The following is a 72,089-nucleotide window of genomic DNA, read 5'->3' as shown; positions in this document are numbered from 1 at the left end:
ATATTTTGGCCATTTTCATACATTGCAAGAATATAACTATAAATATATATTTTTTTATTGAATCTGTACAGAAAAACATAAAACATTAACCCTTGTATGTTGTTCGGGTCTGTGGGACCCATATTCATAAACCAATAGTTTTGAAAAACTTTGCTTCCTTATAAATTTGTAAATTTTTCCCACTCATAACTTGATTAAATTTGATTTTCTTTTTTTTATTATTATTACATTTTATTAAAAAACAACAAAAAAAGAGTATCACTTTAATTAAAAAATGTGATGTAATAAAGGTAAAGGGCAAATATTAACCATATATGCTGTTTATATTGCTTGTAATTGGGATGAAGTAAACATCTGTAGAGTATTTTAACATAAAATTTTTGATTGTGTTGAATTAAAAACCCAAAAATGTAGCAGGTTCACCAGACCCACGAACACTGGCTGAGTAACAAAAATACGAACATCATACAAGGGTTAAAAGTAAAAAAAAAAGGGTTACACAGCCCACTCCTTGGAAGTGTGAACATAGAATTATAGACATGATTCATCTAAGACTTCAAGAAAGGTAAGTGGATGAGTAATGTTACAATTAGTCATGATTCTGTTCATGAAATTCACAATGATATCTTCAAACAAGGCAACAAATGACATGATATCTGTCAGCTTCATGATTTTTCAAATGTGCATGCTGTTTCTTTGATTTATAAGGTCTATTTAGAAATATAAATTATAATTCACTGAAATATATCCTGGGGGCACGGTGGCTTAGTGGTTAGCATGTTCGCCTCACACCTCCAGGGTTGGGGGTTCGATTCCCGCCTCCGCCTTGTGTGTGTGGAGTTTGCATGTTCTCCCCGTGCCTCGGGGGTTTCCTCCGGGTACTACGGTTTCAAAGACATGCATGGTAGGTTGATTGGCATCTCTGGAAAAATTGTCCATAGTGTGTGATTGCGTGAGTAAATGAGCGTGTGTGTGTGCCCTGCGATGGGTTGGCACTCCATCCAGGGTGTATCCTGCATTGATGCCCAATGACGCCTGAGATCACGGGCACAGGCTTCCCGTGATCCGAGGTAGTTAGGATAAGCAGTAGAAAATGAGTGAGAGTGAAATATATCCAAACTGAAATCATAGTGAGCTGATCCTGTGAACATGCAAACACTATACCATCCCCTCTGAGAGTATTTGAACAACGTGTTTGATTGATTGATTGATTGATTGATTGATTGATTGATTGATTGATTGATTGATTGATATACATTTACAACATTTTGGTTTAAGAACAAAAGATGAATATGAGGCAATATATCAGAATTTTTGATTTCCATTTTGATATTTACATCTAGATTTGTTAAAAGAACATGACAGCTTTGGTTTAAACACACCCAATATTTCAAGCGATCAAAATATTGGAACACCTGACTGCAAAGTTTCTTATTAGCAAGGTGAGTCCTGTCAGATTGTTTGTTGAAATATCCTGAAAAATAAAGAAACCACTGGTGTACACTGAACAATTCAGCCAAGAAAACCAACAGTTTGACTTCCGCCAACAGCATAGCAGGGAGACCGCGCTAGTAAAGGTTGTTAATGATCTTTTACTCACTGGAGACTCAGGTAGTCTCTCTATACTTCTGTTATTAGACCTCAGCTCTGCCTTTGATACTGTCTGTCATAAGATATTACTTTCCCGCTTAGCGGAATTTGGCATATCAGGCTCTGCACTATCCTGGTTTTCCTCTTATCTCACGGGCAGGCAATATCACATCTCCATACACAATTCCAAATCTCCTACTGTCTATCTTAAACAGGGTGTCCCACAGGGCTCTGTTCTTGGCCCACTTCTATTCATTCTGTACATTCAGCCGCTTGGCAACATCATTCGTTGGCATGGTTTTAGCTATCATTGTTATGCTGATGATATTCAGTTATATACTGCCTGTCGACCAGATTCTGTTAATGTAAAATCCTCACTCTCCTCTTGTGTTAGCGAATTAAAACTATGGCTACACTCAAATTTTCTTAGCCTGAATCTGGGTAAAACCAACATTCTGATAACTGGTCCTCCATCTCTAATAAAAAACAACTCTGTGGACTTTAGTCTTGATCTGGATGCTACTACGATTTTCCCCTCAGCTACTGTTAAAAATTTAGGTATCATATCCGACCCCTCACAATCCTTTGATGCTCATATTCACAGCCTCTCCAAAACGTCTTTTTTTCATTTACAACGCATTGTCAAACTGCGACCTTTTATCTGCAGAAATGATGGCGAAACATTAGTACATGCTCTGATTACGTCCCGTCTCGATTACTGCAATTCACTCTTCTCTGGTCTCTCAGCTCACTCAATCTCACGTTTACAGTACATACAAAACTCGGCTGCCAGAATGTTAAAAAAAAAAAATCTGCCCACATCACCCCTATATTATTTGATCTTCACTGGCTGCCAGTCTCATACTGCTCACTTATAAGGCACTAAATGCCCCCCCCCCCCTCATCTTTCCGATCTTCTCTCATCATATGTACCTTCACGATCACTCTGGTCCTCAAATTCTGAACTTCTTTGTATTCCTAGATACCGTTTATCCTCTGTGTGGCAGATCCTTTTCTGTCACTGCTCCAACGCTATGGAACTCCCTACCCATTGCACTCAGAACCATCACCACTGTCTGAATTTAAATCAAGGCTTAAGACCCACCTTTTCAACCTTCACTATCAGTAAATGCATATGTATTGGGAGTCACATATGTACACATATGTATTATGTATTTATTGCATATGTACTGTATGTTTTTGTGTATAGTCCTGTCTTCTCTATTATCTCATGCAGCTGCATGTGATCCTTCGTCCTGGGCAAATGTCCGACGAATATGTATGTTACACTATGTACCTTGTAAAGCGTCCTTGAGCTTGGGAAAGGCGCTATATAAATTAAACATATTATTATTATTATTAACAGCAGCTGACGACAGAAACATTGTGAGAGCTGTGAACAAAAGCCCAAAAAGGTGAAGGTATAACAATACATTGTTTGAAGGAAACATTAGGAGCAGAAATAGTGAGGCAATAACACCAGATGCAAACCACTCAATCGAAGTAAGAATCAGAAGGCAAGAAACACGATGAAATACAGAGATGAGCCACAAATTATCCTATGATATCATATCTAATATTTGGATATGCAGCAAAGTGTTCATTCATTCATTCATCTTCTACCGCTTATCCGAACTACCTCGGGTCACGGGGAGCCTGTGCCTATCTCAGGCGTCATTGGGCATCAAGGCAGGATACACCCTGGACGGAGTGCCAACCCATCGCAGGGCACACACACACTCTCATTCACTCACGCAATCACACACTAGGGACAATTTTCCAGAGATGCCAATCAACCTACCATGCATGTCTTTGGACCGGGGGGAGGAAACCGGAGTACCCGGAGGAAACCCCCGAGGCACGGGGAGAACATGCAAACTCCACACACACAAGGTGGAGGCAGGAATCGAACCCCGACCCTGGAGGTGTGAGGCGAACGTGCTAACCACTAAGCCACCGTGCCCCCCGCAGCAAAGTGTTATTTACTTTAATTTCCTTTAAGAATATTTGTTCCTATACTTTTGCTAATTTTTCACCAAAGGTACCATGTTCCATATTATTTAATAAATTTAGATGTAAATGTCAGAAATAAAAGTTGAAATTCCCGTCTATCAACTCTTATTCATCATTTTATCTTAGGCCTAAATGTCTTTAGTAAAAACAACACAATTGGTCTTGTCATTGCACTACATTCTGAGGAAATTGCATTTGTAACAAATTTGCTTGGCTACAAAACATAAGTTCATATACAGATGAGAAGAAGATTAATCTGATCAAGAGGAAAGGAAATAACTCTCTTGTGACTGATGTTATACTGTTGACAGGATCAGAAGGATGATTTTTAGTATACAAAGCATTTGAGATCCAACCACATGCCTCAGATCTCATTGGACTGTACGTTTTTTCCAGTGGGATGATGATTTGAAGCACGATGCTAGAACAACTTTGAAAAAAGTAAGAATATTGACTTGCTGAATCAATAACTCCCATTTGAACTTTACTGTTAAATTTTATTTACCGACCAGACCATGACAAGGCTATTGTTAAAAGGCCTTAGAATAAGTTGGAACCAAAAACAACCTGCATTACAGTCAAAGTCAGATTACTTATAATAAAGAATGTATAAAGGATGCTGTGTGGTAACAATAAATGGAAGTTACTTTGACTTAATACATTTACCTGCAGTAATAGTCATACATTTATTAAAAAGCAACACTGAGCCACTGTCAAAATACACTCTTGCTGATTTTTACATTTTTAATGATGATCTCCTTAAGCTACTTTGTTGAAAGCTTAATCAACTAAATGAATTGACAACAGCTAATCCGGATCATATAATATATGTTATATTGTACATGATCAAGATGTTTATTACATTCATTGATTTATTTCCATTACAGTGCTCTTGATCATATACAATATAGTTTTGCTTTACTTTTTAAGGCTTTAGCACGGCATATTTCCATTTCTTTACTGTCTATAAAAGTAATACATTGGTTTTTTTTTTGTTGTTTTTTTAAAGTTCATCCAGGGCTTTCAAGGCAGTATTTGATAGAAAATGCATTAAACCTCTAAAGTTCTGAGTCCCCAGGCATGGGCTAAGAGCCCTCTTGTCTTATTACCACAGTCCTTGAGGAACATAACCAAGAACAAACAATTTAGGAAATAGATGGGGCCAATTAATGTAGTCTTTGCTTTGTGAGGCCTAAATGAAAATATTAGCTTTATAAATAAATGGTCTATGTTTTTGACTTAGGTCATCCTCAGACTGTTCCTTCCTGAACATGAATCATAACATGTTAATAATTAAAATGTTTACATATAACTCACAAGACATAATAATAACTGAAATTCCACAGATACCTGGATGATCAATGATGATGTTCTTATGTTTTGTGATAGATGTTCATGAGCCCCTTGTTTGTCCTGAGCACCAACGACTGTTCCTTTCATCCTTCATGTCACACTTCGGACAGCTTAGGGACTCGAACGAACTATTACAAAAGGTGCGAACATTCCCTGATACTCAAGAAAACAACATTATACATTAAGAGCCAGGGGACTGTAAACTTTTGAACAGGATGATTGGTGTAAATTATTATTTTGTTTTCTGGGAAAGATGTAAATATTTTATATAGCTTCTGAAGGGTAGTGACCCCCACAATTCACTGATCATCCAGGTAGCACCATACAGTATAAGAATCAAGTGTACACTATGTAAACTTTTGAATTGTTAATTTATGTAAATTCAGTTATAATTGTGTATTGTAAATATCTCTTATGTGAAATAGTCCATTCACGGCAGAAGTACATACATTTATTTATGTATTTAATTATTGATATTTTTTAAGAATCAGTAAATTCATGACCTCATTTTTTAATAACTGTTAGTTGTAACTGAATAAATATTAGTAATAAGCTCATAATCCTTAAAGGCACAATTAAAAATGTGGCTATTGAAAGCCTATTGATTCTGATAAATGATGTCTTTTCCCAGTATATTTATAGCCATCATGAGCTGACTGGGTTAAGCACAGCACAAATACATTTAGTCTGAAATATACCAAGAAAAATTCTGTCTCATTCCAAAATGAGAAATGTGAACTGATTGACATTTGATGCATTTTGTTAGAAATCTTTCATGAGTGGTAGGTGAATGTTAATTTTGAACCCAATTATTATCTAACTTGAAAGCTCTGCAGAGTGTGGAAGCAAAAGTGGGAGAAAATACTAATTTCTTAGTAATTAGAAGGAAATGAAAGAGACCATGTTGGCTTTTGCAATTTCGCCTACACTAGGATAAAAGGATGAAAACTAAATTGAGATCTGAAAGTAGAGCTTTGAGCAGAGATAGACACTAGCCAGCTAAAGGGCATTTATTATAGGCCAGAATAAGTGCTGTCTTTCTATCCACCCCATCTTCCTGTGTGCAGAGCCACTTCAGAACACACATCGAGATCGTGCTTCACATGCTAATACCTTTCCTCTCGACAACATATTTCTCAAATATGAACATAAATAAATACAAACCATAAATGTATTATTCAAATATTTATTGTCATTAAAAATGAAAGAGTTTACCAAGTACTTTTAGAAAATTGCTAGTTTTGCTCGTTTTACATCTTCCTATTTTTTTAAATGATCAGTATAGTATGACGTGATTATCACCATATATGTATAAGGAAGTTCCTGGTACTGTGATTGTGAAGGAAAGAAGAAGAAGGAAAAAAAACTGAAAAAGAAATTTAGTGTATTTTATGCTTCAATTAAACATATAAACTTTCAGGCAATACAATGACAATCAAAATGATCAGTGTAAGCAAGGTAAATCTTGTAAATCTTTTTGGTAGCATATATGAAATACTTCCTATTAACGTGCTCTTTTTTTTAAATTAAAAAATAGACATTTTGACATGCTTGTGAAAACACACATCATATGTCAATTTTCTATCCATCCATCCATCCATCCATTTTTTACCGCTTATCCGGGGCCGGGTCGCGGGGGCAGCAGTCTAAGCAGGGACGCCCAGACTTCCCTCTCCCCAGACACTTCCTCCAGCTCTTCCGGGGGAATACCAGGCCAGCCGAGAGACATAGTCCCTCCAGCGTGTCCTAGGTCTTCCCCGGGGCCTCCTCCCGGTTGGACATGCCCGGAACACCTCCCCAGGGAGGCGTCCAGGAGGCATCCGGAACAGATGCCCGAGCCACCTTAGCTGACTCCTCTCGATGTGGAGGAGCAGCGGCTCTACTCTGAGCTCCTCCCGGGTGACCGAGCTCCTCACCCTATCTCTAAGGGAGCGCCCAGCCACCCTGCGGAGGAAACTCATTTCGGCTGTCAATTTTCTATTCCTTAGTTAAAATCTAAAACAAAAAGACAGCTGCCTGCTATGTAATCCACGAATATGTATATTGAGTATGTTCATAAACACTGTGTGTAAAAGAAAATACTACCTTTAGATGTTACAAATATATAGTATATGCAAACCTAAATGTAGGATTTAAATGAAGAATCCTCTCTGATTCTCTTCATGCCTCTCTAATTGTTTCTGATGGTCTGAAGTGAAAGAAGTGGCAACAATTAAGCAATTTTCTGCGTCTTCACATTCATGTTAAAGTTTCCATGTAGTTACAGATTGTGTGTTTCTTGTAAATAAAATACAATTTTAAGGAAAATAAATAAACAAGTGGAGGAATTAAGTCTTCATGATTTGTTCACTAAGTGGGCAATACAATATGTTGTACAAAAGTAACAGTTATTACCAGTGACTGCTTGAAAGGGGAAATGACTCACACTTTAATAAATATTCATGTAATTATCCAGTCAGCCAATCAGGTGGTAGCAGCACAATGCTAAGTAGCATGCTAAGTATGAAGATGCAAGTCAAGAACTTCTGTTAATGTTTCCATCAAAAATAAGAATGGGAAATCTGTGATTTCACAACAATAACATTAGAGACAATGTGTGAAAATCCCAGAAGATCGGCAGATTCTGAAATAATCAAAGCAGCCCATCTGTCACCAACACAAATGGCATGACTAAAAGTCACAGAAGTCATTTCTTTCATTCTGATGTTTAATATGAACAATAAATAAAGATTTTGGCCTGTATCTGCATGATATAATGCCTCGTTCTGTGGCCACAGGATTGGCTCATTAGATAACTGTATGAATGTACCAGTATACTGGTGTTCCTAAAGAAGTGAACAGTGAGTGGATTTATAAATGTTGTACAGGTGTGGCTGTTGAGAATAGATTAAACGTCCTCGACTTTATACATAATTAAGGTTCTGTGACTATGTGGAGGATCAGCATAGTCACAGAACCTTAATTACGTATAAAGGTTCTGTGACTATGTGGAGGATCAACATGGCAGTTTTTTCATGTGTTTGTGACCAATGACTTTACCTTGTAACAGTGATGTTAATGTATGAAATCCTATAAAACCATCTCACAAAATCATGTCATCCTTCTGCCATTCTTGTCAGCCCAAGTGATCATGGTGTCCTGATGGTCCTCCACTTAGTTACATTCATCACCTTTGTGGACTCTTCACATATTTCGCAATCATATCAGATTTTGCTCTTCTATATTATCTATTCACAGATAGCTGAACTACCTACATTCTTGTGTATTCATTAAACCCAGGCAGGGGACTGATGCATTCAACCAGTGAGCAGTTTGAGAAAGTTTTTAGATATGATCACTCAAAACTTTATGATTCAGATCTAATTAACTGGCCTCTGTCTTCTGTAAAGAAGGCTCTCAAGGCAAGCAAGCCATGTCTTGCCAATGAAATTAACAGTATGCAAAGATGATATGAAAGTGGAGGAGCGTACTGTTAATTTCATTGACATGATATAACTTGCTTGTCATGAGTCTTCTTCACAGAAGACAGAATCTGTGTTCTACTGCTATTGGTATGTGAACATGTATATTTTATGTCTATGGTCACAAAACAATCATGTTGTTCAGCATTTGTCCTTAAAGCCCATTTACACACCTTTCTCAGGCATGTTTTGATAAACTCAAAGGGAAAACTGAATACTCATTGATATGGAAGCAGCCAGATACTGTATAGACTCCAATACTGCTCAATGTTCCATGCACCCCATGCAGCTAAATGTTCCATGAAGCCTTTGAAAATGTGTTCTGTGTTCAAGCTCTACAGTAGGTGGTACTGGTCAGTGAGGGAGTCATCACTCACCAAATAAGGACCCTCTGAATAGATAAAAGGACAATGCATAGTGAAGTGGCCTTCATCGTCATCATGGAAACTTCCATCATTCGATTGTACTAGAGTTGCCATGGCAACAATCTCACAGCCCAAGAATCTCCTGGTCTGGACAAGAAATCACAGCCTGGTCCTGCCACAACACATGCATTTCAAACCATGTTAGAATGAGTTCTGGGATGTATTCAGTAAGGACAAAGTTTGTGCTCTGCTCCTCACAAACCTTATTACTATGCCAGTAAATTGCTCTCTGATTCTACTGGTCCAACATCACACATTTATCGTTTGTCCTACATCAAGAATACATCAACACTGTAACAATGATCAGGTCATCTACTTGTTCTATCCAATATAGGTAAATAAGCATATATTCCTATTCTCTGATCTACACACAATACATGAAGCAAGTTTTGCAAGCCAAAGGATCAAAAGAGAAGGTTGTATTTTAGGATCAGTAGAGATAGAATTATAATAAATGCCTCAAAAGTGACCATCACCATCATAATATAAAGGATCTGCAATGCTTTTTAGGGTTTACCAATTTAACGGGTATTATATGTAGACATTTTATTCCATAGCTGTCCCCGATACATCACAACACCACTAAAATGTGCATTTAAGGAAATAAGTTTAAAGCTCTCAGGCCAACCAAGCCTTTACAGTTATAAAAATAAATCTCATTACTGCCCCAATTCTAAAATATCCTAACCTGAACCCATCATTTAAAGATAAAGTAGGTGACTTAGAGGAAGGGTTAGAGACTTCAATACAGTTCAATACAGAGTCAAGACTCCCTAGTCAAGATGCACCACACTGCATTTTATTCCTAAAAAATATGCAGTCAGAGAGGTTCTATAGCAGTGGCAACAGAAAATTGTTGGATATCAACCTGGCATTAGAAAAGCACGACTGGTTACAGGGGACTAAAAATCCATTTAATGAATTTACTGATCATAAAACATTTAATCAACACAAGCACATCATGCCTCATTGAGCTAGAAGGGCAATATTCTTCTCCCTTTTCAAGTTCATGACCCAGAAACAATAAAGAAGACCTCATAATCCCCAAATCTTGCTACATAGCCATTCTCAGCAAGGACATTGATAAACAGATCTCTAAGTAACCAACCGGTGCCAACTCTTTGCCCCTCTGAGAAGACTTAAGTTCCCCCCACCTACACATATGCCCTTATTACATGTCCTCATGCTTCCCAAGACACTGGAAACCCCCAGGATAACAAAAACCCATCAACTCCTCAGTGCAAAGTCCTGGTTCAAGTCCAATTTTAAAGGACATTCTGTAGTTCAACAAAACATGCTCATGAAATCTTTGCACAAGGCGTACAATAAACCCACAGGCAGTATGCACACTACTCCCACTTTCAATTCCTCAGTGCTGTTTTGGTGGCAACCAGATAGATTTTCTTCAAGACTCTGTTTCCTAGCTCTATTCACAGAATATGAGATGGGTAGTGTGCTATTTCAAAACGTGTTCCAGTAATAATGGCAAAGAGATATTTCTGCAGAGCTCGTTTCTGATAAATGACTCCAATTCACATCACAAGTGTGGCAATCATTCATGGATAAGCTGGGAGACACAGTCAGTGTCAGGTCAGGTTATCACCCTCAAGCGAATGGGTAAGAGGCTAATCAAGAGGCAGGCTAATCAAGAAATAGGAAGATTTCTATGAACTTTGTCACAAATGACCTGAAGCAAGAGCAAGCTTTCTCACATAGGAGGAATATGCCCAAAATTCCCTTTGACATTACATCATGAAACGCCTACTCTTTCAACTTTCAACCAGACACTATTCACATTTACGGCATTTGGCAGACATCCTTATCCAGAGAGGCATGCTTTTAAGTCTCTATCTATGAACACATTAACACTGGTTCACTAGGATACAGACTTAGGATACCATCAACCTAAAACTGTTCAAGGTTTTCTTTTTCTTCACCCGTTGTTTGAAGATAGCCAGTTCGGACATCTAGATGTTCGGACATCTCCACACACAGTATGTTCACAACAATCGATCCATTTCCCAAGATACCACTCGGAGAAAACACATGAACTTGGGGACCATCAATGCATTGATGAGGTAATAGATGAAATTATGAAATTAGGTATGCTTGTACAGTATAACAGCTGTGTCAGCATTACACACACTGAAATGTATTATCAAAAACTACAGGCCATGTCTCTGTCTTGCCCAGATGGTCCATAAAGTAATGCCATAACATAAAAAGACTTAAAAGCATAATTATAACTAGTTAATTAAACAGTTAATTAATGATTTTTTTTATTATTATTAACAGTCAATCACTGCCACATTCTGTATATAACATTACACTACAGGACTGTAAAATTGTTTAAACTCAACTTTCAGAAGTTTTTCTTCTATAATTTTTGCCTTTGCAGAGGTGATTATCAGATTTTTAGATCTTAATTTCCTGACTAGCTCAGACTTAATTGCCTTTTAGGTGCAGTGCTGAAAAACATTTCTGGCCCATGATTGTTCTCAGCTCCTCCATCTGTTTTGTATAGGAAAAAGTCTTTTCTCATTTTTACTTGCAGTTTGGCACAGATCATTTCAGAAAAAAAGCCTTTGTGTGACAAAGGCATTGAGAAATTTGGATGACATTGGCTGTCTGTAATCTGTATCTTAAAAAAAAAGGTTTATAGTGTCTTTTCTTTCTCCTCTCTGACAAAGGGCCCAAACTGAAGCAGCTCATCTGTGAAGAACTTGTTTAGATCCTATGGGTATTAAGCTAAGAGCCCATCTGCTTGTTTGTTATCTAGTCCATCATTACGGTGTGTAACAAAGCACATGAAAGTGAGCATTTACAGCTCTGTGTGCACCCAGGCATCTGTTCAGATCCTAGAGTTAGCCGTCAGTAATGTCTCGTGCTTTGTGAGAACAACTTTCTAAAAAATCAGCTATATGAGCCTTTTCCATTTTGTGAGCAATATCTCATTCCAGAAATAACCAGGACAGAATCTTCAAACTCTAAAGAAACTGTCTTCACAGTGATCCTCATGGAAATACAACAGATTCTGCCAGTAAACAGAAACTGATCAATCCATGGTCCTGTTCTGTAACATTTTTATTATATTCTATTATAAGATTCTGGCTGTTTTGCACTGAATGTCCTCCTACTCATCATTGTCTATTGCCATCATATCATCTTAAATCCATTTCAGAAAGATTATCACTAAGTGCTGCTTGGCATGACCATCTAGCGGGTGAGAGGATTGAGTCAGACTAACGACACTGTTTTTGGATATCTTATTCAATCTGTGATCGGTAGACAAAGGGCAAAATGTGTAAAGTGCATTGCAATAAAAGACACTCTTTGTGTGTCTGTTTTTGGTTGAATGTGTGAATGTGCTGTGCATGACATGAATGCAAAGCATATGCCACCATATTTTACTCTTGCATCCAAATGACAATGATATTAGTGCAGGAGGGAAGACTTTCTGTCAGGTTGGTAGGCAACCGAATCATATGCTTAAGGAATTTACACTGACACAGTATTTTTTTAAATATCCGAAAGCGGCTAAAGCGGCTGCCTCATAATGCCAACCGTTTCACACATTCTGTGCCCATGTCCTCCCCATGGATTGGTGGTTTTCTCTGGGTACTCTGGTTTCCTCCCCCAGTCCAAAGACATGCATGGTAGGCTGATTGGCATCTCTAAATTGTCCTTAATATATGAATGGATGTCCCTGTGTAGGATAAGCAATTCAGAAAATGGATGGATGGATGGCCCATAGAAATTAATCTCACTCATCCAAAGCTGCGTAGCAGCTCTTAAAAACACTTTTCCAATGAAAAAAGGGCAGCATCTGCCTGCAAAATGACTAATGTACAAATCTATATGTAATGGGCTAAAATGATCAGAAGACATCAGAAGACATGATTTTTTCCAAGATTCATATTTAATTGCAATACATTCATGCCTCTGAATTTGAGCTCAATATACAGTATATATATACTGTAACAGAATATATAATCTACACAAATAGAAACCTGCACTGTCCTCAGCTTCATCACTCAAGTACCTAATTAATTTCAATTAGATGTGCGCAGGACAGTTTATTGTTTGAAATATTTGATTAGTTGTGTTTCCTACATCTTTTAAGCTTTATAAAATTAACAATAATGTACCTTCTATTTGTAGCCATTCTGCATAATGTATTTACATTCATTCACACATCTCTAGCGTGTGTTTCGCCTTGAACAAAATTGGTGCTTAACAGTCCTGTTTTTTTGACAGTTTTTTGTCTCGCCGATGCATGCTTGATGTCTAATTAAGCATTCACTGTCCAAAGTGAGTCACTTAGGAGAGAAGTGTTCCTACTTCACTTAAATCACTGCTCTACATGGTAAAATATGCTGTCTGTGTGTTGCTTCAGATTGTTGATTTGAAACTAAAAAACAAAACAAAACAAAACAAAAATCTTACCCTGAACGCAAATGAATAATGACTCAATGCTGGCAAACATTTCATCATTTCACCTCATCCACATAGTGCTATGACAGCGATAAATAGCAATGAACCCATTCAAGTCTGGCTGCCAGAACGCAGACATAACTCAACTCTGATATGATCATATCTCATATAGAGCAAAGCACACAGTAAAGGCAACTTTTGGCCCAAAATCTTGCGCCAGCATTAGGCCATTTATGGTACATGTTCTAAGCATGTCTAAACTCAACCATATTGTGCTCATGCAGAATTGATTAGTATCCATGTCAGGCCAGTGCACTTCTATATATCTCATTGCCCATATCCTTGCAGTTGAATTTAGCTTGATGTATGTTTATTCTCAGAAAACAGTTTTCTCTCATGTTTGTTCTTGTACACTTTCATTCTCCTGAGACATGTCTCTATTTGAGCACACAGAGCAGTGAATTGATAATGCCATATCTGAGCCTGTAACAGCACTGCATTTCTCTAACCTAATTCACAGTTCTCCATAATCACACAGAGCGCTGATCCGGGGAAAAAAGCATTGTGAGCTATGATTAACACTTGACTCTGTAACACTGCTACTGTAATGAGTCACCAGTCAAGTGTAGAAGTCTTTCTTTTATATTAGTCACTCGAAACATTTTTGGAAGATATACTTCAAAATGTCAGATTTTCTTAATTTCACCAGTATTCTCCAGTATTCTCCCAAACTTAAAAATCTTTCTTCTTCTTCTTCTTCTTCTTCTTCTTCTTCTTCTTCTTCTTCTTCTTCTTCTTCTTCTTCTTCCATGTTCTGAGTTTTTATTCTTCCTTACTGAGGTCTGTCAGTAGGCATGTCTCAGTGGGCCATTCTTCACAAAGACACAACGGGTAAATTCTATTTAAACTTAATTTTAATGTTCTGTAAGCTAAATCATTTATTCATGTCTATATTATCTTTAGCAACTGTTTAATCCTGGTCAGGGTCCTGGTGGATCCAAAGCCAAGCCTGGGAAGACTGGGCACAAGATATGGTGGAGAATTCAGTCTGCCTTCATGCATGTTTTTTGACTGAAACTGGAGAACCTGGAGGAAATCCATGGACGGAACACAGATAGAACATGCAAAACTAAAAAGGATACAAAGCTCAGTATTCAACCAGGGAACCTGGAAATGTGAGTTGGCAAAATGCAAAATAAAATGCTGGATAATATTAGCTATGGGGGCACGGTGGCTTAGTGGTTAGCACGTTCGATTCCCGCCTCTCCCCGTGCCTCGGGGGTTTCCTCCCCCGGTCCAAAGACATGCATGGTAGGTTGATTGGCATCTCTGGAAAATTGTCCCTAGTGTGTGATTGCGTGAGTGAATGAGTGTGTGTGTGTGCCCTGTGATGGGTTGGCACTCCGTCCAGGGTGTATCCTGCCTTGATGCCCAATGACGCCTGAGATAGGCACAGGCTCCCCGTGACCTGAGGTAGTTCGGATAAGCGGTAGAAGATGAATGAATGAATGAATGAATGAATGAATGAATGAATATTAGCTATATCAAAAAACAACCTTTATACATATACTCAACACCCACTTTATTAGGAACACCTGTGCATTTAAAAAATATTGAATCAGCCAATATTTTAAACTGTTGTATGTAAAAATTGTTTCTGAAATACTTGATGCCAAACTTTCTGCCTATTCTGATTATTGATGTGAACATTACTGTATCTGCATGATTTTATGCATTGTGCTGCTGCAACATGATTAGATAAATGCCTAAATGTGCAGGTGTACAGGTGTTCCTATTAAAGTGGACAGCAAATGTACTGTATATTACAGAATTATTATTATTTTTTTTTTCACAGCAATGCCAGTTCTTTAAACTTTTTCCCACCAGCAGTCTAACCAAGTTCATTATCATGCTCGTGATATAGTCTTGTGAAGATTCATTTGTCAGATGAGCTCATCAATGTCAAGCTTCACTGCTATGTGACACTCATTCATCACATAATGCTAGCACCACATGTTGCATGGCACTTAAAGTAATTCATTACAAAAGGGCTAGGGATGAAACACAGATGTGGGATGCAAACTGGCTCAGTAATAGAGGTATGAATACAGGTATGATTTATGGAAAGGTTGATAAAACAGCAGAGCAAGACTTTTTTTGAACATATTGTCCTTTCTGGGGTGAAAGTAATGTTTGTGTCATTTTGAAACACAAATGTATTATATAGATATGATGACCTTTAGCCAAAGCCCACTTTGAAGGCAGATCGATTTTTGGGCGTGAATTGCTTTCCTATTCCGCATGAATACACCAACACTTATTCTTTAGTGATTTTCCATTCTGGCTTGACAAGATGAAGTGAAGTTTACTATATGCCATCATGAACAGAATATAAACACTAAAACTGGTATATCGTTACCTGAAGGCTTACCTTAAAATGACAACTGCAAATTATAATATTTTAAATAGATACTAAAAGACAATGCAGGGAATATTTTATGTGATACATAACTACATTTTCTTACAACACTGTTATCTGATTCTTATTATTTACAGTATTATAGTATCAGAAAGTACGTTTTATTTCTATAGCACATTTACAGCTACAATGGTTGCCCAAATTACTGTGAAAAATACAGACATGCTAAGACAAAATCCTATTAATTGTAATACCACTTTGAAAGTAGAATTATTATGTACAAATGCAAGCATGAAGAGTTGAGTGTGAATGTTAAAATGGTTACTGATGATGCACACCTGATATCAAAAGGTAGGCCATCTTAAAATCTTAGTTACAGATGTCATATAACTGTTAACTTTTTTTTTAATGTTAATAAATTCACAAACAATGCATCCATTATGAAAGCATCTGATAGAGAATCCACACGCATTAGTACAACCATAATTGTCCCGGATGCCGGAAGTCTTGTGAGCAGAAAATTGACACGATTCTCACACGTGTCATATCTGCGGATGTCACAAACCCTGTCTCACGTGGCCCTCAAATATGTCCACACACTCCTAGCAACCACATACACTCTCTCATTCCTCGTCTCCATCCTTCTGATTATGTTCATTTTTGTTTAAATAGTATGTTTTGTAAACATGGTTTAAAAGCAATTTTGGTTCAGTTTAATATTCGATCACTATATGTGCAGTTTCCCTGTGTACGTGACGTTAGAAAGCCTGAGTGTTTGGAACCAGTTTGTTCAAACTTCAAACGACCTTTGCCTATTTGACCATGCTTTTGACTAAGGTTTTTTTGGATTTATTTGGTGTTTGGAGCTGTTCCTAATATTGTGAACTGCTCTAATTAAAGTGTACTTGCATCCACTCTCCAAGCATCTGTGTTCGTGTGTCAGTAAAGGCAGTTACTGCAGAATGCTTCCAAATGCAGCGATAACAAAAGACGATTTATTAACAAAAAAAAAAAAACAAAATGAAAAAGCATAGGGGAGGAATCACGATAACTAGAAACACAACGCGGTTAAACAAACATAAAGATAAGCATTCAAATGTGATTAAAATATTGGGAATGAAGTTATGACTTGAAATGTAGGTCTGCATAATAGCTAGCCAACCTTTAGGGGGTTTTCCTAAATAAAAAAATAAAGACAAATGCTATCTGGTATAGACAAATGCTGTAGTTTCTTAGCAAGGAGTATAAGTCAGCAGCAAGACCAAGTTATGTTCATGTTTCTTTTCTGACATACAGCAAATTATATTTACTTGTAGAAGTCACTCTTGTACCAGAGTGCTACATTATATAGCAAAAAGAAGTTTATCCCATTGGAAAGCTAAGAATAACATTTTGTTATTTTTTTCAGAGTACTATTGATTTGTCCATTTTGAAAAATAAATAAATAAATAAATTAGTCATATTCTTGTTATGTTGGAGGCTGTGATATTTTAATGCCAAGGACCGTGAGATTTGTCGCAACAGCCCAAGCATTTAATTGATTCACCACTTCCTCTGTGCCACCAACACCACGTCCAATCACTTCAGACTGAGTGTGAACTAATTACCATAATTCACAAGACACAAGGATTTTGATTACTCCACTAGGCTTATGTAACAGCCTCCACTCCACATTTTAATATAAACTCATTCATTTTTCCCCACTCAGAACTATATCTTTGGTATATGCATCTTTGATTCATTGATGCATTAATATTCACATCTTTCAAGACTAAAGTTAAAAGGTTTATCTCATAATGAATATTATGATGACAAAAAGAATAATCTAAAGCTTTTGTAGCCATGATTGTCATTTCTCAAGTCCCCAACCCCCCAGCTCCTTCAACCCATGGACATAAAATTTTGTCTGTGTATTTTGTCCTACCTGAAATCTCATCTGTTCTATAGGAAGCCAGCTGTTCAACAATCTGACATGCAGTTATGGAGAAGGGGAATTTTAAAACGAGACAGGTTGAGGGTCTCTAGAACATTCTACAGACTCCTCAAGTGCTACACAGTGCATGAGCTTCAATTCACCCAGTCACTCACTCATCATTTTCCAGCATTTCTAACAGCTGCAGAGAAACTGCTACAGGAGATTGGGGAAAAAATCCTTCTAAATTATTATTAATTAATTTTATTATCGGTTTTATAAGAAAATTGACTTGTAATTTGTTTTTCTGAGCATGCTGGAGAATCTGCCACAGCACTTCTGTAGACTTCTGACTACACACAACACTCACACTCACACTTCTTAGTCTGAAAAGTGGTCTACTATGTAATACCGCTTTATTTGCCGAACTTCAATCATTTTTGATTACTTTTAAAATTGATTCAGTAATAATGTTTTCTAAATGTTATGATTATACATCAAATTGGTCCCATTTCTCTCTACAGGTTGGATGGATTTTATCAGTCAAAATCTTTCTACTATGTAAAGCCATTTACATTTCACAAACATTTATGAAACCTTTGGGAAACCCAAAACTGTTTTTAATAATTGCTTATAACTGTATGTTTATTATAGGTTATAATATGTCTATTGTATTTTTTCGAATGACCAGGTATAAATGAGATCAAAGTCACAATCTATACATATTTGCACTCCAGTGCCAATGAATATGTTCTATACCTCTTATATAATATACAAAATTTCTTAAAATTGAGTTAGATATACTATTTATAATTATAATAATAAACAATGTTAGTGTCATTTCTGTTACTGTAATCATTAGACACCGTCCATTATTTGCAAAGAGAAAGTTGAACAACCTAAAAGGCACCCGAGGACTGGATGTTTAATATATGTTATTATATGTCTCCACCTAATCATTCCCTAAACCAATTAATCCATCAGGGTCCCGGTAGCAGCAGGAGGACCAGAGACACCCAGACTTCCCTGTCTCCGGAAAAACGTCCTTTAGATCCTACTGGGGTATCTCGGTGATCCCAGGCCAGATATATAATGGGAGAAATAATCTCTTCAGTGGTACACCACCTAAGAGAGGTGCCCAGGGGGCATCCTTATCACATGCCCTAACCACAACTGGCTGCTCTAATTACAAAAGATCAGTGGCTCTACCTGTCCCAGATTTCTGAACTTCTCATCCGGTCATGGAGAGTAAACTCAGCCACCCTGAAAAAAGAAAAAAAAAAAAAAAAAAAAAATCTAATTTCTGCCACTTTTATTTGCAACCTTTTTCTTTCGTTCATTACCCAAATTGCATGACCATAGGTGAGGGAGGGATGTAGATTGACTGGTAAATTGATGAGACAAATATGTATTGTATGTTCTCCTGCTTTTGTGCCAAAATGACAGCATCATTAACACTAAGCTGAGATTGGACCACCACCAAGCAGCATACCAGATTCCATCCTCAACCCTTCTACTACTTAAAATCCTGTTTAAGAATATTCCAAGCATTATATGTTTATTATATACATACATTTTATTTTCTGTTTTTAACATGTGTGAATATGTCCTTAGTTGGTTGTTGGTTTGGGTTGATGTTGCACTGTGAGATGAGTAACTCATCTCATAAGGAAAACCAGTTCACTACATTGTACACATAATAATACATTACCTTGTGTTAAATCCCTATTTCGATAAAGGTCATAATGTCATACACTGAAAAAATACTTTCTGAATGCACTGTAGGTTGAAGCCAGGTAACAAACTTTTAAATACTTTTACATGAAAGGAGTTTTATGAAAGGATAAAATCCAGTCATTAGCAGCGGATTACTGACGTGGGCAACTCCATGCTACTTGCTGAGAAACAATCAAATGAAGGACTATAAACCCGGATGAAATAAGAAACAAAAACAGAGGAACACTGTGCATTTGTTATCAACTGCAAGCACACTGTAGTGTATTCAAATTGTTTCCATGGCATTTAAATCCCTTTTAGATGATTGAGCGGGAAAAAAGCTTTATAAATATTCATGAGTTATCTGATTAATCAGGATTCCTGTTGTGGCCTCGAGAGTAGAGTTCTGGCACAGCTAAAACCTTGAAATTACACCAATCTCTGTAAAAATGAATGAGCAATTGAAGAAAAAATGTGAATTGCACAGATCAGTCAGGTCTGGAAATGCATTCAGAGAGCAAAAGAAGTCATCTCAGAGTGGTTTTCCCTGTAACTCATTCTACCCTTAGACTACAGAAAGCACTCAGGAAGCCACTGTAATATAAATTTAAACACTTCTCTGGTGTAATGGTGTAACATCTGGGGCTAAGGTTTGAATTTTACACAGCTTTGTACATACAGAACAGCATCAATACTGTCTGTCTGAAAACCAAGCATACTAACACCAGAACAAATATCTTCGAGTAAAACATTTGTGAGCCTTAGAAAATTGAGAAATGTTTCCACTTAAATCCATTCACACATTCTTATCTCAGGCTGCTGTGCGTAATACTCAGAAAGCAAAGATGATGTTAATGCAAGCAATTTAAAGTGTGTTTCTTGCAGCTGGTCCTATAAGCAAATATACAGTTAAGGTCCTGTTTACACCTGATTGTTTAGTGAATCATCAGTATTAGGATTATATAATGGTGGAGATAAGCTGTGTCAAAGCATTAGTGTGAAAGCACTAGTTGTTGTTGTAAATCTGATTGCACAGCACACTTGATGGCTTGAGACACATTTTATCCACTGTTTATATGTGTAGAAGTGTAAATGCATCTGTCTGTCTGGACCATATTTAACGGGCTAAATTGTTAAAAGATAATTAAAAAAAGCCTTAGCGAGATTAAATATTGTACAAAGAATAGTACCGTTTGTGATGTGACAACCATCTTATTAGTAAATCAACTAAAATAATGCAGTACAACAACTGCATATTAACACACAATAAACAGACCCCCTAGAGTTTTATGTGATTGTTGCAGCCAAAAATGAATTTGCTGCTGCTTTTTCCAAATTTTGCAATGCAGCAGCAGCAAAGTGGTGAAATTGAAAGCACAGGATTTTTTTTTTTTTAAAACTCCCACCAGGGAAGATTCACATGTAATTACTTTCTATGATAGCTCTACTCATGTTTTCAACACGCGTGAGTCCCAGAGGGCTTTGGCTGAATGTGCATTGTGTTAATGTCACACGGCGTGTCTTGATCTGCAGAACATCTGCTGTAATTTTGAAAAATTGCAAGCTCCTCAAAATATGGGTTAAATATCTGCAATTGCAAAATCATGAAATCCAGGAGGGACTGAATAGCTAACTGAATTCATTTTACCCAGGCAGCATCTGGATAACATCTTACCTGTATACAATGAATTAATAGGTCAAAGTCACAATCTATGAAGGACATCTTTGCACTCCGTGGCCTCTGAATATGTTCTATTCTTCTTATATGACATTCTATATATCTTACAACTCATTGAATTCAGAGCTAGCGCAGTGACTGAAACAGTATGACAGCAGAGTACAAGAAAATCTGAGCTCAGTGTACTAGTAATGTTATTCTATTTGTAAGTAAGATATGTTTGGGGAACAAAAGATTTTAAAAAAATAATAATGATAATAACAATATTATTAGTGTTTGATAAAATTAGTCATTCTGATACTGTAATCAATGAACAATGTCCATTGTATCCAGAGTGACATTTGATCCAACCTCAAGGCTAGCAAGTGCATGAGGACTGGATGAGATATTACAAAGAAAGCGTGTTTTGGCTCACCCTGTACATACCCTTAAGAGATACCCAAAAGCTTAATCCCGAAACACATTATGGGGAAAACATTTATACTGAATACCATATTGTCACTTTATACATTTATTCAATGGTGATGTTCAAGCCTAGATCTACTACGTCATCTATTCAGTCCATCTATGACAACGATTATGCTTGAAATTCTTTTTTAAAATATCGTTTAAGGATTTTTAAATGTTATTTCCACTTTAGATGAGAGTGCCATTCTATGAGCATTCACAGCGGTTTCTCACTTGTACTCTCTATGCACAGATTTGCCTGAAGGATATAAATAAACAGTCAAAAAAAAGGCATTTAAGGCTGCGCTGTGGGAAAAATACCTTTTTGTATGTTTTGCAAAAACCAGAGATACCAGAGACCTACAATAAAAATCATATAAAAAGATGAAAGAAGAAAAAAACACCTAGGAAAAAAAAATCTTTGTTGCCAGCCATAAAAAAATCGTTCATCACTAATGGATTGTGTCTGAAGAAGAAAGTACAACAGGACTAAACAAAGCTGATGTATTCATCTCCATGTTGTTTATTTGGCAGGTATAATTACTCGATGGAGGTCCAACACTTTGCTTCTGATTATAAAAATCCGTTTCATATTTAATTTTGTATATAAACTCTTTTTTAATACCCATTAGACAATTAGGGGTGTTAATCTAAGACAGTGAGGTCTGCATGTTAATAACAAAAGTGCAGATGTGTTGATTGAGAACATTAATATTTGGCAAAACAATCTCATTATTACAGTAGGCAACACTAAACACTCAACACTAAGGATAGGAGTATGGGTTGTTTTTAGTTAACAAGCTATAATTAGAGCTTTAAGTTGTTAAAACTTTGATTTTTTTGAGGTGATTAGTAATGGCTTGAAATGCAAATAAAGTTCAGTGCTTTTAGATAGAGAAATCTGAATCGTAAGGCACAAACAGAAAAAAACACAGGTGTGAGTCAGACCATTAGGAAACAGAGTAGACTTGGCAAAACAAGAAAGAATCTGAAAGCCAGAACAATGATAACAAATAATAAACAGCTTTGTTAAATCATTATGGGAACACTGAGTGTTTATTTGGCAAGCTGAGCGTGAAATGAGAGTCCTTATATACTGTGGTGTGTAATTATAAACAATTGTGGTGTGTGTGTGTGTGTGTGTGGTCAGTTAGACGTGTACTGATGGTGTACTGGAACATGACAGTCTCTGCTGGTGTTGTATTCCCTAGCAGCCGTGTTCGTAGGCAGTGTAGTACTCTGGGTAGTGTAGTCTTTTCTGGCATTGACGTGATGTGACTGTTTAAACACCAAGGCTTTGAAGTTGTTGTTCTCATCTGAGGGCTCTGGTGTCCAGATACCAAGCAAATCTGTGTCTCTCATCACTGTATCCAAAAAAATCTCAGTATTATATTTTTTGCTTGTTTGCAGGACATTTTAGAAGTTCCACTTCTTAATTGGTTTAAGCCACTGATATAACAAATCAATGGCACCATAAGACATTAGGGAAAAGAGTTCAATTAATCAGGTTTTTGGTAAACTAGTCTAGAATGTTTTTATGTGTATGTGGAAGTGTATAGAAATGAAATATAAGCAGCCCAAGTATCGGGCCCTGGGGAACACCACAATTCATCAGGTGTCTGCTTGATTCATATTTCTAAAGATAAACAAAATCCCACCAGGTGATGATAATTAAGACAAATCATGTCAAAGGCCGGGGGGCACGGTGGCTTAGTGTTTAGCACGTTCGCCTCACACCTCCAGGGTCGGGGTTCGATTCCCGCCTCCGCCTTGTGTGTATGGAGTTTGCATGTTCCCCCTGTGCCTCAGGGGTTTCCTCCAGGTACTCCGGTTTCCTCCCCCGGTCCAAAGACATGCATGGTAGGTTGATTGGCATCTCTGGAAAATTGTCCGTAGTGTGTGATTGCGTGAGTGAATGAGTGTGTGTGTGTGCCCTGCGATGGGTTGGCACTCCGTCCAGGGTGTATCCTGACTTGATGCCCAATGACGCCTGAGATAGGCACAGGCTCCCCGTGACCCGAGGTAGTTCGGATAAGCGGTAGAAGATGAATGAATGAATGAATGAATGAATGTCAAAGGCCACAGTGAGCTCTTTGTACTGAATTAATCGGTATATAAACAGATAATGAACAATATTTATAAGAACAGACTAAGGGCTATGGGTTGGCAAGAATAGTGTATCATTTATTGTTAAGAAACTAGTCAGTCGGTTAAAGATATTAGATCTCTATTGTTTTTCTGATGAAAGCTACATTCAAAATGGGTCTGCAATTATTTAGCAGTTGCATCCGATTGTATCCAGTTAGCAATTTTTCGAAGTGCAGCTGTCAATGAGTTAGGAAAATCATTTATGATTTGTAGTATATCTATTGCTATACGTTTTAAAAAGTTAGTAAAGAATCGACTTTAGGAGAAATCAAGGTGCTTCATGCTTTCTGTGGGAATTTCCTATCGCTGAACTGTGACATTCAAATCAGACCATGTGTATGAAGAGATGTTAAAGACAGCATCATTACTGGACATGGAAGTTGTCATGGACAGTTTTTTTTTGTTATATTATTTATTATTATTATTTTTTAAAGATATAAACTTGCACCTTCCAGTTGCATAGAGGGATTAGTTAGTTAACATTATTGTTCATGATCCTAGTGAGAAAAGCTTGCTTCAAAAAAGTAGCAAAATGTGGACACAAAGCCTTTCTAGATAGATGAACAGATAGATAAATGACAGACAAACAAAGATAGACAGACAGATACACAGACAGAGCTTCATAGATATTGAATGATACACAAACAGATACATAGAGAGACAGACAGACAGAGCTTTATATATATAAATAGATATGCACAGAGAGAGACAGACAGACAGGCAGGTCAGGCAGTCAGAGAGATAGACAGACAGACAGACAGACAGACAGACATACAGAGATAGACAGACAGACAGCTTTTTCCAACCAATGAGATGGTTATAATGGGTACAGTCACATCCGTAACACAGCTCATTTTCAAGCTGAAGTTATCCAGACAAGTGTCAGGCACAGTTCGCATAGAGAATTAGATATTTTGGCTAAATGAGCACTTTTGCACAGTGTGTACACCAGCAATGAATTATATCATTTAATTTTTGAGTCTAGTTCATTAAGATTAAAACAGTACCAACACTACATTCATTTAACAAACAAGGCTTGTATCAAAAGCATCAAATGAAGTCTCTGAGAAACAATAAAACGTGTTTGTAACAGATCTGATATTGAGAAGAATCAGCTCCTGCAGGCTCGCCTCCCCGATGTTTGATTCACATTACAGATACACAGACAATGCTGATAAACAAATTTACCCCAAGGTACGGATTTAACAAATATACTCCATCCATGCAGGATTAAAATAAAACCTACTCTCCCTACAGACACCAGCTTGTATTTTGGAGAATTTGTAAGGATTTTTACTACTGTAGCAGGGACTCTGTAAACATTTCCATAATTTCCAGAAATTCATTCATGTCAGATTAACGTGAACGAGTCCTGGTCACTGTGGTGTGGTGGTGTGTGGTGTGGTGGTTCAGCATGACACCATGTGGTAAGTTTGCACCAGTGCAGCTTGTTTTTTTCATTATTCAAACTTAATATTATACTAATGCCCAATCACAGCATGGGGATATACAGAATCAGTTCTAATCACAATTACAGATCAGATATACTGTATACTGTAATGATGCTCTTAATGAGGAAAACATGTAAATATGAGAATAAAACTGCTACAATTGGACCGGATTCCCCGACTTGTATTTCTGCTTGGTGTTTCAATGTTCAAACACTTCAATGTTTATGGTTGAGGTAAAAAAAAATAAAAAATCCAAATGCCTAAACATATCTGTAAAATTAGTCAGCTGTTTGCTTCTTAATTACATTAACAGTCTTAACGGTATAAATCTACATTTACACTTTTGGATATTTGGTCCCACTCGGATTCTAACATTTACTTGCATGAATAAAGGTCACTGTTTATTCCACATGGTCATGATTCAGTTAAAATGTTGTTCATTCAGTAGCAGCATGCTGAAATCCTACCACATTTTTCACCCACAATTAATTGCGGGTTATGAATACAAGAATTCTTTGTTGATTTGTGGAAAATAGTGCAAACAGTAAAGCCTTTACTGTCTGAACAAACAACATGTGATTAGCTCGGTTGAGAAAGACTTTGTTCATTATATAAACCATCAATGTAAATCCCACTGCGCCAGCATGGCAATGAGCCGCTGTACAGAGTGGACAAATAGCTCTCAGCGCTAATCATCTCTCTTACTCTGGCCTGAAATCTGTTACTGACTTAATGAACTCTTTATGAAAATGAAGCACAATGGATGACATTAGCATGACATGAGTCAGTTTTAACGCAAGCAATAAAGTCCCTACATAGCTCCAATTTGTGCTCAACTTTTCAATCTGAGCCAATTTAAAAACCCATTTAACTCATGCTGTGCCACTTTAATATACAATATAGACATATACTCAAATGAAGTTTTAACCGAATATTTTGTGTATTAAAATGAAATGAGAAAAAAACCCACAAGAATGTGAAACTCATATATTATTTATTCCATTTAAATATTTTCCTCTTATACATTTTTTCGTTTAAATCTTAAATAATACAAATGCGCTGTGCTAGGGACTAATTTCCAAGAATGCCCAGTACTTCCATGCTGCATTGAAATATATATCTGTATACACACACATACACTCACACACTCACATCACCGAAGGAGTAAAGCGCTTGGTGAGTTTTGTACATCTTAGAATTAACCTCCCACTTCCTCTTGGCCCATTTTGGAACACAACTCTCTACGATTTCATCCAGAACTTTCTACTAAAGCAATTGACAATTCACAATGCTGAAGGAAAAGCAAAAATACTCAGTACTTGCTATGTAAGACTTTTAAATAAATGTTTACAATGCTGCAACAAATGAATGGAAAAAAAAATGAAAAAAAAAGAACCGTTTTTTATGAAAGACGAAGGAAATATTGGAATGGAAACAGATAACATGACTAAAGTGCTGTGATGGACCTTAAGCCAAATGCTTCTTGCATGAACACTGACTGTACTCACTACATGCTAATAATATATCCCCGTAGTAATTACGATTGGAGATGAGCAAAAGGAAGACAGCGCCATGTGTACATCATTAACTCCCATACAGTGTTTCCATACAGAGTATTGGGTCTTTTCCAATTTTTGCAAACTATTAGTCTCTCCTCCATACAGTCAGGTTTGGATAGAAAAATTCATAATTCTAATTTTCCAATTCATAATTTAAAATAAACACTAGTACCTTCTTAGCTAACCATAAAAAGTAAAATATCGTCATAAGCACTGTACGGAGAAAACTGAAAAAATTCTGATGCAGCTAAAAAAAAAAATTCCAGAAAGCGCTGTATGGACTGTGGGGACTGACTACACACTATACAAAATACTTCAAATAATTCAATGACCCATTCATCTCTAATAGCACTATAAACTTACAATAGTATCTGCCAGTTGTGCTACCTACAACAACTGTCCAACTGCTGTTTCTTTAATAAAAAAAAAAAATAATAAAAAAAATAAAAATAATTCACTATAAAGAAATGGTAGATGAAAACCTGAAAGGAAATGATATGCCTTCTTTCATGCTGTACATTTTGGCCGATACTGTCAAACATGGGTATCTTATGCACTGACTGGAGTCATATGCATACTAAACTAGTACAGAAATCACATTTTCTAGCTATCACAACAATACACGTGTGACTGATATACATTTTTTTAATAGTTAAGAGGAATGGATAGTTAATGAAAAACTTGTGTGTGTGTGTGTATTAGCACTGAAGCATATTTGTGCTATGAATGAAAACCATAACAAGTATATGCTTGTTCACTGCATCAAGGCCTTAAATGAGAAGGAAAAAAAGGCATGTCTTCTGGTAAGCTGTTCCTCTCAGTTCCAGCTGCCTTATACTCTGCTTATATATGATTTTTCAGATACGCAACTTCACCTACGCTGAGTGAAGCGAATTGGATCAGAAAGTCATAGCAGCCTTTTCCTAACAGCAGGAAATCATGCTTTGTCAAATCTTTTGTATTTGATTCAGTAGAAGAAAAGTACACGTCCTACATCATGCTTTTCTCTTTGCAAAAAAATGGCAGGGCTCATTCCAGTTCTGTGGTCCAATGCACCCAGGTGATAATGCTGCCTGGAAAATGTCCGGATTTTTCCGGCCTTTCTATTATTCCTGAATTGACCTCCAGGTCAATTTTTTTTCCCTTTTTTTTTTTTTATCTGAGCAGTTGAGAGTGAGGGTCACTATAGTGCAATGAGACTCATAAGGAATGGCTTTTTTTTTTGTTATCACAAACTGCTGCATGATACAAACCAAGCTGGGTAAAGGAAGCAAAAGAGCCATGAATGGGAGGATGAAAACCTCCAGTTGATTCTTTTTTCCACCGCAGACTATCTATTACTATTAAAGGCACAAAAAGACCATATGAAATAGTTTTTTTTTTTTTTTCATATTGATCTTGTATATGAAACAAGCGTATCTAAAGGTAACGCTGGGGGGGGGACAATGGCACATACTGAAAGCAGAAGTGTGTGTGCAAGGCAATTCTTTTCTATTCGCACGCTTGGAAATGGGACAGATTACCTCCCTCGGTTTATAGAATCGGAGACATTAATTCTCTCTGTTCTGTATTTACACATACAACAAATACACAGTATTTTTCCTCCATTTAAAGTCAGTAGCAGTATTAGTGCAAACTTTGGATGGCCGGAGGGAGGGGGCTTGTATGTTTAGCGGCGCCGTGTGAAAGCTTTGGTTTGCTGGAAAGGCAGGATGTGACGAAGGGAGGTGAGACACTCTCTTTCTAAGGTGTAAGGCAAGTCCTCACGAGCTATAGTAGGATGAGAGATCGTTCAAAAATCTAATTGGTCAATCCATAGCAAAAATTAGCCAATTGCTAGATGAGGAACTCTGGGGTATTTGGTCCACCAGAATACATCATATGGTCCTGCATGGTATAGACAAATTGGTATGTGATTGGTTAAGAGTTGATTTGGGGAAGTACTCTTGGCCTTGTCTACTTAACCCATTCATTTAATTGCTCTAAAAATAAATATTTCCACCATATATCTATAAATAAATAACTCTACAGCCAATATGGGCATATTTATAGTCTAATTCATAATTTAAGGTACCTCTTAAATATGTACCTACAACTTTGATTTTTTTTTTTCTTCCACACACAAATCCAGCGAGTATAAAATATAACTATTGACAAGCCAAATAAATATATAAGCAGTTTCATGGAGTTACAGATCACACATTGGCCATCAGATCTGTCCCAAGTTGTGCTCAACATAGCATTCTGCTAAAACAGCAAACTGAATTTGTTTCAGCTTGTACAAATATGGAGTCTGGAAAGAGCAGCCTAACTTTTGACAGTCCTGTGGCCTTTCAGGAATTCCTTTGATTAGGATATTGATTGTATCTTCACCTTATGGACTCTGGGTTTTCAGTGTATGGCTCCACGATAGCAAACGTTTCTACTACTAGCGCTACTGCAGGTTCTTCAGAAGGCGGCCGTAGCGGAAGTCGTAAACATGGCGACAGACAAACACCAGGTCAGGGTCGATGTCAGTGGGCACGCTGCGATGAGCTGGAATGGTGTAATTGTGAGCCGGAGGGACCAGTGGGGCACTTTTGGGATGACCCTCCTCACGACGCTTCACCAAGGCACAAAATCTAACGTGACAAGATGCACAATAAACAGGGAGCAACGATGTGTTAAATCAGACTCGTTGTAAAACAAGACTTACCTGCAATATTGTGCTAATGTCAAGACGTAGCACTTATCCTCGATGCACGCAACGCTGTTCTCGTCCTGATGCCGGGATGCAAAAATCTCGTTCTGAAATCCCACAGCACAGACACAAAGCTTTGATACTCAAATATTCACCACATCAACGAGAGCATACAATCAGTGCAGCGCACACAGGTGTCCAATTTCAAAAGCACTCAAAGAGCAATGCAAGTCGGCTGTTTTTTTTTCCCTCCTCCCCTTAGCCGTGGTCTCCAGGGCTTACTGAGTGCAGAAAGCTTGTGCTGCCTACTGCCTCTTTGAAACTCATAATCAAGGCAAGTCAAATGTTTGCACTGCTTTCTCAAGAAGAACCTCAGCGAAGGTAGATAAAGGCGACTTACCTCACAGTGCATACTGGGATTGCGGCCCCCTTGAGTGTGCTCTGGACGGTAGTACCAAAACAGGCTCATCATCAGCTCCCCTGTGGAAAGTCATATCACTTATTAGTTTATCTACCAGGTGCAGCAGCTACTCTAAATAAACCAGCAGACAGCTAATAAGTTTTCCTGCTATCTATCTCTCTCTCTGTGTCTGTCTGTCTGTTCATCCATCTATCTAAAAAAAAAACAGACAAATCATCAAAGACAAAATCAGTAATGTCATAAATGTATTAAATAATGTATACAGCTGCTATAGATGCTATAACAGGTTATTAAGTAATATCTTATATTCCAATGAAACATCAGTACCTCTGTACCATGATCAAATTTCTCAAGTCTTCCCAATGCAGCATCTTCCTACACAATACCTTGTCAGAGCAACGTGGATCATTTCTCCACTACACTGTAATTACCAGAAACTGCTCCCCTAATTTTATATGCTTTCACCTGTTAGGCTTCTAGACGCAGGGGTGTAATCATCTTATTGAGACTAGGTGAGGCGCTACTCAGCTACTGTGATGGAATATTACAGCAGTTTAGCATTTGTAGTGATGGGAATCTTCGCTTGTCTCACATTCCGCTTACAATTCAGGGGATTTGATTATACATAGACTCTCAATGCATCTCAAGTACTATTGTCTGTAGTAACCAATCCAGTGATTTAACTTATTTCATCTGTGACAAAAGACATTGTTGTTTCACAGGACACTGCCGTTTATCAATACATTCATTCATTACTTAAGCTTACTGTATATGTGGCTGTTCAGTGTTGGTACAGTGCTGTCTGTGAAAAACCACTAAAACGTTGAGACACTGTACCTCGGTTCCAAGGTGAGCAGGAGAAAACCACAGCCTTTGCTTTACATGACTGATTAACTGCACATATCCTTAGCAACTGTGATAGCTTTTTTGCCCTATCAGAGTTGAGTGTCAACTTTGATTCAAATGCCTTTTCAAGGGATCCCTGGTTAACCACTACAGTTTTTCTTGCTTCAGGAGGAAGCACCTGATTTTATTTCTCTTTACTCTAGTGCCCCTTTTCCACCGAGGCAGTTTGAGTGCTGGTTCGGAGCCAGAGCCTTTTTCTACAGCCAAAGCACCGGCTAGACTTAAGAACCGCTTGTGTCAGGGGCTGTGGGCGGGGCTACTGTTAGTGCGTTTGATAGTGTACCTTAAGTATAGTAATGTTTAATACACTTTTACTTTACCGCAATATGATCAATTATCAGCACACATGATAGTAGGCAGCTACATGCTAAGGCTAACTTTTTTCTGTGTTAATGATAAAATAATGTTATGTATTTTCTCGATAACAACATCCGTTTATACAGATTACATGGAGCTGCACGTACACGTTGGATCCGCCGCGTTTGGATGTCAATGTAGGTTCACAAAGCCATGAGCATTAACAGTAAAGCAACATCCACCATTATTGATGTGTTTGTGTTTGCCGCTGCTGCGCTAACGTTGCTGTGCAACGTGACACGTATACAGTGACGTCAGACTCGGCCCTGTGTGATGGCTCTCTAACTGATGGAAAAGCAAACCGGTCCTTAGAAGGTTCGCCAGTGGAACCAACTTTGAACCAGAACCAGCGCTAGCTCTGAACCAGCACCTGGTTCTTTTTGGTGGAAAAGGGGTATAGGAGTAGCAAATTGTCATGTTCCTGTCAAGGCCTTTATGACAATCTGCCTCATGAAACCCAGTGTTCCCAAACATCATCTTTTAAATAAAGAAACTGCTGGTTTGAGTTGCTGCAAATGTTCCTTACGTACTGGCTTTTTCCAATGACACCACTTCCTGTTTCATATTATGAATGTAAATACGACTTACATTTACATTACATTTCGGGCATTTAGCAGACTCCCTTATCCAGAGTGACTTACATATTTCTTTCAGTTTATACAATTGAGCAATTGAGGGTTAAGGGCCTTCAGATCAGTAGTCTGACACCTTAACCTCACAACTGAGAATGATGTTTTTAACAATCAGTTCTTAAGAATCTATCAAGAAAGCATTGCATCTCCCTTACTTCTCAGGTTTTGTGCAGTAAGTTCTATTTCCTTTAGCGCTACTGGAATTTTCACCTGTGTTTGTATCCTTAAAGACTAATAGCATGAATATCAACTCTGGACTGTGACATCATGAGTGCAGTTTGTTCTGCCAGGCTCCAGTACAGCTGGATGACAGACAGGATGAATACCCAAATTGTTTGGGATCTGAACATCTCCGAAAGGCCCTTACGGAGAGCCCTGTATAATGCGTATATAATATCACGGTATGAATATACTGCTCTCTATTCATCACCTTTATCTGGTGCTACATGGCTAAGGTGAGGAATGAAGCAAAAAGCAGTTATAAAGCAGCTACAGAGCCTGCTAGGATGAAAGTGTTAAGATCCTTAACCAAGTATCAGCAGCAGGAACAAAATCAGGCAGAAGACTCACCTGTGCAGTCATATAAAGAGGTGAGACACCCGTATAATGTGTTGGAATAAGGATTTGAGGCACTGACAGCAGGCTTGGATCAAATGCATGATCTGTTGGTGCTGAAGAAAAAATGTCTGGTTTCTAAGTGTAGGTCTGAAAGATCTAAACATTCCAATTGTAAGGAGCAGGGAGGATTCCTCTATTATTCCTCTGCAATCATGTAAATGGAGTGAACTGTCAGATCAGGGTCTTTCCCATTGGTTTAGCTTTGGCATCCATGGTGTTCATGAAATGAGAGAATTGCCCTTGAGCTCCTGCAATGCCAGGGTCTATGTGTATGATCGTATCTGGACAAACGGCTGCTCTGGGGATGATTCCAGCAAAAAGGAACCATCCAGGCAGAGCTCCTAATCTTTGTCTGGAAGCTCCGGAGTGAAAGCAATTTACAGGAAGAGCTATTTGATATATGCATCTGTACAGTTCATAGATGTGACTTTTGACATGTTGGCTATGCAAAGCATTCTGAAGGAAGAGATTTCTTGACCATAACACCATAAAGAAAAGTGGCCAGACAAGAATAAGTTCCTTCAGAACATATAGATTTTCTGGGTCCATCAGGGATATTGATAGCAGCAACCCGTGTGGCAAAACTGCACCACAGACAAATTCTGTGTTGGGTAGATGCTCGCCGACTCGCAGTATTGGAGACAAAATGAAGTGAGGTAAATGGAATTTCCTTTGAGGTATGCCCTTAGGTGTTCTTTCTATTTTCCCATAAAGAAAATTAGTAACAGATGCCATTCAGCAAAGGTAGGGTAGTGGCATATGGGGAAATCTTGCTCTGGAGGGCAGCAGAGGTGGGCAGCAGACCTGGTTTCACATATGTACCAGGCTGATATAATCATACAGAAAGGCAAGGGCCACTGATGCAAATAGACAGGCCAGGGAAACAGGCTTTCAGCCAGAATGCATTAGCACATGACTGACACTGTAAACAATGCTTTAGAGTTGATTAGAACAGTCTCTTGCTTGGTCTACCCTAAAAGTATGTGTCAGCAGAGTCTGTTCACATTGGACTAATTGCTCTTTTTTTTTTTGCAATATTTATGTTTAATATTCATTATGAAATCCTCTTACATATCAGGTGGAAACATTAGATATAGCAGCACACAGTCTGCAAGTGGGGACCAAACAGTCTAAAAAGTGAAGCTAATCAGAAGGAACTTTATAACACACGTGTCAATCATTAGTCTCTAAGGACAAGTCCGCCCTGCAGCCTCAAAAAAAATACTGAAACAGTGAGAAACTATTGATCAACATTTTCATACCATCAGAATTTACAGCATATCTGTACCATAGCCTTCCAAAAGCTAAATACCATTAATCATTATATATTATTATACCAGCACACTGGTTTCTAGCATAGCTGGTTTGACTCTGGTCTGATGTGAATTTATGATGCGAAAACATCATAAGGTACATTCAGGTCTGAAACACTTCAGAACATTTCTAAATAAATCTATACAGTTGAGCAGTGGTGATGACACTCATTTCTTTTTTTAGCCTAAAATGGCACAATCTGCTCTTAATCAACTTCTCATATTAATAAAGATACCAATACATTTATGACCCTGGAAAAAATTAAAATAACAATAATAAGTGGGCAAAAATGACTATATTATTCGCGTCATTGCTAATAATAATAATAATAATAATAAGGACTGATATTGCAGTGGTTACATTTGCTGTCATAAAATAAATGTATTAAAATTGTATATTTTATTCGTGTCATTATGGTCTCATGAATTCTATATCGAGTGTGATACTTCTTGTATCATGTCTTTGGTATAACGTTTCATACCCAACACCAACCTATCTGCAGATGACAATGTGCCCAGGCATGCTCAGTGTCAATTAATGGCTCTCAAGCACTTTGTGGAAGTGAGTGACAGATGTCAAGTCACTGAATAACAGTTTATATGCTTTGAGGAGCACCACTCTATAAAGACAAGGAGCACCACTCTATAAAGACAAGTTTGCCCATTGGGTAATGGAAGTGATTGTATGGGCATACTTGGACTTAGATCTCTGCTACAATCTGAACCCCAAATAGAAACCTATCGCTTGCAGCAATGTGAAGTTTTCACTACCAGATATAATAATCTGAATGTTGCTTCGTCACAGCCCTGTGGTTTTCGGTGAGTTCGACTGATTCTCATCCTCAATAGAGTACGTTATCAAGACCACCGTCCACAATCCACTTATCAACAATATAATAACAATAAAAAGCTAAACCCCAGCTTACTGTCGTTCAAAACCCTGCTTTGAATCCCGTACAGGGGAATGTTTCACACTTGTCAGGATTAGCACAGCTTTTTTCCCCAGGGTTAAGTAACTCTTCTCTGAAGCAAAAGTGGTGCTAACTCTACACTGTGGGGCAAAACGTGTACAGTCTGAAACGATGTGGTTTTAGAATGTTTTGGCTTGATGCTTAGCAACAGACATCCAATCAGAAATGAAACAGAATGTGCCCCATATAATGAGAAAACCTGATCATAGTAACGGCACGAGAGAGTCAGGTAGAATTTTTTGACTCAGAAAAATTTGCGGAACTGGACATTGTGACCAAGTGCCTTGTCAACTACATGACGAGCACAAGATGATCCAAAAAAGTTTAGAAAGCTGTTCAAAAAGTAACAAAAAAAACTGCTTGGGTGCAAAATGGCACATTTTTTAAAAATGATATTGTTATTTAAAGCGGTCTTTGAGAACTGATAGAGATTTAGAGCTTGGTTTATCCAATCATGAATGTTGACAACACAAATATGCAAAAAAAAAAAAAAAAAAAGAACTTTTAGGTAAGTGTGCTTGAGTGATTCTCTCCTCTCAGTCTCAAAAGGCTTGTTTTATGAGTGCTGTCTGCTATTGTCTTGCAAGTTCCACCATTAAGATAAGTCACAAACCTTTGTACCAGCTTAAATACATACAGCATCTACTAGTTATGAAGGAAACTAGTACAACAGGACATAGAACAGACGATTATACTTGTAAACTGAATGAAAGTCCACAAGAGACACCGGGGTCATGTAGTTTGATCATAACAGCTAGAGAAAGTTGACATGACATTGGAAAAGTCCTCTGGTATCATTTGGAACAAGTAGCACTCAATCACAGAACCATAATTACAAATAATACCATTTTTTTCCATATCGTCGCTGTCGGGCGGAAACCACGTATATCAAAATTTGGTCAATTTCATATTTTTTCACATATCGATGCTATTGGTCAGTCCCCACGTGGGTCTGTTATTTTTACAAGTTATTAACCAATCTAAAGTCTTGAAAATAGCTTGAGCGCAAATCTCATAACTCCATTTTACACTTCAACTGTCCACCTCTTCCTCACTCCACGGGAGAGATTCACGGCATATTTCTCCTCAAGAAGAGTCGCAACGAATCAACACGTCTTCTGAAGTAAATGTCTTCAAAACAATGGGCTCAAAAAAAAAAGAAAAAATCTTGACCCCCGCTAGTTCTGGTGCTCGCCTGAGGACAGGAATTTAGCGCAAGAAAATCCACTGCAACGCGGACTAAACCCTGTGCACTGCAGATAAGGTACAGCGTTTTTTTAATTTCCTGAAAAATAACGGTTTTGGAGATACGAGGATTCCGCCTGACAGTGACGATATGCAATACCTAGATCAAAACATGCAGAATGGACAAATAAAAACCAATTTTACTAACTTTATAATATTTATGGTTGTTTGACTGGAACGATTGTGTTAGCTAGTAAAATCTTATCCAATCTGTAATTTAAAAGCGCAAGATTTTCGAGTAATTCTTGAATGAAGCAGTGATGAATCTTGTTGTACCTGACTCAGGGTCCTCCCAGAAGGCAGACACTTTAGCCACATAGGGGAGGGACTTCTTTCGGGGGCCAGAACGTAGCAGCACGGTGTCTCGCACCCTGATTACTTCTCCGTCTCTCTGCACTCCTTCATAGCACCTGCGTAGTGCTGGTGTCTCCTCAGCCTGTAGATCATTGGCATGTAAGTATTTATTATTTCTACTTCACTGACACCTTGCTTCAAAAATATCATGAACATATAAGAACATTTAAATGCTGTTCATGGAATTTTGATCTGTTTCCATAAACTTATGACTTCTAAATCATAAACTCTTACCTGCTAAAGTAATAGATGCTTATACATTGTCGAGAATTGCAATTATTTAGTTACGTTATTTTTTTCTTAAAAAAAAAAAGAAAGGCCCTTTTTTACCAGCACACTGTTATGAGTTTGACGTATCAAACATTTGTAATCAGTACAAAACAAATGAACTATTTTATGTCCACAAGTCTGATTTAAAATGAATCAGGACACTGTTGGCTTTCAGTGCGAGTTGATTTTGTGTGTCGGGATAACCTTATGAAGGATTTTAGTGGTTGACGTAATTATTTCACCTGGAATTTGTACAGCTGTAAGTATTTTCAGTAAATTTCCACTTGACATGGAACAGTTTGGAACAGATGGAACACCTACTGTACAAACACCTAGTGGTCAGTAGATCGTTTGTTCAAATTAAAGTTATTGTAGTTTCGAGATTAGTGAACACCATATGACTGGATGGCTTCATTTTTGTTTTTAATTCACATTATTTACAAACCCTTACGTTAAATTAATCCTTAAACATATCTTTCAGAAGCCCTTTTTAAATTGGACTAGTTTTTCATAAGAATGTGGAGTAATGCATTACGTGTATCTTTAGGATTTTAGTCCCATCTGTAGCTGTCGAGTCAGCAATTTGCCTTCTCACTTAACCAGAAAATAGAATATAAATAATGCCAGATTTTATATCCTATCTGAATTAAGATCTCAGAAAAGACATAATAAAAGTTGTCTGGTACCTTAAAGGAAAACCAGGAAGCCAAATACAGGCCAAATTTGTCACACCTAATAGGCAAATTCCATTGTTTGGCCTCTGGAGTGAATTAGAAAGTTGCTAATTTTAATAATTAAGTAAAATCACACTGAAAACAATCAGCACACCAAGTTTTTAACTTTATGTATTATTAAAATATTGTTGTACAATATTTTATACAAAATGCTGTTTGAAAAAATAGAAAGGTCCTAACAGGACAAGGCACAGTAGCTTCCTCACATCTACAACTTTAGCCTCTATGAATGTGCAAAACAAACAAGCCCAAATAATCTTTTAAAAATAATAAAGTTGTGTGTAAACATTTGCGTAAGCCAAACTGGACTAAAAGGCTTCACTGGATTTGTAAAAGTTTCAGAAATGCTTATTTTCTATGAATTAAGTGACACCTTTGTGCTCCAAAAAAAGAAAATCTCAGAGTGATAAGATGACCAGCCAAAAAAAGAAATAAAATAAATTTCTTAGAGGCAAAAGTCTCTGTACGTCTGTGAGGATTTAAAAAAAAAAAAGTGTTTTCACAGTGTAACCAGTGGAGTCACAGCACCTGAAAAAGGACAAAATACAGAGAGGAAGCAAGTGCATCCTCACTGACACTCTGCCCAGAGCGGAGGATACGGCAGCAACTCTCAAGAAACATTAGTTCAGGTTTAAAGCAAATGTGGCAATAACTACAAAATGTGAAAAGCTGGAAATAAAGCTTGCTATGTACAATAAACGAAATAGATAGCTGAATTTTTCCTGTTTACGGTAGAAACCTTTGCTTTACAGAAGCATGATGAGCCAAAGACATGCGCTAACCACAACCTCACTAGGGTCTTCATTTAGGGATGGAGGAGAAATGGGCGCTGATGCATTCAGGAACACGCTGGATGATGGTATACAACACGCTAGGCAGTAACGGCTCACTGGCGGCTGTGAGACACTTGGAGCACTCGATTTTCTGTCTTTGAAATGTGCCATCTTTTTGCTGGATGTATTAATTTACCTCTAAATGAAATCATATTAGTCTTATAATGGATTTCATAGGAGTTTGCAGAGTTAGTCTTCTCATGCTAACATATACACACAAGGAATAGTGTTTCTGAATTTCTGAGGTTTCCATGAAAACGAAATTTCTTGTTTAATTTTACAGTTTAAAAATAAATCTGTTCACATCTTTCTCTCTCACTCATCATCATCGTTCTTCTTCTTATTATTATTATTAATAATATACAATAACATGCAGGCCCCATTAATGTTAATATTATTTACATACACAAAGACAAATACTATTATTACAACAAAATACATTCAACCTAATATTTTGGTATTATTACATGGACAGTATCTCTGTTTTAAATATTTGTATTATTATTTTTTTTATCGTTTGAAGGATTTCAGCATTTGGTCCTGTTTTTGTAGAATTAAATCACACTTTTTAATTTATTCTTTATAACACAAAGACTAGATGGGCTTTTATGATGACATCAAATCCTTTTCTGTACAATTACAGTATCTTACAAATAGTTTACGATCTTTAGGTTACGGCCTTTGTGTACTTCAGATTAGAATTTAATAGAGGAATACACATAAAGTAGGATCATATCTCTCTAACACACACACACACACACACACACACCCCTCCACAGTCTCAGTAGTGCAAGGCAACACTCGCCTGTTCTCACATCCTCCCCCAGCCATTTTCTCGTCAGAACAGAACAGAAGAGAACTTGAGTACGCACCACTATGAATACCTCCTTTTCAGCTGCTGTGCCCACAGGCAGCCAGCCGTTGGTGGCCCGCCGCCGATTGATCTTGGCCTGTTTGGTGCTTGGACTGCCATGGCTGGCTCCCAGCTGGCCCTCCTTCACATGGGGGCAGACAGCTGTGTCCCGTATGGCAGAGCGGGAGCTGCTGGGTGGTTTGGCACTTTGAGGGCACTCTCGGCCTACGTGTAACTGGACCTGAGGACGCCCAGTGTCCGGCAGAGGGGACTGCAGGTGGGGCATGGCCTGGGTGGCAGCTGGCACGCTGGGGATGGGGCAGACAGACAGGGGCAAGGTGGGGGGCATGGAAATAGAGGGGCTGTGCTTGTCCAATGGGTAGGGGTAGTCCTCTGTAAAAAGAGGGAAGGAAAAGCCTGAGGTTAGTGTGAAAACAACCTAAATACAATAGTATTTGCAATGCTGCATATTTACCTAGCAAAATGTGAAAAACGTGATTATTAGTAATTCACATTTCCTGCAATTATGTCAATTTTAAAAAAGAGCCTCTTTGAGAAATTTCTTTAAGATGCAGCAATAATTTAACTGGAGGAAACTCCAGTCTGCACGAATGTATAACGTATTCATGTGCTATTGTAGCTATAAACTGGTTAACTGACTGATAGATTAAAAAGCTACCCTGTCTTTCTTGAAATCCTTGGTGCCTTTTTCTATGTGACCCTTGAGCAGGAAGGAATCTCACATGCTGCCTGGATAATAAGATTTGAATCACACTGATCACACTCATAACCTTTCCACAGCTGGAAAATTAAATAGCTACATAAGTAGTATGTAATATTTGTGGACAGGTTTAGAGCTGTAATTGGTGATTCTACATTTTAATAGCTCATTAAACAGCTAAGAGGCTTTTCAAAAGGTGGCCATAAAATCATTAACACTCTGGCCACACGTCACCGAAACCATATCCTAAGCACCGAACCTCTGCCATTCTGACAGCCGTCCTCGAAATCCGGCCTTCGCGTTCTAGCTCGGTTGCTCGTTGAGCATCGCAGAGATACGCTAGCTGTGGAATTCCAGAGTAATTTACTTCCTTTCAAACAGCCATCAGACGGTCTCAAAGCACTGATGTGCTACTTTACTCTATAATCGCACTTCCTTATGAGGTCACTGGGCAGCGGGCCAGCGCAAATAAAAGGTAACAGCAAATGCGTTTGTGGATCAATCCTTTTTCTGAACTTAATAGACCCTGCTTGCTTATTTTGGCCTCTCAGGGAGGTGACTGGCCAAGCATGGGAGAGAATGTGCAGCTCACTGCATGTTCACTCAGCTGTTAAGTCTCTATATTATTACAAGCGGACATGCACGCCTACAAAACAGTGTAAGGAATCGCAGTGTATATCAGCTACACAGTAAATTCTACACAATTCTCCTCTCAGCTGTCCGTTGATCCAGTCAAATATTTAACACAAGCGTAAGATTATTAAAAAAAAAAAAAAAAAATACTAAAAAGTAATTTATTTACAGAGGACCTCATGCTGCAAAATAGTGTTTGTTAGCTGATTTGCTCCTTTATTAATGCAGCAAAAGTTGAAATAATTGCAACTTTCTGAAGGCATAAATTTTCTTTTTTCTTTTTTTTTATTCCAGAGGTCAAACAAACCTACATTTTCTGTTTTCGCTGAAATACACAGAGCGGATCGTTTGTTACCACAACAGCCTGTCGTGTGTAGGCTTTCTCCTCGAAGTGATTCTGTATTTTCAGTAAATTTCCACTTGATATGGAACAGTTTTCACCTACAAACACCTCGTGGTCAGTAGATCGTTTGTTCAAATTAAAGTTATTGTAGTTTCAAGGTTAGTGAACACCATATGACCGGATGGCTTCATTTTTTTGTAAATTCAGCTCTTATTTACAAACCCTTACGTTAAATTAATCCTTAAACATATCTTTCAGAAGCCCTTTTTAAATTGGACTAGTTTTTCATAAGAATGTGGAGTAAATTTTAGTCCCATCTGTATCTGTCGAGTCAGCAATTTGTCTTCTCACTTAACTCTATTTTACCTTTCAGAATATAGAATAGAAATAATGCCAGATTTTACATCCTGTCTGAATTTAGATCTCAGTAAAGACTTCATTACATCCTACAGTAAAAAAAGTAGTTTGGCACCTTAAAGGCAAATGAGGAAGCCACATGCTGGCCAAATTTATTTCACTCCTAATAGGCAAATTCCATTATTTTGGCCCCTGGAAAATACTTCTGGAAGTTCTACTTAAATGACTGAATTACTGTCACAAGCATAGCTTACATATTGTAGGTTATGGTTATATGACCTTTTTACTGATCTAACACCCGGCACAGGTGAGTGCGCTACAACAGCGGATACACACAGGGTTTGAATTAAAATGAGGTGTGTGTAGCATGCATGGCATTTAAATGGATGATGACATGGCACACGTCTATGTGATACAGAGATCGCTTTTCCTATGACAATCATAATCACTGCAGACATCCTCCAGCGATGTTACTTAGACGTATACCCAGATATCTTATCCAGCTGAAAAAAGAACAATTAGAAGATTTGATCTTTTAGTTTCCTTTTGGCTTTTGTTACACAAGTAAAATGAAGTGCAGGGAGATTGTAGTCAATTGTTACCTTCATTTTCACCAGCAGGCTTGTTTTTTTAAATAGTCGATTAATACCACAATTAAATAAAATATCATAATCCTAACATGTCTGGTACAAATATACAATAAAAGTCACCAAAACTCAGTAGATATTTTGCACAATACATGCATACAGTTATAGCCACTGTACACACATATAATAAGCATACTGGTTACACTAAAGTACAACCGTATACCTAGCATTATAGCTGTTGAATAAGCCCCTAACAACATCTGATTAACCAGAAATAACAGGGACTGTGTCAGGTCCGTCGGTTATTTAGCGACCAGCGCTAGTCCTGTAATGCTTTGTGGCTGTTCCAAGGTTGGTAAAAGACTACAGCTGCCACCTTACAAAGAAAAGCCAGTTCAAGTCTCCTGCCAACAAAAAATAACCAGCACCCTGCCCACCTGTGGCAATTATTCACATTCAAACTAGCATTGAAAAGAGAGCAGTGAGAAGACCGACATAGTGGAGTGGCTGCATAAAGGGGAAGAGGATTTTCATCATTGAGTCAAATCCTTACTTTATTTTTCTTTTTTGGGTTGTCTTTTTAAAGCATCTCAATAGCTTTTATCTCCCTATTTCACTCTTTTGTGCCACATAATGCTTAAAGATAGGCCTTACAACTGACAGTTAGAGGCTTTTGTGAGAAAAGGATGAATATATCCTGTATCCAGTTGCTAATTAGGAGTTAAAGTGTTTGTGCCTAAAACCTCTGCCTGGATACGGTTAAGTGGACTTACTGCATTTAATATTGTCCCATGACATTAAAATTTAATTAAGAAACACTCGTGCAGTTATTACTTTTTTTTCTTTCTAACAAACCACACAATACTCTTTTTTGCTCTCCTTACATGTGTCATAACTTGTTTTACTTATAAATCCTCCTGCTTAGAATGTGGAGAGGTAAAAAAAAAAAATAAAATTGCCTACAGCGGTTCAGTCGTTATAAAAAAAGTGACGCCATTTAAAACAACCAGTCCAGCGTCTTCTGCCAGCATCTACCTTCTCTCTGAGTCAGCAAAGGGCCACACCAAGCACCCGGTCATGTCACATGACCAATTCCAAGGCATTATTCAAAAGCACTGTATACAGTATAGCCAGTATGAGGCAGGGGATATTACCCGCCTGACTCAATGACAACCTTCATAGCTGAAGGCATGCTACATTTCAGCATGGAGGATCTGGTAGAATAGAATGATTTAACAAAAGGGGTGTGGGAAATAAATACGTTCATTTTTTTTATTTTTACTACGCGGCTATGGATGGTTTTCAAGCTTTTCTCCATTACAGGCTTCTGAATTTTACCTTCTGCTAAACATTACCCTTTACCCTTATGCTATTTATTCTGTTATTCAGTATGCATATTCTCTGACCAGAACAGCCCCAGTTATGACACAAGTGTTGAATAACTGATTCAATTAAGGAGCTCATGCTAAGGGCAAATGAATTTACATCCCATTTGCGTTGTCTTACCCATCTTGATTTTGTGGCTGCAGCTGGAGCATCCGGCACTGAATGAGCAGGTCCTGTTAGCGATGGGCTGAGTGTGTCTGTAGGCACAGCCGCTGATTCTACACGCTTCTCCATAACACGTCCCCAAAGAGTTGCAGTACACTGGATGAGGAATTGCTGAAGGATGAGACACTGGCGAGGGCAGTAGTTTGGGTCTCTGGACCCCAGTAGGACACAGTGTAATAGGAGGTACGGAAGGTGGCGCGTGGGGTCCGGGACTCGTACTTACAGGAAGTGAGGATGTCCCATGGTGCGAAATGTGTACATAGTAACCAGGGTAGCATGGGTAAGAATGAGCACCTAGGGTCAAAGCTGGGTGGGTTAGTGTGTGAGGGGATGGAAGGAATCCTTTTACAGATGGCAACGGATGCTGTTCTGATTCAGGATACGCCTTCTGGCCAAGGAACAGGGCTAACCGGTGACAGTATTCCACAGATCTCTCTTGGGAACAGCAGTAACATGAATTCACATCAGTCTCAGTTTTCTCCTCTTTCACAGGCTTCAAGGAGTAGCTCAGCATAGACCTGCACTGGTATCCAGGTTTGATGAAGTCGTGGCCCCCGGAAGTCCCTTCCCACAAAGTGTCAGTCTTGAGCACCTCCTTCTTGCAGAGGTTGCAGCACTGCTGAGATAACGACGGCTTGGACAGGCACGGTGGGCTCGGTTGTTTTTTATTCTTTCCCTGCAGTTGTTTTGTTCGTGCTCCGCCGCTTCCTGGCTTGCCGTCCGTTTTCACTCGCCGTTTTGCTCCGGATGAGGTGCTAGTTAGTTTCAGAAGAGCAGCCGCATTTAAACCTGCTAGACGCCGTGGGGTTGGACTGTTGAGATTCAGCTGGTCCAGATGTTCAGACTCTGTCTTTGTTTTCTTTTTTTTTTTCGGATTTGTATTCTCCTCTCTTTCTCCTGGATGCGTCCGTTTTTGGCCTTCTGGTCCTTTCTTTGAACTGTCGAGTTCTCCCTTTGGGAGTTCACCATCAACCTTTTGAGAATTCTGCTGTTTTTTGGACATTTGGGAATCCTCTCGAAACAACAACAGGCTGTTGACTGCTTCTGCGTTAAGAGAGGCCAACCGTCGCTTTCGAGGTTCTAGGAGGTCCAAGTATAAGGCAGTTTTGTCAAGTTTGGGGTTGCGTTTTGGTCCAGGCGTTGGCTGGCATGCTTTGCAGCCCTTTTTCCGACACTTGCAGTGTTTGGGCCTTCCCTTCTTTACCTTCATATTCCTTTTCCCTTTGTTCTTATGCACAGCTTTCATGCTGCCCTTACAAGTTCCTCCTTCTTCTAAGCGAGTCAGTAGAACACAGCAGTTTAAGGAACCCACGTCACTCATTCCCTGCCGTCCTCTGAGGGGATAAAGCTTCCGGTCGCTATCTGTGCTTTGCTGCTTTATTTCCTTATCTCTTCCTCTCTTATAGGAATGCCTTTTAGTCTTCTTTTCTAGCACTGGGCGTTCTGGCCAGGTTCTGCCCATGGTTTCAGCATGTGTCTGGCAGCTCACCTGCTCCTTGGATTCACTTCGGTATCTACATAAAGAGTTCCTCTGCCGTGCATGTGTCATTACAACCTTCCATGGAGATCCTACAGTGGGGAGAAAAAGGAAATGCTCAAACTCAGTTGTGTTAGAAGCATGGAGGTCTGTAAATACTCTAGTTGATTCATTCAAATGATGGTTCCTGTTCTAGCTTTGGCTAATGGACGCTGAAATCGATGCGGCTGACTATGCAAAGTAAAGATAGATCCAATAACTATTTTATAAGCACTGCACTGAATTCCTAGATGTCATACATTTTCAAAAACCTTCAGTCAAAAGAATTTATAAAATCATCTCCCATATAAACGCTAACTGACTGCCATGGAAAAACACATGCAGCATGTAAATACACCCGTGATGAATGAGGTCTTTTAAGTATGCTGATTTTGTTATTTATCACCATAAATATTCTGCCGTCTACGCTCAGATAAGTATAGGACTTAATCCTGAAGTCGATATTTAGAACCTGAAGTTCAAATAGTAAATAAATCTCCATGATTAGGACAGTTACTCCCTACTTATTTTCTTTAAAGATTAACACTATACATCATGCGGAAGAACAGAAATAAATAGATTTTCCGCTTTCCAACATTCCTGCTTACATTTTTTGGCCACATATTGTATAAACCACACATGCTTACAATAAAGGTCAGCATAAACAGTCTATAACGTTGAAGGCAGTCTATCCATTCAGTCCCCTCGAGATTCCTTAACATGCCATGCATTCTTACTTCTATTACTAAAACATTACAATTTTTACTACCTCAGGGATGCCTGATTTGAGATAACTGTTCATGCAAACTGCCCGATTTGACCAACTGACATGTTCTTAACACTAGCCCTAACCCCGCTCGACTCCCTCGAGGGAGCTATGATTTGTAAACCTTTCTTTTCCTCCTGTCATTTTTTTTCCACTGACAAGTTGCTGGTACTTGCTCAAAGCAGCAGTAAATCCATTTTAAGAAATAGCCCACATTCCACTGCTTTAAGTGCTGAACCATTATGTAATCAGAATATTAGAGCTCAGGCACCAGTAGTTTGCTGCTGGAAAATGACAAGATTCAGAAGATATTATTGTACATGAATGGACTTTCGCATACAACTGAAAGAGCGCTGGAAATTTAACGTGTAACAAGCTGAGATTCAGCGGCAGCGTTATATATTCAGGCAAGAAGAAAATAGTAAACAGACAGACAGACAGACAGACAGACAGATAGATAGATAGATAGATAGATAGATAGATAGATAGATAGACAGACAGACAGATAGATATATAGAATTGATCTGCAAGGAGAAATAAAAATGTGATCAAAAATTCAACACTACAGGAGGAAAGTCAAGATGGCCAGGAAATGGTTTCCAGTGAAATGATTATTGCAGCATTTCCCTACTCGGATAGCCATTATTTTTTAGTTGTCCTGTTGCATTCTTCTATTTTTACTTCCTCAGCCATGATGACAAATAACGAGGCAATCTGTGGTTAGAAAAAAAAAACAAAAACATGGCCTGTACTTCATGAAGCTGTTAGACGAGTGAGTTCACATAAAGATGACACACGTATCAGAACTAATTTCATGGTCAGGTTTAAGACAGTGGCATTTACTGAAAGAAAAAAAAAATCATAGAAGGATTACACTTCCTCAGCAACCTGCAATAACCCCACAAAATAACAGCTTTTACTACTTTTGTTGTTTTTCTTTCTACGTAACATTATTCCAGATTACAAAAGGGGTCAACTGCTAACAGTTTAATGAACTGTGTTTAATAAAAAAAAAAATTGTCCTTTTTCCATCCTTTTGTTATATATGTCATGCTGGTAGATGGCTTTTGGGGGTGCTGCCTGTATAATAAAGAATGACCCCAAAAGCGAGCATATAAACGGTTTAGTGTTTGGTACTGGGAACGTGGCTCCAGAGACAAAGTAGCCTAGTTAATCAAACCTCCATGTGAATTGATGTTAACTTTGAAAAGTAATCTACAGAGAAATCAGATCAGCTTTTCTTCCTTCTCTCTCTCGCTCTCTCGCTCTCTCTCTATGCTGAGGTTGGGGGATTGATCTGACTGAACGGACACGAAAAACAAAACAAAAAACAAAGAGAGAGAAAGAGAGAGAGAGAGAGAGAGAGAGAGAGAGAGAGAGAGAGAGACTAATGATCTAATGATCTGCTGGGATGCAGACAATAATCGCATTTAGAGATGTTTAAAGATGTAGAGGGGTGTGTAGGGACGTAGAGAGGTGTGTAGGGACGTAGAGGGGTGTGTAGGGACGTAGAGGGGTGTGTAGGGACGTAGAGGGGTGTGTAGGGACGTAGAGGGGTGTGTAGGGACGTAGAGGGGTGTGTAGGGACGTAGAGGGGTGTGTAGAGACCTAGAGGGGTGTGTAGGGATGTAGAGGGGTGTGTAGGGACCTAGAGGGGTGTGTAGAGACCTAGAGGGGTGTGTAGAGACCTAGAGGGGTGTGTAGAGACCTAGAGGGGTGTGTAGAGACCTAGAGGGGTGTGTAGTGATGTAGAGGGGTGTGTAGTGATGTAGAGGGGTCTGTAGGGATGTAGAGGGGTTAAGATAAGATCACACAGGGCGTTGCACGGACTCAAACATTCCCGATTTTAAATCGTGGCGCTTGGGGCTCTTAACACCCCCCCCTCACACAGACCTTACAATCTCACACACACACACACACACACACACACACACACACACACACACACACACACACACACGAATCGGCCAACTCCAAAGCAGAACAAACGAATCCCACCTCGGTGTTCAGAACGAGAACCAAAAGCCCAGCAGCGAGCAGCAAACGCCTCCTCGAGCCTGTTCACGACCCCAAAGCCAGCGACGATACGTCAGCGCTAAACGAGCTGCTTCTACAAGCAACCGAGCACGAGCGCTTCAACAAAACACCATAAAGCCACCGATTCGCTCGCGCTCTAATCCTTCACGCGGACGCATTTCTTTCCCTTGACGGCAAAACACAGAGACGCTAAAACAAGCGAAAACGCAATAAAAACACATTAGTAATCCTGCATTTACCTTCCGTGTGCACTCTGTCAGCCGAATAGAGAGAGAGGGGGAAAAAAGCGTCACATTCCGAAAGCGGTGAAATTCCCGGATTCGGTTATTCGGTTATAAAAAAAAAAAAAAGCTCGATGTTCAGCAGGGAAGCGAACCGAGGAGGAGAAGAGCAGCAGCAGCTGACAAGACGCGGCTGAAGCGGTGACCTACTTCCGAAGTAGCACGCGCACGATAATATTCATGCGCTGCCGTCGCGCCGGGACCGAGTTAAGAAAAGGACCAGAGGATCATTTCTGATCCAATCTTTATTTCCATTCACTAGGAGGGAAGGACAAAAAGCCGAATCTAACAGCCAGACTCATCAGCTGTTTATAGTTTCTACGTAATCAAAGGTTTGTTACGTAACGAGCTGTCACTTCAAACCTCACCCTGATCTGTCCTGACATGCTGCAAGCACAAGATCTGATCAGGCTCATCACCACCAAACCTGCTCCTGGATCACTAACTAACATCCCTAAGTGCTTTCACTTCCATACACCTGCTCCAGATCATCAGCCTGCTTGATTATCCAGATCCGGATTAGGAACCGGATTCTACAGGGGAGGTTGAGCTCCAGGAAGACGAGCAGCAGCGTGTGCTGAATAATTCCTCATGAAAAGTTTGATGATGTCAGTTTAATAGTTTTAACGGTTGAAGATGACTAACCCCCAGTCCTGCACATTGGGTTGTTTTTCTGTTCCAACACACACATACACACACAGAAAGCAACTTAAAAAAAGGCTCTAAATTATAGCTAATGAGTTTAATCATCGGGTGGAGATTTATTTAAAGAACAGGGGGTTCTCCAGGAGCCTACGGATTACACAACATAGATCCTCCTCTGACGGACCTGCGATTAAAGAAAAAGTTCTAATTACATCATTAATCAGCGCGATCTGGGCTCATGAAGAATATAGTGTCGTAGGAACAGAAACATTCTTTGAAGTGAGCGTGAGGTAATCAGCATTATTCAGATATATATTATGAGACGAGTAGAGTTGTAGCTGAACCGTGAGTTTGGATTCATCCTCGCATTGTTCGCTTTAAACGTGCGTCATAGCAGTGGATACACTCTGGAGATTATAATCCGAAAAGTTCTGATGCCGCTGGGACAACATGCTCGTCTGCCATCTGTAGTTGCCAGTGGCATTATAATGTCTGTCGGTGAGCACGTCAGATTTCATTTTCTAAGAAGTTAATTGTGACTAAATAATTCTTCAATTCTTCGTTAGTTTGCGTCTATGACGGCAAAATCGATCCAAAACACATACAGTCTCAGGCTGGCTTAACTAAACTAATTCTTCTAATAACACCTCCAATAAAAGAGCATATCGTTTGAGAATGACACTCATCGTTGCAAGCTTGATGCGAAAAATAACAATATTCCAATTAACCCTCGAAACAAATAATGGTTCGCTGCTGAGACGAGCTCCAGATGAGCAGTCTTTAGGTTGGTTTGATGAATCACAACATTCATATGTTCCAATAAATGCACAGAGCTAATTACATGGTGACATTCAAAGGGTCATCGTCCTCCTATAGAATACTATTGTATTAGCTGCATTCTGAATTAAGGAGTGTCATACCCAACCCCTCCCATGTAATTCACTCCCTGACTGTCAATGGAACAATGGAAGCCAGTTTTAGTACATGTCAAAACGAGGGTTCATCAGGGTGTTTTAATACATCGCGAGACAACATGTGTCATCACCATATAGTATCTCATCCATCACACAGCTTAATCCAGCTTGTTTTAATGGGATTTACTTCAGCGCTAAGTAAATCCTGTTATTGGGATACAGCACACTTTATAGCCAGATAGACATTTTATTGTTCTATGCTTAAATCCATGTTTGTTTGTTTTTTTTTTTTTGTTTTTTTTTTGCTGCCAAATGAGTTTGCTTTTAGACGAGAAGCAAGAAAAAAAGTTTTTCAGAGCTCAGTCCATCTGCACTACTTCTGCTGCCGCTTATCTGATTAAAAGCCAGCATACAGCAGATCCCTTACAAATGGGCCTGAAGAATCTAGACAGGTGGCTGTGCCATGAGGGTAAGCAATAACTCTCGTAAAGCAGCATGCACTGATGTTACACTGGATTTGATACTGAAAAAAAAAAATAAAAATTCTGCACCACATTGTTAATGAGAGAACTTCACGGTTCCCAAAGTGAGATCAGTGACTAAGTGGAGCGACCTGGCCGGGGTCCGAACACAGCTGTCATCTCGGGGTAGGGGCCCCACTCACTCACTCTCACTCATTTTCTACCGCTTATCCGAACTACCTCGGGTCACGGGGAGCCTGTGCCTATCTCAGGCGTCATTTGGCATCAAGGCAGGATACACCCTGGACGGAGTGCCAACCCATCACAGGGCACACACACTCTCATTCACTCACGCAATCACACACTATGGACAATTTTCCAGAGATGCCAATCAACCTACCATGCATGTCTTTGGACCGGGGGAGGAAACCGGAGTACCCGGAGGAAACCCCCGAGGCATGGGGAGAACATGCTCCACAAACTCCACACACACAAGGCGGAGGTGGGAATCGAACCCCCAACCCTGGAAATGTGAGGCGAACGTGCTAACCACTAAGCCACCGTGCCGGTGGGGGCCCCATTCCGTTTAATTTCTATTCATTCTATTTTTTTTCTTTAACTTAGTTTAACACTTTGTTTATTTATACACACAGTCTAGGATAAGTGGCCTGGTTTTCCTTTCACTGTAAGTTGTATCCTGTATATAACAAATAAAAACTTGAATCTTAGTGACTTGGATATAAAAAATGGTATAGAATGAAAATAGCATTATTTGTAAAATGAAACTAATTAATGAATTTACCTACTATGATGTCACGCAGTATTACATCACCCAACCCTAGAGTTTCAGCAGTTTATCATTCACATGTCCACAGCTATTAGTGTTCTGTCACTCTGATGTCCTGTCATGTATCATAGAGGTCATAAGATCATTGCTGAGCCCTGAACCAGAGCAAACAATCATTAGCAGTACAGCATTTGTGAATAAAAACTAGCGGACAATCAGAGCAAAATAGATGTGACAGAATAGATCTTTAAAATGAAACAAAAAACAAAACGAATCCTCTTTATCAACTGAAACACTTTTACAGTATACCTCACTGTTCTCTACGACACACCACTCAGGCAGCTGAAGTGAAATTTAAGACTCCACCACATCGGTAGATCTTCCAAAAGCAGCTGTAATCTACTGAGAAATTAACTCCATCACCATGTCCACAAGACATCATTTATGTCATGACTAAAATCAGGAAATCTCGTTACCGTATCAGTGTAACGACTCAATTACGTACGCAGGCTTAAAAACGTGAACTAATGAGTACAATTTTTTAGGGGACTAATTTTTTCAACTGTTATTAAATCTCTGTGTAAATGTATTAAAAGGTCAAAGAGAACTGAAATAATTCCCACTAGATTTCTAACAGTACATGACTTCACGAATGAACACAAACCCACACAGCCGTGCTTAAAAATCTAGCGTAAAGCCACCTCAGAAGAACGGAGGTTATTAGAAATGCACAGAAAGGACAAACATATTTTTGGACATATAGCGTATACTTTAGAGATACTGTGAACCATAAAATGTAAAAAAATACAAAAAAAGAGGCTTTTATTTGGTTGTCTCTTTGAAGTCTTAAATGCGTTTCCTTTTCAGGAAATGTTCCAGATAAATGTGAAGACTAAATCTCACATCCACACATGCACTCAGTGAAAAGGTAAAGAAAGTAAAGCTCACTTGCCACCGTAGTGCCTCTATTTGTTTGGCCTAGATTACGGAATCTCCAATAACTCTGCTCCTTTTCAGCCAGTCGGACTATTTCAGTACTGCTGATATTCCTCATACTCGAGTGTGCATGTTGATTTTAATTTCAGGGTCACCCACCAAACTCCAGAAAGAGAGTAAGGAACTACAGTAAATGACAAAAGCGTGTAGCGTGGGCTAACTTTTCCAGTAACGTAGCTCAGCCACCGCGGCATGTCGTCTACGGCATATACGTAACAAACACGTGCTCAATTTACAGGGTGCCATTACTTAAGTTATATTTCAATCTCTAGTCGTATACATCTTAATTTATGGATTTGCTTTGTCTTGCCTCCCCCCAAAGTCATTAACATTGAATGGCTGAGTTTTATAACATTTTCACTAAATTCATGTGTCTGTTGTAAGCTACTTAAACTTTCCAGCATCATCTAATTCTGCAGTAACTTCTCAATTATACTACGATATGAAGCATGTCAGTCAAAGTTTCTGGACCCTTATCATCACAACTCAAATATTGGTCTGATTTTCATGAATTTCACATTTCTTTCATTTCTAATACCACCTGTTCTGGGATTTTATTTACTACATTCCTTATCCAGGTTTATATCCTCTAAACGATGACTCCGATTTGTATTATGTTTAATTAGAAGAAGAAAATATTTGCTGGGTGTACTTCTGTGAAAAAGGCAATTTATTCAAAACTGCTTTCACCGTGGTATTTAAATGAAGTTTATGGAGTTTAAATGAAGTTCAAACACATTTAAATGAAGTATCAGTATTAGTATTAAGTATTAGTATCAGTAAAAAAAAAATCATGCTTTGCTCAGAAACGTATGATTTTTTGAATGTAAATTATGAGTAATATTTTTTCCTAAATCTAACTAACTACATACTCTATTTTTTTTGTTTTTAAAAAAAACACAAATAAACACACCCCTTCCCCCATGTTTTGTCTTTAGCTATGGCTCGTCATGTCTCTTTATTGTTTTGTTATGTCTTGCTTGTTCAGAATAGTAATACAAACTTGATCACAGACACACACAAAACCCCAATCTTTCTTGTTCAAATGCACCTGCTAACGATCTACAAATAATGTTGTTGCATCCAGCTCAATACACGAGGCCCATGAAAGACACGAGCAGCAACCTGACATGTCTCAAATGAGTAACGAAGGCAGCGAGCAGACACATGACTGCATCCTAACAGTGATGTGGAAGCAATGCTGATTCCACAACGCAACACAGCAAAGGATTTCTACGAAACAGTGTCAAAGAGAGTCATCAACTGAATTTATTAAGTTCTTAAAAGCGCCTCACAGCGTTGGAATCGTTTTCCGACAGGTTTCAGACAAATTAATCCTTTTTAGCAGTACACTGGAGTGAAATTCGACTTTTCAACATTTTGAAAATTGGACATTTTCAATCGGTATAAACAAATGAATGATTTCATGGCTGCAAGTCTGATATAAAATGAACAGTGGGAGATGTTTTTACGTCTGTTGGGATAACCTTACATGGGATTTTAGTGGCTTAAAATATCACCTTCAGATTTTTAGCACTTTGGGAAACTCGCAGAGCAGAAATAGGTTTGATATCATAATTTACTTTAAAGATTTGTGAGGAAAAAAAAATTCTCTACAAATTTGTTGCCCCTAGGAGGCAAATTCCATTTTTTGGCCTTTGGGAAAAAGAGATAATTAGATAGTTGCTAACTTTATTAATAAATTGAGATCACAATGAAAACCATGTACAATTTTTAAATTTCTGTATTGCAAAAATATTATTGTAGTCTTCCATACACTGTTTAAAATGAAAGGTCAGAGCACAATAGTTTAAGGATTTTTAGTGAAAGTATTTGATTAAATTTCTATAAAAACTTTGCCTTAGTACTTATGAACAGCTAAAAATTCTTAAATTGCCAAATGTCTGCTTTAATATAAATTATTAACAACCACTGTGGTGTGACATGACAAAATATTCAATATTGAACATCACATCAACACCACAAAACAGGCACAAATAACATTTCGCAAATTTCACGGCCTCTCTGAAAAAGAGTTAAAAACATATTTTTTTGACGTCTGCAGGCCACACGCAGCCTCTACAAGAATGACCTTAGCTACCAAGTAGGAGGCATTAGTCACCTGAGTTCCAGTAAAGCTCCTATCTAGCATCTATCAAAGCCCCTTAGCACAGAGAAGGGGAAAAAAAGGCTGCCCTTCTGTAGCATGCTAATTTTCTCACATGTCGAGGTAGACCCATGAACGAATCGGGTTCTCCGTATCAGAATTTCGTCTTGGGTTATAAACAAGATGACGACCTCAGAATAATCCTTTAAACACAGCACGCATCCTGTAGCAAGAATCACAAACTCGAGTGAATTTCATTGACGCGCCAGACAGATATCGTGGTGACATGCACTTATTCAACCCATCATACTAATAACATCATGTCGGTTGTGGAGCTGTTGGTGCAATTAAGACCCATTAGGCTTGTCACCGTGTGGAGCAGCCAGAGTAACATTCCATCCATCTGCACGCTGACATTTGAAAAGTGGAAACGTCACTGATGCAGCTGCTCAAAAGGTGCAAAGGTTAACACGGTGAGTCATCACCCGGAGTGCTACTGCTCTAACCTAACTGACACAGCCTCTGACCAGCTATTATACACACACTGAAACCAGCTGAACACTTGTGCTGAAATTTCTTCTCCTTCTGTTCTGAAAAAGCACAGCTTCCTTTCCTTGCTCTCTTGCTTCTCTAATAGAACATGAGACGTGGCAAAGCGTCGAATCACGCTGTCAAATAAAAAGTCTTAAACTTCATCACTGCATTTAAGTGTGTTAACTAATACAGCCAATATTTTATTCAATATTTCTCCAATTTACTTGGCACATTTGAAGGAGAAAGCTCTTTAATAGGCAGATATATTTAAGCATAGTGTAGGTTGTGTGGTTCTTACTAGCTAGCTCACTAACTCTTCAACATAGTGTTACAGTAATATCATATTTTTGAAAAAGGAAAAAAAAAAGGCCATCTAGTAGGTCTTAATTATGTCATTCAGGAAATCCTGGATTTCTTTTAACCCTCTTTTAATGAGTCACTCAAACTTTGTTCCGCATATAAAATTATTTTTAAGTAAAATGTTCTCCCAACAGCACTAATCTCTCCTCGACACTGTAGCTCATGTTAAAAAAAAACAGCTCATTAAACTGAACACGGTTTAAAGTCTGTAAAGTTTAAAAGTGTTTCATGATCTGTAATGATTCGATCATTCCTCAAACGGCTGCTTGAGAAAGAAATGGTGATCCACAATACAATCATGCAGTCAATCTGTGCAGTTAGTTTCCTCACTACAGGCTTTTGTTTACATTTTTTCTGGCCCAGACATTAGCTCAGAACAAGACTGTCAGGTCTGCGTCTTGAGTAGCTCATGAGAAGTTGTGATGTTGCTTCAAGGCATATAGGAGGGTATCTAATTTGCCTCACAGAGAAACCTGACAAAAATAAATAAGTGTGGCTGAATTACTACTAATCCATATCAAAAGAAGAATCCAGGAAGTAAATGTACTCCATTAATAATAATTGTAACAATAATAATAATACTAATATCATCATCGTGGGGGCACGGTGGCTTAGTGGTTAGCACGTTCGCCTCACACCTCCAGGGTCGGGGTTCGATTCCCACCTCCGCCTTGTGTGTGTGGAGTTTGCATGTTCTCCCCGTGCCTCGGGGGTTTCCTCCGGGTACTCTGGTTTCCTCCCCCGGTCCAAAGACATGCATGGTAGGTTGCTTGGCATCTCTGGAAAATTGTCCCTAGTGTGTGATTGCGTGAGTGAATGAGAGTGTGTGTGCCCTGCGATGGGTTGGCACTCCGTCCAGTGTGTATCCTGCCATGATGCCCGATGACGCCTGAGATAGGCACAGGCTCCCCGTGACCCGAGGTAGTTCGGATAAGCGGTAGAAGATGAATGAATGAATATCATCATCATCATCATCATCACTCTACACTTAATTCCCCTCAGGCTTCCTCATTAGGAATAAATAGGGCTAAATGCAAATAAATCTACATACAATTTTACATTCTGTGAAGCTGCTTTGAGAATTTTTGATGTCCATTGTTAAAAGCGCTACACAAACAAATGAATTCAATTAAATTTTATATTCCATATATAGCAGCATATAATAATACAATCGCTAATCTATCGAATCAGCCAATCATGTTGCCGCAGCACAGTGTTACAGATACAAATCGAGAGCCTTAGATAATGTTCACAAAAAAAAAAGTGATATCTGTAACTTCAATTGTGGAATGGATATTGGTGCCATGTGTACTGGTTTACACAAAATAGTGTTAAAGCCCAAAAGTAGCCTGTGAGCAGAGGGTTGTTTATCAGAGACGTCAGACCAAACAGGAAGTCTTTGCATTCTTTACAGCGATGGTGAGGAGAAAAGCAACTCAGAATACAAAACACATCAAACCTTGAGATAGATGATCTACAACAGCAGATGACCACATCAGCTCCCACTCCTTCCAGCCCAGAACAAGAATTTAAGGCTATCATGAGTGCAGACTCACTCAAACTGAACAGCTGAATAGGCATAAATAAATAAGGTGGACAGTGAGTGTATAAAACTTAACAAATAATATATATGGCCATGTATGTGGACCCCTGACTATCGCACCAATAGGTGGTTCATCCTCAAACTGCTGACAAAAGTTAGAAGCACACAATAGTGTAGGATGTCTTTGCAACTAAGACTTAAACCTGTTCCAGCATGACAATGCCCCTGTGCGTATAAAGTGAGGTGAAACGATTTATCAAGTATGATGTACTGTAATGAGCAAATCCCTGAATCTACATTCCAAATTCTAGTGTTAAGAATTCCCAGAATGGTGGTTATTATTACTGCAAATCAGGAAAATGATGTTCAAAAACCTTCAATTAGATTTTCCTGGGTTCTAAACCGACTTCCAGCAGACATGGGTTTTTCATTGTGGTAAATACAATAATGCAAATCTGAGTTTCCAAATACAGTAGGGTTCATAAGTAAGTAGCATCAAGTTGGATTGAAATAGAGAGGTGATTGAAGTGTAGACTTTCAGTTTTAATTCAAGGAGTCGAATTAAAACAAAAAACAAAAAATGTTGATTCCACTGAAACTGAAAAGTTCAAAAATATGTGATTGCGACTAAAGGAGGATATCACTTGAAAAAAAAATTAAATGAATAACTAAACCCAGACCTATCAGAGAGACCTTCAGGCTCAGAAAACCCACACTTTCAGTCTCAGCAACACCAAAAGACCAGGAAGACCACAAAAACAACTAAAGTGGATGATCACAGAATTCTGTCATTATTGAAGAAAAACCCCATCAATGCATCTTTCCAAGCCAAAAAGACTCTCGAGGAGGTAGAAGTATCGCTGTCAAAACATACATTCAAGAGACGGCTACAAACATCAATACATATTGTAGGGTTTACCTCATGATGCAAACCAATGGGAGCATTCAGGACAGAAAGGTCAGATTAGACATTGATTTAAAAAAAAAAACCTATGGGTAATAAAGTCTGCCAAGTTCTGAAGCAAGATTCTTTGGATAGATGAAACCAAATTGAGCTTGTAGCAGAATGATGATAAGGGTATAGAGAAGGAAAGGATGGGCTCATGATCTAAAGCATACCACACCATCTGTCAAATATGGTGGAGGCTGTGTTAAAGCATGTGCAGGTGCAGTATGACTGCTAATGGAAGTGATACTGCGTACTGTTGTTTACTGATGATGGGACTACTGACGGAAGCAGCAGGATGAATTACAAAGCATTTCGAGCTCAAATTCAAACACTGCACAAAACCGGAACGGGCTTCACTGTACAAATGGATAATGACCCAAAACAGTGAAAGCAACATAAGAGCTACTTAATGCAAAGACATGAAATGTTTTTAAATGGCCACGAGCAATAAATGGGCATGCTTTTCACTAGCTTTTCAAGAAGAAAGAACTGAATGTGGTTAAGGTCTGTTAAGGCAGTTGGTGATGTTCATGAAGTCCAGACTTGGACTTGCATCCAACTATTAAAAAGTATCCTTATTTTTATCATTTAGTCCAATTATTTCTGAGCCTAAAAAGGAGATCCAATATTTTTGGTTAAAAGTCTTAAAATCACATCTTGATTGCTTTTCAAATCCATTGTGTCTGTGTACAGAGGCAACATGACCAAAATCATTTCACTGTATAAACTGCTTACTGACCAGAATGTAGAGGAAAAAATATCAGCAAATCAGTTTTTTTTCTTTAGTCACACATTTTGTGCAAACAACTGATTTGTTTAAGGATAAACTGCTTTAACTGGATTTGTCCGTGTGCTATTACATATTACATTGTGCTCCTGAACCAGTCCTGCATCAGCGCTTCCCACCGATACAAGAAGCAAGTATTTAACAGTGATGTTCACAGAATAAAAGCTCCTACTGAGAAGCCTGAAAGTGTTCGTGCACTGTAATGTGTTTGCTTGTGTTGGCTCAGACTCACAGGCTTTCTGTCACCCCTGATCTGACAGGACATGACACAGGAAGCCTTGTAGGATGTTAAGCAGCCTGTCTTCAAAGATGAGATGTGAAGCAACATGCTGAGGGTGAAATGACAAAGATCCCTCATTCAAACTACATTACAAAATCTTGGGAGTGAAAAAAAAGGCAGCTGATGGTGTAAAAGGGTCATTTAACTTACTACGTCAAACTCTGTAAAGTGTCCTACTGAAAGGTAAATGCAAAAAAACAACAAAGTGGGGAAAAAAAAGCAACACACAAAAAAAAAAAAAAAAAAAAAAAAAAAAAAAAAAAAAGCTGGAGGTGTCTGAATAGTTTTTTTTTTTTTTTTTGTCATTTGACACTTTAAAGCCAATGTGCGCTGCGGTTTCCAGTGGAAGCCCGGGAATCTCTCATTCACTTGGAAAGCGTTTTGTGTGGCTCATAAACAGGATTTACCGTCCTCTCAGTGTAATCACTTGAAGAGCGATAACAGACTGAGGAGCTCCGGGCGATGCTTCGCATCTATCTCAGCTGCACTGTGCTCGCAAACAGCTGAGTGTGTATTCAGTAACCCTCCCCCTCGACACCGCCTCTTTTTCTTTATCCCAACATGCTAGTAAATTCACCGCCACAGCTTTGGAAAGCGATCAGGATAAATTTGATTTGTTTCAAGATTAGCCATATGAAACAAATTATCTCTCTTTAAACATACACAAGAGCTGGAACTGTCGAAGCCAAAATGCTTCAAGGGAATGAAAAACATTCCACAGTGGCACAAAGCTCACTGAAATATTAGGACGATGTACCAGAGCTGCTTTTGATGTGGCCTGAGCAATTTCTCACCTTGGAGGATTTAGTTTCTGAGATTAAATCAAAGTCGATGAGAGTCAGCGACAGACAGCGCTGTCGCAGAGGAGACAAGATCACAAGCAAAACAAGTCTCTCCCTTGATATATTTGTGCTTTACCTTCACGCCATTTGGCAGCTGCTCTTATCCTCAGTGACTTACAGAAGATGTATTTTCAAAATGCTGCTTTTTTTTTATTGACAAAGCAGTGAATTATCAGTTGTTCCTTGAATAACAACGGATAAAATTCTAAACAAAATGCAGACGCGCACATTCGTGCCGATGCACTGAAGATTTAAAACGAACACTTTCGGGACTACAAGAGGACCACACACAGTTGTGAAGTTTACATCCACTGACACAGCAATCTCATGCCTTTAACTGTGCGGTAAACACAAGTCTGTTAAAATGTTTACACCAAAACAGACTCAGCAGACGGGATAGTCTAGGGGTTAAGGTGTTGGACTACCAATTAGAAGCTTGTGAGTTTAAATCGCAGATCCTCAAGCTGCCTCTATTGGCCCCTGAGCAAGGCACTTAACTCTCAATTGTTCAGGTTTATAAAATGTAAGTCACTCTGGATAAGTGTGTCTTCCAAATGCTATAAATGTAGACTCCACTAAACCACTGCCCAAATTAAAGTCGTTGGTTTAAGGAATATCTCAGGGAGTTTGAGGATTTTTTTCTCATGTGCACCCAAGATCTTGTCAGTTCAAATTGACTCCTGATTACTAGTCCGAATAAACCAAACTAAATTGCTTGACCGACTGCTAAAAAGAAATGAGGCTCAGGTTAGTGTTACTCTTGATATGAGACACCGCATGCAGTACTGCTCACATTGTCATCTGCATACTTCATGTACATCTGAAGGATTATAAGCATTATCCATTAGCAACATTGGTTTAAAAAACTGACCTGGAGTAGTAATTAACAGTTTCCTTTAAATGCTTAACCAATTATTCTTCCACAGCTTATCATACTGAGTCACAGGGAACCTTGAGTCTATCCCAGGAGACTCGGGGGCACAAGGCAGTGTACACCTGGCCAGGATGCCCGTTTATCGCACACACACTAAAGACAAATTAAGAGATGTCAATCAGCCTACAACATGTGTCTGATGAGGAACATGTGTCTCCACCATACCTGGCAGTGGCAGAACTCAAACCCCCGATCCTGGAGGTGTAATTACGAAGCCACTTTGTCTCCCTTCAACCAATAATGATTAGGCTTATTAAACCGACTATGTTTACGACAAATGCATGCGACAAATGGACACGGTTGCGCTTTGTTTCTTTACTTCTTTTAACACAGATGCTGAACAGACATCTGCTTTGAGTTTGACATGTGGGAGAACAAGCGCATACTTTTCTGTGCGATCATCTTTAGACGTTGTTTTTATCTTTGACTTTAAACAAGCCATGTCGACAGTTAATCAATCAAATACAAGATCGAAATTGAAGAAAATTCTTCTCTTTCTGACTAAAAGCCTTTAGTCTTTATTTTGCTCATCTCTGATCCGATGAGCTGCTTTCGGGTGAAAAATTGCTGGGTTGAGCAGCAACAGTGGATCTGCTACAGAAGTCGTGTTGGATTTTTTTGTTTAATTGCTTCAGATGTGATTTATATTCATATGATTGCTTTAATTGCTTCATAGAGCTCTGCTCTATTCCCATCCCCCCCAAGTATTCGGCGTGATCGGTTGAAATGCTTTGCTGGCGAATTTGCTCTGCGTGTTGACGACCCCTGCACTAGAGGGCAGGTCAGAGGCAGAATATCCATGTCTGACAGATTATTTCATTGCCGTTCACTGTTAGGCTACACAAATTATCACTGTGCAGCAACACAGAGATGTTAAACACATGAACTCTTAGTTTCTCTGTTATTAATACTAAAATCACTTCATGTGAACACTCAAAAATCGTCCCAAATCGTAGACGCACTCTGAGGCAGTTTATTCAGTCTACTGTGATCCCTAACCCTAATCCTAATAAAAGTATGCTCGATTAAAAGCTAGAATAAACACAGCCTTGTTCTGAGCAGTATGCAGATCCACAGTAATAAATAACATGAAGTTAAAGATGAAGCATTTCAGACTATAAATCCTCGCTGTGTACATCTGAGTCGGTTATGCCGTACAAGTCAATTTCCTACGCATAAGCTGCCTGTTATAGGAGATCAATGATTACTTGTTTGACCATAAGTGATGATTTCCTACACGTTCGATTGACTTTGTTCTCCTGGAGGTTTCTAATCCATGTTCTACACGACTTATGTCGAGTCAGCTGCTTTGTGATTTGTAAAGAAACATAATAACCCACCATGAATATACAGGTTTTAAGGTTTCTTTCAATCATGAATTCAGTGGTCTTTTTACTGGAATGTAAATTACTACTAATTATGATGAGATATTGCTTGGGTTAACAGTAGTCTCAGTATTGTTACCCGTGATAGGAGGTGGCGATGGCTCTCTGCATCTCTTCCTGAGTCTCTGAGCTTGTTTACTGTAATAAATCACAGCAGGGTTCATTTGAATAGCTTTCAACTACAATACAGCAAGCCTACTGAAAGGCTTTTGTCCCATTCTGTTGTATTTCCCCACATGTTTTGGAGGTCACACTTTCTCAGTCACCTCAGGGCTCAGGGGTATAAGTCAGATTTGTGATTTATTATGTGGAAGCCATAGTTTTCAAATTTGGGATGACAAAGTCTACTAGAACCTTTGATTTGATGTTTAATCTTTTACAAATGCCATCATAGCCTTTTTTCCGTTGAACAGAGAACATAAATATGCAGAGGCCTTTCTGATATTTGTGCAAAGATAGTAGTCATCTGAAAAAAATGACTGATATTTCAGACAGGAAAAAATCCTTATAGTAAATACTAGTTAAATAATATAGTTATTTAATGTGAACATTCAAAAATCATCCCAAAGTGTACAAATACCTCGAGCCAGTTAATTCTGTACAGTGCAATATGCAAATCTAAAGTAGCCAGATCTAGTGTTGCTAGTGTGAGTGTGTGTGTGGTTGGGGGGTGGAGGTGTGCACCAACCCCCCATCTCCCCCACCACACACACACAAATAAATAAATAAATAAATAAATAAATAAATAAATAAATAAATCCAGCCAGTGTTTTTGTTTCCCATTTTTCTCATCTACTGTAATTCTAGCCTCTGGTGTGAGATAGATGGCCTCTGGCAAAAGTCATTGCTAGTGATTTTTTAAAACACAATGTTTAAGGAAGCCTTGCATCATCCTTAGTATTTTTAATAGTCTCCACAATGATAAGACTGGGCATTTAGAGCTCACTAAATTGGCTCACTAATCTTCATTAAGAAAGGCATGAACAGGATGAAATCAAATAACGCCAAACTCGCTGGCTGGATCAGGATCAGGATCACTCAGCACAATAACAACACAAAACTCTGGCATGGAGTTATTTAAGACGAGAGATCATCAAATCCCTGGCTGGATGCAAAACAGACAACAATGGAAATGTTTTAGTGTGGTCATGAAGTCTGTTTACCCACAAAAAAAAAAGTGTAAAGAAAAAAAAATGAATGTTTGGTGTCGAAGCGTATGAATCACAGGCTTTAAAATAGCATGGCATGCAGTGAATATGCTATAGAGTAGAAAAAGAAAAAGAAAAAGAAAAAAGACTTCCCGCATTTAGAGACCCATGGATTTGTAAATAGCCGGCATGCAAAAAATAACCTGAAAGCTTCAGCCTGACCATAAATCTGTTAAATATCTGTAAAACATTTTAGAACAGCAATTTCTCTGCCTATAACAAAACCATACTTCTTCCTCTTCTCACCATTCTATGTCTATCCCTGTAGCTCTGCTGAATAGTGCTGGGAAATTTCCTCAGAACCTTTAATATTATAATAAGTCCAGTCCAGTCACCTAGCTCTTTCAATTGGACAGCTTAAGATGTGAACCATCTCTTTATTACATTTTTATTCCAGAACAAAAATGATTTCATTATAAGAATGTTCACATATTTTTTTAAGGATTTTATACAGGACGGTTAGGAACAACTCAACTGATTTTATTTACCCCATAATTCTCATAATGCTGTTGCCGTTTCCTATTCTGTGCGAGCCATGCTTCACTCGAGAACCCATGCTATTAGCTTTCAGTTGCCTTACTTGCCCATGTATCATCTAAGGCTTAGATGATACATGGGCAAGTAAGGCAACTGAAAGCTAATATAATATAATATAATATAATATAATATAGGAATGAACAGCTTAGATTCTAAGCTGTTCATTCCTATATTATATTATATTATATATTATATTATATTATATTATAGTTTACCTAATGTTCATTTCTGTGTTCATTTCTACAATCACAAAATCTGAATATTACGCAACAACTAAGACAAGCTAACACTAAGACAACAGCAACTTTTCCTGAGTCCCGATTAGTCTACGGTACACTGAACTCGAACTTCTTTAGTGAGACAACAACCACTATAGGTAAACTTTTGCGTTGCAGTGTGGCCTGCGAAAACTGAGGCTTTCAGAAACGATAAAGCAATTGTAGTCAAGTGACGCAGTCATGTTACCATTTCAGACAATAATATTTATAATAATATAATATTTCGCCGCATTTGTTTTGGTACGTCTTCCAGTCTTTGTTCTCGATCGCTTTTGCAACTTTATACTCCTGTGTTACTCTCAGCAGCAACTCCACCTCACTGTCGATCCATTAAAAAAACCTTTTTGTCGAAGAGCCGGAAAGTAAATAAACGCTAGGCGGAAATGACATACGTCGAAGCATCTTAGTACAGGGGCGTAAGGCTTTGCAGATGTTTCAGTGTGGATGAGAAACTTAATGATTGAAAATGGTAGTAAGGACGCGGAGAGTTTATAGATGAAAAGGACGTTTTCGAATAAATCCGGATTAGTGTAGATGTAGTCGAAGTAAAAATGCATCAAAAAGAGACTAATTTGAAGTGTTGTGTACATTACTGACTGACTTTGTTTAGTCTGTATGTTGTTTGGATGTTTAGTCTGTGGGAGTGTGCTTTATTTATAATTTTTTCTTTAAAGTATTTGGTCCAGAAATCCACAGAGCTACACCTGGCTTTGGTATCATCACAAATGTAGTCATGATTTTCTGAAAGTGTTTTCCTTTTCATTTAAAAAGGCAACATCATGGATTTAAACTGCATTTTAATATTTAAGATTCATTTTTTTTTTAAGCACAGTTAATGCTCTGGCTTATATCTTTCACATGATCCAAGGAAAATCACAATCGTCAAAGCCTAAACACTAAAATGCTTCCAATTCACTGTGTTTGCCTACATCAGATATAACAGAATGGAGCCGAAGATGAAAGTATTGGCACAGTCTGCTGTCTTTGGGTGTTCATTTCTTCAAGGTTTGTTCATTTGTAGGCACACTAAAGAATTAAAGCACTCTCACACACGTGCTTGGGTATCAACACAGCCATTAAAACAAACTTGCTATGTATTGTTCTCTTAGTTTGTTCAAAAGAAAAGCAGCCTTTGAACCTCAAATGAAAGATGGCTGGTTCGGTTGCGTTCATGCTGTTCAGAGGAGAAACACTGTTTCAGAGACGCTGGTATAAAACATCTCGGACAATGCGAATAATGAAAAACCACATAAAAAAACTCTTCAACTTGCCAATAGTCAAACTACAGCTTTTAATGTAGCACAGACTAGTAATAAACATCTCCGTTGAAAGGTTTATATCCCTGAGGCTAACTCAATCAATGCAAAACTCTCTGTTGATCTCAAAGCATTTTTCCTCTCATGATGTTATTTTATGGCTAAGTCTGAATCATCTTAAAGTAACCAAGGAGACATTTGAGCAAAAATATCCTGGTACCTAAGAGAATTCATGATCCATCAATCTTCACAAGAGCCCCAGAACCAACTACAAAACAACCCCAAAGCATCAGCGACCCGCCTCCATATATTCTAGCATCCACCCAGTGCTTTTGCCTTGCATGTAATCCTGTTTTTCCAACCAAATTGAACATAAAATTGGATTTTTGTGCAATCTTGACTACAACACACTATAGCACATGTAGGTGAAGCCAAGCTGCTGCCTTTTGTAAGATTCTTCAAGAAAACGTTTCTTCCTTGCAACCTTTTCCAAACAGCCTGATAACCACAAGAATCGACTAAACTGTACAATTCTAAAACTGTGATCTTTTTGGGTTCATAGGTCCAATCCCTTGTAAATTTCCAGCTGCTCCAGACATGTGAAGCATTTTCTAATGGTCCAGTCATGATTAAAAGCTTCATATGTATTTTTATACCCATTACACGATTCAGGCAGGTCAATAATTTGTCATAGGTGCTAAAAGTTCTTTTATATTTCTCAAAATAATGGGTGGCATGGGGATTTCTCATGTATCCAATATCATATTTATATGCCAAGGAAACAGAACATGATAAAAAAGGCTACAAAAGCATGTAGGTTTCATTCTGAGATATAAAAATGTCAGAAATTAGGGGTGCCAAAACTTCTGGAAGGAATTATATATACAGGAAAGCTAATATTCTTGATCACCCGAAATACCGGCTGCTCCTTGTTCTGTAGAATCTGAAGCCAGTTTGGATGTCATGCTATTATCCAGTCAGCCAATCATGTGGCAGCAGCACATTGTGTAAAATCATGCAGATAAGTGCCTTAGGTCAAGAACTTCAGTTAAAGTTCACTTCAAACACCACAATGCAGGACAAGTGGTGACTGGCAGCAAATGACTGTGCCGTGGTTGTCGGTGCCAGATGGGCTGCTTTGCGTATTTCAAATCTCCTGGGGTTTTCATGCATGATAGTCTCTAGAGGTGACATATCATTGTTGGGGGGGGGACTGAATTAAAAAAAAGGCAGACATGCAGGCGGAAGCACCTTGTTGATGTCTGAGGAAAATAGCCAAAATTATTGGGGCTGACAGGAAGGTGACTGTCTTTACAACCATGATGACTATAAAAGCATCCAAGATAGACACTCTTTACCAGAGAGCTACCCCGAAAGAGCCTCAAAAATAATTACACAAGCACCTCTATGACCTAGGCTTAATAAAAACTGTATGTTGCAAACTTTACAGAAATGGCATGAATGCCAGTGCTTCCATGTAAAAACCTCTCTTATTAAAGACAAATGTGCAAAGATGCCTAACTTGGTGTACAAAACACATAACTTAGGACTCCTGAACACCGGAAATAGTAAAATCCTCTCAAGAGCCAACTTATCATATTTCCATACATTGGAGGAAGCCAAAAGATGACTGCAACACATGACTACGTCCTCCTCCAACTCTTGGGTATGATTAGGGATTCATAAAAGTACAGGCAGCCATGTTGTGCACATCGTCAGGTTCACTGTTTGCTTTGCATGGTTGTATATCAGCCAGCGTATATGAGGTAATTTTTCCAGGATCAGGTGCGATAGACGGTGCAAACACTCTTTCCTGATGATGTTTCTATATAATTTGCTATAATTATTCAGGAGTGTTTTGCTGAAGTCTTACCCAGGCTGAAGTAAGGTACCTTCCATGAACTCATCAATCAACAGATTGAAACATTATTGAATCTTTATTGGCTCCTTTGTGGAGCAGGATCTTATTGTGGTCATGGGACTGATCAAATAACCTCCATTTATAAATAAGAATGATTTAAATGACTATAATCATGGTTTTCATGACTAATGCATTTTACTTAGAATTACTTTGAATGTCAGTATTGTCTACAGCACAAACTATAGACTGACCACACACACACACATACACACACACACAGAACTTACAATGACATAATAATTAAACCATCAATTCATGCTAAGCCATTTAGTTCTAACCTTAACCTTAATCTCAGTAACCAAAATAGAAACTATTCCGTCTTTCATTTGTTTCTTCTTAGCCGTTCAGTTTTCCTTGTAGGTACCAACCTATTCCTGACAAGGTCAATACTGCCAGATATGTCTGCTGTTGTGGAGCCATTGAGTAATGCAGTGAATAGTCAGTGGAATGCCTTTCATAGCATTACTCACTTATTAAGTATCGTAAGAATGTCACAAGTGCTCAAATCTGATTCACTGCTATTTTTGTTGGCTTGTTTATAGCCGACATGTTTGCCAAAAAACAATGGTTATGGCATCCAAACAGGTGAATTAGATTAATTGTGTGTAAATCAGTTGTAATTCGTGTCGTTTCAGTTAACACGAAAAGTTTATTGTAACTGAACTCACTTGATGCTTATCTCATAACCTGAGAAAAAAAAAAAAATATCATAAGAACTGATTTAATCTTAAGATTTTATCTTTGGTCATCAATTAGAGCAATTTCTGTGAGCTGAAAACTGTACCGACATATTAATATAGCAGTTATAATACTTCTGTTGCCATAACAAAAATGACAGGTTATGAAAATCTTTATCCTAAATACTAAACTGTGCACTGTACACTAAAAGTGTACAATTACAGTACAACTAACATTTTTCTAAATAAAGTTACTACACAATGTAAGCATTATATCTTACACTGTGTAACTATAACAACCTGAGTTACAGGGATGTTTTGGCTCTGACGTGCTATCTAGTAAATGTCGCATTTAATCCTCCAGATGTACACTAGAAAGCTGGGCAAGTATGTGAAGGATGCCGCTGGTGTTGCCACCGCGTCTACACATGCAGAGAGGATGAGATTCAAGCATCCCTCTTTCAAGCATTCCTCCTGAGTATTTGGAAGTTGTGTCAAGACACACACATGTTCACCTTTCCCACTTGACTGGTAAGTCAATGCACTGAATACTCATTTTATTCGCTTACGGTATATTACACATATGTTACTTATGTCTTCAACAGTTACAAAAAAAAATCAATTATAATTCTGGTATTTATTAATAAAGAGTGATCAAGAATTCACAGAAAACACAATGTCCATTTGGGGACATTTGTACAAAATAATTTGTGCTTTTTTAAAATATATAATTCCAAATATCAAGGTTATACCTACTAGCTGATCACGTAACTTTAATTAATTGTTTATTAAGGACAAATTAAGTGGAACAAGACCTGGACATTTTTACTAAATGATGTTTAATGGCTGCATTAACTCAAAAGAGCAGTGAGGACAGAGCACACCGTTCAAGACTGCCATGATTTTCTACCTCATGATGATGATGATGAATGGCTCCTGAGCTGATAACATTTTCCTTTGCAACAGCTAGCAGAAAGTCTGAAGAATGCGCTGGAATTGTGCTACAAACCAACCTGTACTTCTGGCTACAGGAACATTTCTGCTATTGCCTGCACTTCTGTTAAAAGATTCACAAGGAAATGAGAAACCGGTTCAAGGGCAGTCCATGAAAAGGTTTGTTTCATAAATTACTTCAACTATATTCGACCATCCTCTCGTTGTTATATACAATTCAGATCAAGAAAAAAATTATATGTTTAATAAACAAGACCCCTATTGTGTTAAATGAGAGAGAATACAGTATATTGTATATCTTACTGATCTCCTCTTAGAGAAAGAAGTACATTTACATTTATTGATGCGGTATGTGTTTCTCTCAACCCATGCACAGAGCCAAACAGTAAAGGGTTTTCTCTTTAGCTTTTACTACTTTGATACAAAATCACTGAAAGTAATCCTATACACTCCTGGGGAATTTCCGACAAACCCATCCGACACCGCGGTTATTATTTTTATTTGGATCTGCTTGCAATATATCTGAACAGTCCTATAAGCTGGTACTCAAAAAGCAGTTTGTAATAAACAAATGCTGAACGATGTGTCTGGAAGCACAGCGCTAACACCAAATACATTCCCTTGTTAATGAACATTGGTCCTGTGTGCTTCATATCTGACCACCTGCTACCGTTAAAACCTCCTGCTCCGGCAACTATTTTGTTGGGTCCTGCGGGATCCGTCAGTCTAACGCGCGTTTGATTGCGAAAGCTCTCTCAGGGCACTCGGTTGGTCTTAATGAAGTCTGAACTGGCACACAGCACTCCACAGGTGGCCCTATTAAAGCTGTGATCAAAAGCACTGAACAAACCAACTATCTGTTTTTTTCTCTTTGTGATTTGGGTCATTTTACATTTACATGCTCGGTAAATTGGTCCACCCAGGGAAACAGACCGTAGATAGACTTTTTGGTATGCAGCCTCAATAATACATATAAATAAGGTATTATTTAGGTAATTAAAATGTATTACTGAGTCTTGACCGTGTATTGGTGTAACGTGCATGAAATACCTGCATGTCTCCATCACTAAACTCTTGCAAATATAAAGATATGAATTAACAAAGTATCCAAACTTTTTTTACTTAAAGACATCCTGGCATAAGTGAATACACAGTTAGCGAATAAATACACATGCTGCTTTCAGTATAATAGCCCATTTATTTCACCCTGTGGTTTCATGAAATTTCATTAACTTTCCATCTCACATGCCTTACAGCACAGTTTCCAGTACCCAAGAGTACTCCCTTTCTTGCACATTTTAATGTCTTCCCTGCTATCAACACTCCTAATCCAACTAATCAGCTAATTAACAACCCTTCCTGGAATGAAATGCATGCATTCGAGCAGGAAAAAACTCAAAAATGTGCAGGACAGGGTGTACATCGACCAGGGCTTGGATGCTGAGCTTTTAATCTTTTAATATAATTTCCCTGAAATTCTATACTCAGTATATTTTTTATTCTTTATTTGTAACAAGTCAAGCACGTACAGTTCCGCTGCAACCGAAGACAGCCTCGATTTTGTTGGTGTCAGGAATTTTTATTTAAAATCTCAGTGTTTTGCATTGCAAAATAAAATAAATAAATAAAATAAAATTTATTACAATAAAACAATAAAGACCAAACAAAAATATCCTCCTTATCTGAAGCTCACGGTTTACGCAACCCGGTGTTTCCTCACAAACCTGGATCATACACATGCACAAGCACAAACAAGGTCATTTTCTTTAACCACAGATCTATCGTTATCATCATCATCATATAATCTGACACATAGATATGTAAACAGTAATAATCTTAAAAAAAAAAAAAAACTCCAAAAAAAAAATCCAGCTTCACCTAAACAACCTTCCAAAGCATGCATGCTTTCTTAAATTTCTCTGATACTGTGTGTGTGTGTGTGTTTTTGTTTTTTTAAAGAAATGTATAGACACAAGGGGAAAAAAATTGCAAACAACTAAGGAACAAAAATATATATAAGTGTAATATTTGTAATGACTATAACTCAAGATGCAAATGCCGTCCGAATAGGGCTCGAGTCTTGGAGCAGTTTTCAGTTCAGCTTTTTGTCACTAAACTCGACTCTCTGACATGGAAGTTGAACTTTAGCTCGAGTTCTGAAGCTTTCGACGTGAAAACGACACCGTAAACAACAACAAAACAACAAACAAACAAACAGCAGAGTCGAGCGTTTTCATCTTCCTTGTGTTTTAGGACGGTTTTCAGGGACATTTCCACATTATTATTATTATTATTATTATTATTATTATTATTAATAATAATATCTCGCTTTAACAAACGCAGTCAAAACAAAACTCACAAGAGTCAAAAGCAAACGATTCGTATTTTGCTGATACGTTTTAAACCGCATCCAACACGCCGATTCGACGTGAAGGACATTAAACGATAAGATAAAACGTGTTAATCTGAAGTTAAAAACGCTGTTGTGCACGACTGCCCCCCCACACAGAAAACCCCACCGCAAAGCACCGAATAATCCTCGTTACATTTACAGTAAAACTTGCAGTAACGCCGAGTCCTTACCTTTAACCTATTAATGCATGCGGCTGATTAATTTGACGTCTTAATTCAGTCTCTGTGCAGCTCTCTGGCTGTGGTGTCCCTGTCGAGACGGATTTCCCTGTGCATTGCCAGTCTGCCGTGCCATCAAACGACTCGGAGTGGATCAGACCAATACCTGAGCACAACTGACGAACACTTTTTTTTATTTATTATTTTATTGAATCGTTTATGCTTTTACGTAACAGCACCATCCGTTCCCTCGGTGAGTGTTGACGCATCACATGCTTGGACAATATGGAGTTTCTTAAAGGGCCACGGCGACTAATACATCGATGCCTATCTATTTTTTTATTTCTTTATTTTTTTTTAAAGAAAAGTACCTGACAGGAAGGTCTACCTACTGTATCTCACAAACAGAACAAAATATTTTAAGTGACTAGGTTTTTGCAAATGTTTTATACCATGCGTATTTTGGCCACGTGAGACTGTTATGTAGTTGGACAATATACAGTGTATAATATGCAGAGGGAGAGTGTGTGTGTGCCCTGCGATGGTTTGGCACTCCAGGGTGTATCCTGCCTTGATGCCCGATGACGCCTGAGATATGCACAGGCTCCCCATGACCCGAGGTAGTTCGGATAAGCGGTAGAAAATGAGTGAGTGAGTGAGTAAGTATGCAGAGGTGGGAGTAAGTCACACATGTGCAAGTCACAAGTAAGTCTCAAGTCATGAATGTCAAGTCAAAGTCAAGTCGAGTCTTTTTTTTTAATATTTGTCAAGCAAGTCTCAATTCTCAAATTTGTGACTTAAGTCTGACTGAAGTCAAGTCGTGTCCCCCATCTCTGAATCATTTAACTCAAGTTCGAGTCAAGTCTCAAGTCATGAATGTCAAGTCAAACTCAAGTCCAGTCTTTTTTAATATTTGTCAAGCAAGTGTCAAGTCTCAAATTTGCGATTTAAGTTTGACTCGAGTCAAGTCGAGTCCCCCATCTCTGAATCATTTAACTCAAGTCCGAGTCAAGTCTCAAGTCATGAATGTCAAGTCAAAGTCAAGTAGAGTCTTTTTTTAATATTTGTCAAGCAAGTCTCAAGTCTCAAATTTGCAACTTAAGTCTGACTCGAGTCAAGTCATATGACTCGAGTCTCCCATCTCTGATAGTATGGTATGACAACAGAACTGGACCTTATATGAATCTTTGTTAGATATTCTTTAAATACATTTCATTGAGTCTCAGATAAGAACGCACATACAGCTTAAGACATAAAAAGTGTTTGGAGTGTTGGAGTACTGAGGTTAGTGGTCCAAGTGCATCCAAGGTTGGGGGCTACAGGTATGGTTGGCCATACCATAGCAGTGGCACCTTAAACTGGGGGACCAGGAAGGCGAGACCTCTACAAAAATCATAGGTTCACACTTTAATTACATTTGGTGTGTATTAAACTCTATAAATATCAACCCAGTGACCAGACACATTCCCTTCACCCCCTCGGCACTAACAGAAGCAACACGTGTTATCTGACAAATGAGATAAAGCTGCGCTTTATATCAACAATATTGTAAGTACAGGGGCTTGTAAGTACAACAGA

The 72,089-nt window shown here is 38.4% G+C and overlaps 1 protein-coding gene across 2 annotated transcripts; it reads right to left on the bottom strand.

Moving 5' to 3' along the window:
• Positions 1-26,024: 26,024 nt before the first annotated feature.
• Positions 26,025-70,777, bottom strand: bahd1 (bromo adjacent homology domain containing 1). 2 transcript variants are annotated; one of them, XM_060880081.1, is made up of 7 exons: positions 70,524-70,777; positions 42,941-44,554; positions 38,813-39,186; positions 36,026-36,185; positions 29,687-29,766; positions 29,302-29,393; positions 26,025-29,227 (listed from the first exon to the last, which is right to left on the bottom strand). In XM_060880081.1, exons 2-7 carry the CDS (start codon positions 44,532-44,534, stop codon positions 29,041-29,043), a joined length of 2,487 nt encoding a protein of 828 aa, XP_060736064.1. In that variant the 5' UTR covers positions 44,535-44,554; positions 70,524-70,777; the 3' UTR covers positions 26,025-29,040. The 2 variants fall into 2 exon arrangements, with proteins under 2 accessions (XP_060736064.1, XP_060736065.1); XM_060880082.1 differs by lacking the exon at positions 70,524-70,777 and adding an exon at positions 47,544-47,865.
• Positions 70,778-72,089: the final 1,312 nt, after the last annotated feature.

Source organism: Tachysurus vachellii, chromosome 10 (genome assembly GCF_030014155.1).
Source record: "Tachysurus vachellii isolate PV-2020 chromosome 10, HZAU_Pvac_v1, whole genome shotgun sequence".
Classification (NCBI taxonomy): domain Eukaryota; kingdom Metazoa; phylum Chordata; class Actinopteri; order Siluriformes; family Bagridae; genus Tachysurus; species Tachysurus vachellii.
The sequence above is the reverse complement of the archived record's forward strand: the minus strand, read 5'-3'. Positions and strand labels throughout refer to the sequence as shown.

Excerpts from the sequence above, each read along its gene's own strand:
- bahd1 (XM_060880081.1), bottom strand. The coding sequence starts at position 44,534 with ATGACACATGCACGGCAGAGGAACTCTTTATGTAGATACCGAAGTGAA. Across the intron at positions 39,187-42,940 it reads CAGCCACAAAATCAAGATGG|AGGACTACCCCTACCCATTG; the intron begins GTAAGACAACGC and ends CTCTTTTTACAG. Across the intron at positions 29,394-29,686 it reads ATCCCAGTATGCACTGTGAG|AACGAGATTTTTGCATCCCG; the intron begins GTAAGTCGCCTT and ends GTGGGATTTCAG.